Source organism: Benincasa hispida, chromosome 9, assembly GCF_027475165.1.
Source record: "Benincasa hispida cultivar pf3 chromosome 9, pf3_genome.v1.1, whole genome shotgun sequence".
In the NCBI taxonomy this organism is placed as follows: Eukaryota; Viridiplantae; Streptophyta; class Magnoliopsida; order Cucurbitales; family Cucurbitaceae; genus Benincasa; species Benincasa hispida.
The window spans coordinates 76,313,728-76,385,816 of record NC_143486.1 but is presented as its reverse complement, the minus strand read 5'-3'; the positions used below and the strand labels follow the sequence as shown (position 1 = coordinate 76,385,816).

General features: G+C 33.7%; 2 protein-coding genes across 4 annotated transcripts; one reads left to right on the top strand and one right to left on the bottom strand.

The window, feature by feature from the left end:
- Positions 1–25,974: 25,974 nt before the first annotated feature.
- IRX9-L (Nucleotide-diphospho-sugar transferases superfamily protein) lies at positions 25,975–29,477 on the top strand. 2 transcript variants are annotated; one of them, XR_005484347.2, is made up of 5 exons: positions 25,975–27,152; positions 28,234–28,483; positions 28,586–28,800; positions 29,107–29,246; positions 29,357–29,477. XR_005484347.2 is itself a non-coding variant. In XM_039043674.2 (4 exons), the coding sequence occupies exons 1-3, from the start codon at positions 26,350–26,352 to the stop codon at positions 28,754–28,756; spliced, it is 1,224 nt and encodes a 407-aa protein (XP_038899602.1). In that variant the 5' UTR covers positions 25,975–26,349; the 3' UTR covers positions 28,757–28,800; positions 29,107–29,477. The 2 variants fall into 2 exon arrangements, 1 of the variants encoding a protein (XP_038899602.1); XM_039043674.2 differs by having other exon boundaries at positions 29,107–29,477.
- Positions 29,478–31,640: 2,163 nt separating this feature from the next.
- LOC120086087 (symplekin) lies at positions 31,641–64,364 on the bottom strand. Of its 2 annotated transcripts, none has more exons than XM_039042524.2 (27): positions 63,923–64,364; positions 62,203–62,362; positions 61,782–61,874; positions 61,145–61,247; positions 60,815–60,974; positions 54,282–54,456; positions 53,473–53,601; positions 52,786–53,370; positions 52,070–52,684; positions 50,377–50,445; positions 49,391–49,501; positions 49,046–49,291; positions 40,884–40,931; positions 40,609–40,758; positions 40,047–40,211; positions 39,886–39,948; positions 38,444–38,554; positions 38,275–38,358; positions 38,149–38,196; positions 37,310–37,384; positions 36,956–37,051; positions 34,573–34,653; positions 34,425–34,496; positions 33,956–34,000; positions 33,304–33,387; positions 33,129–33,232; positions 31,641–32,223 (listed from the first exon to the last, which is right to left on the bottom strand). In XM_039042524.2, the coding sequence occupies exons 1-27, from the start codon at positions 64,123–64,125 to the stop codon at positions 32,178–32,180; spliced, it is 3,921 nt and encodes a 1,306-aa protein (XP_038898452.1). In that variant the 5' UTR covers positions 64,126–64,364; the 3' UTR covers positions 31,641–32,177. The 2 variants fall into 2 exon arrangements, with proteins under 2 accessions (XP_038898452.1, XP_038898451.1); XM_039042523.2 differs by having other exon boundaries at positions 53,473–53,613; positions 63,923–64,361.
- Between the last annotated feature and the right edge of the window lie 7,725 nt (positions 64,365–72,089).

Sequence of the window (72,089 nt, the reverse complement as noted above, 5' to 3'; positions counted from 1 at the left end):
AGGAATTACTATATCATGGCGATCGGTGAAACAAACCATAACAACTACTTCCTCAAATCATGTTGAAATTCTTGTAATTTACGAGGCTATTCGAGAATGTATATGGCTAAGATCAATGACTTAGTACAGTCATGGAACATGTGGTTTGTCTTTTAGTGAAAAATTTTCAATGATTTTTTACGAAGACAACACAACATACACATTCTAAATCAAATGAGGATATATTAAACGAGATAGAACTAAACATATTTCACCGAAGTTTTTCTACACTCATGATCATGAAGAAAAAGACGACATCACTGTACAAAAAATTTGTTCAAAAAATAACCCCACGAACTTATTTACAAAGGCATTACCTACGAAACATTTGAAAAACTGGTGCACAACATTGAAATGCGGCAAATCAGAGATCTCAAGTGATGGTTTCATGAATGGGAATAAGTATATTTTTTAAGAGTATCAAATTTTATGAAATCTGTACTTTTTTTCCTTCACTAGGATTTTTTTCTTGTAGATTTTTTCCTAGTAAGGTTTTAACGAGATATATTTAATATATAATAGGCATCTAAGGGGAAGTATTATAAATATATTAAATTAGGTATAATGTAGACGTGTCTATTAGTCATGTGTCACTTATCTCTTATCCCATGTGTTGTCCATATGTCTCAAAATGACATATTATTGGTGTCCATGTAATCCACCTCTTATTTAGCCAAATTGTCTATAAATAATGACATTTGGTGGGTTTTTAAAAACACATATTGGTGATCAATCCAAAAAAAATTGGAGAAGTGGAGAAATCCATTTTTTGTTATTTTATTTATTTTTGTCTTTATTTATTTTATATATTTATATATTATATTATATTTATTTTATTATATAGTCTTACTATATTATATTTCTCTAGGTCCGTATTTTTGTCATACGTTCTTATGCTCTTCAAATTCACCACACAATTATTTTTCTTTCTGTCTTTCTTTCTTTCTTTTTTCATTTCTTTTAATCTTAGTACTGTTTTTTTTCAAAAAATTTATTTCCACGACCTATTTGTTTTATATTTATTTCAAGTTTCTTATTATTTTGTCAAGTTAATATTGATTTAACTGGCATGAGAATATATACGTGTCGTTATATTTATATATAACTTTTCTCAAGGGTAGATTTTTATTTGATTAAATTATAATAATTTAAAAAGAAATTATAATATTACAAAATAATAAAATACTTGTATTATACTAATAGGAATATAGGCGATGTTTAGTAGCCGTTATATATATATATATAAATTAAGTTTATAAACATTACTTTTACTTATAATTTTCTTGTTATATTATCTATATTTTTAAAATATTTTTAAAATCAAGCTGATTTTTGAAAACTAAAAAGAATAACTAATCTTTATTTGATAACTATTTGATTTTTAATTTTTTGTTTTGAAAATTAGGCTTATTTTGGTCTTATCCTATCTTGACAATGCTTCGTCTTTTTTAAGATAACATTTAAATTTTGAGTGAAATAAAAAGAAAAACTATTTTATTTTTCAAAACTTAACTTTGATTTTGAAAATATTCATTGAAAAATAGACAACAAAACAAAAGAAACCGATGTCTCAAAAATTTACTTTTTTAAAAAAAAAATTTAACATAAAATTCAAATGTATTTTTTTGAAAAAAAGAAAAAGAAAACCTATTATTAACTCAAATGAACGACTGAATTCAAATTTTACAAAAGATAGTACATAGAATTACTATATTGATTTTGACAATCATCAAGTCATTCATGCAACTGCTGACATTACTCATGAACCTATCTTTTCCATATCTATTTTCTTCCTTTTTTGTAAAGTCTATCCATTCATTACATTTTTTAAAAAGAGCCCTTTGTAACAATCAATCATTTTCTGAATTAAAAATGGAAAATCTATCTTTTCTTAAATATAGAATGGAATAGCCTCAAGCTTTGATTTGTAGGGGAAGACGACACGTGCTCCTTCACTATTCGTCCCCTTTTCGCCCACAAATTCAAATTATTCACCTTTTTTTTTTTTTTAGTTGTCATTGTTCACAACTTAAAATTCAAATTTTGATTTTTTTTTTTTTATTCAAATGAAGAAATTAAGTAAGGTTAAATTTCAAGGATAATTTTTTAACTTTGAGAATTTTGTTGATTTCGTTCTTGAACTTTCTCAATCTTTAAACTTTCTACTTTATTTTTAATGGCCTCTTGAATTCTTAATTCTGAATATAATAGGTCTCTTAATTTTTTTAGATATAAATTTAAATTTTATGTCCAATAAAACTCCAATCTCTTAATTAATTTGTAAATTTTAAAAACTTTAAAAGCTAAAATACTATATTTGTAATTTTTAATGTTTAAAGATTAATTAGACACCAGCGGGACTAAATTGTAATTTAATTGTTAAATATTAAGTTGGATTTCCACAAATAAAAAAAAAAAAGACTTCAAGAGCTAATTTGTAAAATATTGACTTTAAAGTATGGTTGTCCCTTTTTTCCGACAATCTGGTTTCATAATGTAAATAAATAAATAATTTCGAGTCCATTAAGCAACAAGTTATTTTATTCGATAACTTAGTTTAAAAAGATAAATAATTTTTTTCTTTTAGAAAAAAACCCAATGATAAAATTATACTCATGGTCAATTATTGTGATTATATGCATTGACTTTTAATGTTGATATATACTCTCATTATTTTATTTTATTCTGTTTACGTAAATTGGAAAATAGCAACTTCACTGAATGGAACAGAGGTATAAATTATTTGTATTAATTGTGTGTGACACATTTTGTTTATATTAGACGTTTCTTTTCAAGAAAAAATGACAGTATTTTGCAAAAATATTAATGAGTATTAACAAATTTAAAAGCCCACATTTTTAAACATTTTCTTAATCAAAAGTATTTTTAAAAAAATCTATAAACAGATAAAAAAACACTTAAATACTTTTTAGTATAAAAAAACACATTTAATTATACTTTTTAGTATAAAAAAACACATTTAATTAGTTCTCTTCTCATAATGCTTACAAAATAAATAAATTAATCAATCAAACAATTCTGTTAAAAGGCATTTCTTAATTATTTTTTTTTTCTTTTTTTTTTTTTTTGGAGAAAAATCTTTTAAATCAATGGTTAGAATGGACCAATGGACCATTGATTTGGGCTCAAGCCCATAGAAGATTTGGGTGAATCATGTGAATCTCAGATTTGGGCCTAAAATAGTTTTGGATCCATATCCCCCTCATGTGAAACCACAGGAACCAAGGGAGAGTGCAACAATTTCTGTTTTGTTTTTGGTGAATTTACAAGTTTAATCCCTCATGTTTCAAAATTGCAAATAGGTCCTTATTTATTTTTTTTGTTTAATAAATCCTTGATGCAATGGGAATTTCTTTAAATTAATTTATATATTAGATTTCGCGAATTGAATTTTATGTCTAATAGGATCATAAACTTTCAATTTTATATCTAGTACGTCTTAAAACTTAAACTATATTAATAGGTCAAGGATCTATTAGACACATAATTAAAAATTCAATCCCTATAATATACAAATTTGAAGTTCAAATACTAAATATATAATTTAACCTCCTAATTTGGTTTGATTAATTGATTTATTAATTCAAAATTACATTTCTTTTTTAAGTGTTCAACGGTATGTCAAACATAAGAATTCAAACCAATAACATTTTAGTCTAGAGTTTATATCTTAACTAGTTAAGTTATACTCAAGTTGGATATTAGGCCATGTTTACATCAATTGAAAAGTAACCCATCAATGGTAATGTAAAAAGTGGGTCCTAGTTGATTACATTTATTGTTATTTACATACTTTCCATTTTCCATAATCGTAATGAGGTGTGAGACCCATCTTGAAAATTGTAATCAAATCGTGTAATCTGATTGAGGAATAAAAGGTGTTCAATGTGATTGTGGTTGAAAATTACGTGGGACCCACTACATTTACTGTTAGTTATCATTACAGATATTATTTCTGTAATAATATGAAAATTATGAATTTATCACATCTATTGTTACCTTTACTGTTATTGTTACTATTATCGTTATCATTAACGATATTGGTAACAACAAAATGTGACAGATTCATAATTCTAGGTAAATACAATAAAAAAACAACCCAATTGTGTTTGCAATTCATGCATTCATCCATCAATGAAATCTCATTTCGATTACACCAATTTTTATTACGGTTTGGTAAATATAACTTTAATTCAAATTAGTCCATAAATATACTTATTTATATTTGGATAAAACTCCGTTCAAGTCAACTTAAATTTAATCACTCAATACGTTAGCCATCCTTTTAATAGCTCATATATTTGTAATGATCCACCTACCTAATATTTATTAAGAAAAATTCTTTTAGGTGATGTATATAACAAGTTCTCTTAATTGAGAATAAATAATATGTTTTCAATGAATTAAGACCTACGCTCAATTAATTATATATCTAGCTATAGCATGTTATGGTGACTTACCAACATATTATTCCCTTTTCAATGCTCAGTTATTATACAAACATTAATTTATTAAATCAACATGTATTATTTTTGACATGTTGTTCCTATGTTGATTTGAAATAGCAAATTTTCACAAATTTTATTGTGCCTATGTGCTAAGGGAGTACTAGTGGAGTTTAATAAAGTAAGTTTCTATAAAGAGCAATTAATTATAATCGTATGCTGAGATTTTAAGTTATTATAAGATAATTGTTAATGGATTTGGGTGGCTACAAGTTAATTAATCAATGGTCAATCATAATTGAATAATAATTAGAGTTACTTGTAAATAATTAATATGATTCAGATGTCATAAGACAACTTGTGCAATCATCAATACGTAATTAATTAATATTGGAAAAAAAAGGAAATTAATTAAATAATTAATTTATAAATTCCAATAATGCAATTAGTTGATGAATTGTGTAAGATATACCATTGAGAGTCTTGAAAATTTAGAGGGTGTTTGTCTCACCAATATGAATTGGGTTGGTATAATATATCAATTTAATGTTTGACCCACCAACTTTAAATGTTAGTGGAGTTGAGTTGGTATATTTTACGAACTCAACTCTCCCGAACTCTTCATTCTTCCAATGTTTTCAATGGCTCCATCCATCAGTCATTATCGTGTCGACAACTATTGTTGTCACATTTCGGGAACCAACTCTGAGCTCCAATAACCACTTCCGATGACAACTCCCGCGGCTAATAGGGGTATTCATGACTTGGGTTGGGTTGGATTGAAAGACTTTTTAGACCCAATCTAATTGTTCGGGTTGTAAATTTCTTCAACCTAGATAACCCTTATTAAAAAATGAACCAAACCCAACCCAACCATGAAATATTTGGATCGAGTTGGTTTGGGTTAATCGGGTCATCTATTTAAAATTTTGTTCTAAAAAGAAGCAAAACGTAAATGTGTAAAAATCTAATTTAATTATTTTCATATATTGAATTAAGGTTAACAACTCAATTTCAATTTATATAGTGAAAATTTTCTTTTTAAAGTGCAAAAAAACAACTTTTAAAAGTTGTTGAAGAATAAATTGTTCAAAAAAATATTGGAATTAAATAAAATTAAAATCAATATATGTATAAATAAATGTGTTATAAGTAATAAAAAAAAATTTAAAAGTTAATAATAAATTCGAGTTGGTTCGGGTTATATTAGGTGAACCTATGAACCAACCCAACCTATAAAATTTTCATTTATTTGAACCCAACCCAAACCGCACGAGTTGGGTTGAATTGATCGATTTTTTCCGGTCATCGGGTTTTTTGAACACTCATAGCGGCCAATTATAACAACTAATCCGGGCTTCGACAGTCACTTCCAATGACAAATTTCGTTCAACCAACTCCAACGACTACCTTCGTACAACCAACTTCTATGGCCAATTTTGGGCTTCGACAACCACCTCCGGCAACAAACTCGGATGACCAACTCCAACAACCACCTCTTATATATGAAACATCTAAACTCAGACCAAATAACTCTGCACCCCAAACTCAGACATATGAACTCTATAGATATATGAACTCCATAGATATATGAACTCTATAGACATATGAACTCCACAGACATATGAACTCCATACATCATATCTCAACTTAGCGCCTAAACAAATTGAATCGTGTTAACAAATACATGCAACATAAAAGACGACTAAGAAAACTCAAAAGTCCCCCAATATTTTTTTCATTGGTGTCCTTATCGATGGAATGCAGAGGTAAAATATACAGTCGTAAACTGATAACTGCTGACGTCTAAGCATAAAACGTTTTTTTTTATTGTTATCTATATTGACGGACTGCAATGGTAGATCGATAAGCGAATTAAAATAGGCGAACGATAAAATGTAATTCCAACTATCGCTGTTACCGATCAAGCTCACTATAGACCAACAACTACTGACGTCTAAGGGTAAAAGCTGGAAAGCCGTTCAAAATTATTTTTAAAACGGCAGTGAGTCCCACTTCATCTTCAAATAGAATCAAATTGAACACCCTCTTAACTTCAATCAGTTTGTAAGATTTGATTGCAGATGAGGAGGCGAATCTCACCATTCATTACTATTATGGGTAGACATGTAGACAACAACACAAAAATTCATATGGGCCCACTTTTCACACTGTGATTGATTTATTCAATTCACCTAGTGTAAATGTGGCCTAAGTTTAATTTCAGTTTCTCTGACTATATGTTCCTTAAATTTTTAAAAGTATTCATTAAATTCATAAACTTTCAATTTTGTGTATAATAGATCTCCAATATTTTAAAATATCTAATATGTTCTTAAATTTTAAATTGTGTCCAATAAATTCTTGGATTTTCAATTATGTATCAAATAAGTCATTGGCATTTTTGAAAATTTATAAAATTCGTGGAGCTATTAGGTGAAAAATTGAAAGTTTTGAATGTAGATATAGAATACAAATCTATATTGAATTAACTTTTAAAATTTGTTAATGTGTAAATGAATATATTAAATAAAAAATTTAAAATTAAAGATTCAAATATTAATAAAAGTTTGAAGACTAAATAGACATAAACTTCTAAATTTAGAAACTAAACTTATAATTCAATGTTTAAAATCAACCAAGTTTTGAATAATGTAAACGTGTTTATTATATATCTATTAATCTCGACCATTTAAATTGGGAAAAAAATACAAATTGGTAAAATATACAAATAAAGTGTAATAATTGTTATAAATCTACTTAAACCAAAAACTTATTTCACAGCTGTAATATAATTATGTAAGATCATGTGCACGTACATATATATGAAAATGGAATAGATTAGACATATTAATAAATATTTTTATTGGAATTACAATTAAAAAAGGATTTTGTTCCATTATTTATTAGGATGACACTAAAGTAATTCAGTGAACTTTAACCATGAGTTATTAATCAACCTTCCATGGTTTTTGAAATTTTGAATGAAAACGACATTAAATATATATTTTTTGAGTTCGAAAATTATATTATACATATAAAAGTTGGACCTTTTATATTATTATTGTGGTTTTCAAAACTTATTAGAAAAATAAGGTACTTTTGAAATTAATCAGAGAAATATTGTTGTTTTGTGAGATCGAGGCTAGAAGTCGAGAATTGAGAATTCGATTAATATGAAGGTTGAAGGTTGAGAACTCGATAAGAAAAGAAAGAGTGAGAGCTAGGTTTATATTAAGGGTTGTCGAAGGTTGAAGTTTCAAGATACATAAGTCGAAACTTCAACTCTCGACAAGGAAGATAAGTCGAAGGTTGAAGTTTCGACTTATGTATGTCGAAACTTCAACCCTCGACATGCACATTGTGAAGTCACATCGCCAAGTCTGCTGCCCCTGCTATGTTGACCGATTCCCTGCATGCATGCTCACTGCCCTCTTCAATCACCCCATTTAATTTTCAACCCGTGGGTCGAGTGCCCAACACTCAACCTACATCCTTTTAAACCCTCCTTTCCCCTTCATTTTGCTCACTGCCTCGTTAATTTTTGCAGCCTCATTTCCTCTCCCCTTCATTTTGCTTATTGTCCTCTTCATTTTGCTCACTGCCCCCTCACTGCCTTAAAAAATAAGCCTTCGAAATCATCTTCCTCTCCTCCCATTTGCTTTCCTTTTTCATTTCTCTTCTTCTTAATATCCCTCTCCTCCCATTTTTTAACTCAGCTTTCCATTTCCATTTCTCTTATTGTATTTCGTTTAATACAAATTATTCTCACACAACCATTGACCATAAACTATACTAGTTTGTTACTCTACTAAATTTTTATTTTTTTAAGAATAATTATACATTTTATTTTTGTTCTTATATTTTTTTTTTTTTTTATAGATTCTATTTTTTTAAATTTTTTTTTGTAGTTGTTGTCAGATAACAAATAACAGGAAAAAAGGATGAACATTGTCACTTTGAAGGAAAAAAGAGAACTACCGTCGAATCTGTGAGTTGAACTTATGATATTTGAAAAGTTTAGTTTATTCTTATGATATTTGATTTCTTTAATATTAACTTTGATATTTATAGTGTTAAAATGTTTAGTTTATTGTTATGTTTAAGAAGTTGATATTTATAATTTAATACAAAATTATTGTGATAGTTAACAAGTTTAGTATAGTTTCAAAAGTTTAATATAGTTTGAAAATTTTAGCTTATTCATATGATATTTGATTTCTTTAGTATTAACTTTGATGTTTATAGTGTTAAAATATTTAGTTTATTGTTATGTTTAAAAAGTTGATATTTATAGTTTAATACAAAATTATTGTGATAGTTAACAAGTTTAGTATAGTTTGAAAAGTTTAGTTTATTCATACGATATTTGATTTCTTTAGTATTAATTTTAATGTTTATAGTGTTAAAATGTTTAGTTTGTTGTTATGTTTAAAAAGTTGATATTTATAGTTTAATACAAAATTATTGTGATAGTTATTGTGATTTTTTAATATATTTCTTATGATAGAAAATCAAATTATTGTGATAGTTAACAAGTTTAGTATAGTTTGAAAAGTTTAGTTTATTCATACGATATAAAAATTTATTTAGTATTAATTTTGATGTTTAGAGTGTTAAAATGTTTAGTTTGTTGTTATGTTTAAAATGTTGATATTTATAGTTTAATACAAAATTATCGTGATAGTTATTGTGATTTTTTTAATATATTTTTTTATGATATTTGATTTTTTAGTATTAACTTTGAAAATATAGTTTAAAATAGTTTGAAAAAGTTTAATTTAATTTAATTTTTTTATTTTGTATTAAATTTGAAAAAATAGTTTTAAAAAGTTTACTTCATTATAATTTGAAAAGTTTAATTTGTTGTTATGTTTAAAAATAGTTATAAAAGTTTAATTTATTGTTATGTTTAAAAATAGTTATAAAAAGTTTAATTTATTGTTACATTTAAAAAGTTGATGTTCATAAAACTTAAAAAGTTTATGCTTATAAACTAAAAACTTTAATATTTTTAGTTTAATACAAAATTATTGTTATTTTTTAATATACTTCTTATAAAAAGTAAAATTATTGTGATTTTTTAAAAAAGTTTAATATTTTTTAATATACTTCTTATAAAAAGTATAATGTGATTTTTTAAAAAAGTTTAATATTTTTTAATATACTTCTTATAAAAAGTATAATACAAAAAATTGATTTTTTTTTTTTTTTTTTTAGAAAATGGCAGGCAAATGCTTGGGATTTTTATTGTTTGCAAATGGTAATATGATTGATGGTATTGATGAAGTTGACTATGACCAACCACCAAGTGGGAGTTTTAGCATAAATGTGAACAGTGGAATTGTATTTGAACAATTCATTGAAATGGTTGGGATGTTGTAGATATGAGAGCAAATCAGATAGAAATAATATATAGACATCCTAATCTAGAACCATCAGGATCAATAAGGTTTATGTCATTCCCTATTTCGAATGCACAAGCTATGAACTTGATGTTCTCAATGGCAATGTCACTGCCAAATTTAGTGCATTTGTATGTAAATGTAAATAGGATAGGGGTGGATCATGATACATTATTTAACCAGTTTGAAGATCCAACTCAATGTATCGATCTTGATCCGGAGTCAGTTGCATCGCCATGTGATAATGAATATATGGCGGCTCAACCTGTACAGAGACTTCAGAACTGAAACGGATGATGAATTTGAAGAGTTGGATTTCGATGGTCGTGAACATGAGATGCTTTCAGATACATTCAATGATTTGGATATGAATGTACTGGATAGCATTCGAGAACATGACCCAATTGTAGTCTATGTAGATGTTGACAATACTCAATTGTATAAAGGGATGATTTGTCCAGACAAGGAAATGCTATAACACGCGGTCAAATATTTTGCAATAAAATGTCACGCACCATATGAGGTTGTTGAATCTACACCGACGATTTGGACAATTCGGTGTAAGAAGTGGGAGGAAGGTTGCAAGTGGAAACTTCGTGCAATAAAGAAAAAATCGCATGGCTTGTTTGAGATCACTAAGTATGATGAGCAACGTACATGTTTTTATTCAAAACTAAGTCAAAGTCGCGTGCAATTGGATTCATCAATGATTGCACTGGAGTTCTGTGATGCGGTAAGAGAAAAACCATCTATCAGTATGATACAACTGCAGTCCGACATCAAATCAAAATTTAGATATCATGTTCCTTACCATAGGATATGGGAGGGAAAAAGAAAAGCGTTGGCTAAAGTGTTCGATGATTGAGATGAGTCTTACAAATTGTTACCCAGGTGGTTATTTATGGTTAAGCAGACCAATCCCGGAACACGTGTGGAGAGTTAAAGAAACGCTTACTGAAGGCCATGTTATCCTAACTTCTGTATTTTGGGCATTTGGTCCTTGTATAGAAGCTTTTAATAAATTTCGGCCGATAATTCAGATAGACGATACACACTTGTATGGCAAATGTAGAGGAAAATTGTTGATTGCTACATCAATTGACTCGAATGACCATCTTCTTCCACTTGCGTTTGCCGTTGCTGATGAAGAGTCCGCAGACTCATGGGGATAGTTCCTGAAACACCTGAGAGAAATTGTAACACACGAAGAGGTGTGTTTAATTTCAGATTGACATGCTGGTATAATCGCAGCAGTGAACAACCCAGCAAATGGTTGGACGAGACCGAAATGTCACCATCGTTTCTGCTTACGACATATCGTCAGCAACTTCAAGAAAAAGTATAAATTTAATTCATTGAAAAATTATGTTTATCTTGCCGGGTCTCAGTTTCAAATTCGAAAGTTCAACAAAGAAATTGAAGATATCAAATGAATAAATCGGAGCTGTTTGAGTTTTTTTGACAATATTAATTTAGAGTAATGAACTCAAGCACATGATGGAGGATTCAGATATGGGTGGATGACGGAAAATCTATCAGAGTGCATAAATGAAGTCCTCAAAGGAGCTCGAATGTTGCCTATAAATGCTCTTGCTCAGATAACATTCTTCAAAATACACCCAGTAATATTATTTTATATATATATATATATATATATATGTTATTAACAATTTATTTCAAACATATTTTATAATACTAAGTGGAGTAAAAATCCAGGTACACACCCGAGAAAATAAATAAATTGGCTGCAAGATCTAGTAAACATGAAGTACAATCATACGATCGGTATGAAGGTGTATTTCATGTGAAGACCGGACGTCATAGTCTCAATGCCAAAGGAGGAAACGTTCAAATATTGAGGCTAAACAAGTCCGAGCGATATTGTTCATGTAACAAGTGGCAAACATACGACATTCCATGCTTCATTTTATGGTCGTTTGCTCACATTTTAACATGTACTACGAATATTTTATTGAGGACTACTATAAATTTCCAACGTATGCTGAATGTTACTCTCCTCAATTTCAACCTGTACCACATGAAGATTACTGGATCACGCACCTTAATTTTTTCGTCTTACATCCTGATCCATCATCGTTGAGAAAACTTGGTAGACCGAAAATTTCACGTTATCACAACGAGATGGATTGGACAGAACCAGCCACTTGACAACAATGTAGATTTTGTAATCAGTTAGGACATAATCGAAGGAAGTGCAACCCCACCTGCCGACAAGATTAAAGGATCGAGGTTAAGTTTGATATGGTTAGGAACACAATTTCGTGAGCTCACAAATGTTGTAGACGAGGAAACTATCATAAGATATGCGCGAGCATATATACTACAAATGATGGGTGGAAGTTTATTTTAAGATAAATCAAGTCATTTTGTTCACTTGATGTTCCTGCCACTATTAGCTAACCTCCATGATGTGGGGCGGTATTCGTGGGGTGGAGCATGCTTGGCATGGTTGTATAGACAACTATGCAAAGCAACAAGACCTGAGGTTCGAAAGATAGTTGGGCCTCTCATACTTTTGCAACTATGGACTTGGAAGCGATTTCCAACAATGGCTCCACAGCTACAACATGTTAATGACGCTCAGTTAGTTGGACGAGCCTATGGTTCTCGGTACGTTGTTTTAATTCAATTTAATTTTTATATCACTGATCTAGTTAATTTAAATTCTAAATTATCAATTTAAAAATTTAGGTGGAGAGACAAATTTTGTGTAATTAGGACAACCACACATGTAGTCAGCCAGTATAGATACATGTTTGATCTGCTTCAACCTGATCAAGTACATTACACTGAACCTAATTGATTATTTTATGCACATTTTTATTGTATTTGTTTTTAATATTCTCTAATATAATATTTTGTGTTTCAGGTTATTTGGGAGCCGTACAAAATTATGCATACTTTGCCTAAGTTTTGTACAAATGGTCAAAACATATGGCGGACGATGAGTCCTCTCATATGTTTTCACATTGGTGAGTGGCATCTTCCTGACAGGGTGATGAGACAATTCGGTTTTCAGCAGGATATCCCATCGCTTTGTAATACTAAACCCGTACTGCATGATATTGACCTAAGGACTGGAGATTGGTCTGAAAAAGTTGCACATTTGGTAGTGTGATGGCACTATCGTGCAAGGTTTATTGCAGTGGGGAGATGTCACTCTATAATATATTCATTGGTATAATAATATCACAAGGCGCTACGTTACTCATCGGGAGCAGCTGTGGGTCATCTGGTAAATGAATGAATATTATCTAATTATTTTTAATTTAAATTTATTTTAAATATTTTCTAATTGTTTTATAATTCACAGAGATCAAACAACAGTAGACTTCGTGAGGTTGCGAATGATCCGAACCAGGTTCTTGCTATATGTAGTGACAACCAAAGCTATATGGAGGAAATACATTATATGTACGATATGCCTATTGTTCCTCCACTAGCTTCTAGACGTAGAGGACTGTTCGAGAAGAGGATGAGTTTGATGAGGTTGTCCATAATGTGGAAGAGTTGCCCTCTATGATGCAGATGCAGAGTCAAACTGATTATGTTAGTCCGATGATGATGATGCCAATATTTGGTTTAGGACATTATGACTCAGAGGCCGGTTCTTCGTCTTCATACGTGCATGGACATGGTTGGGGTCGTGGAGAGCATAATGAATATTTATATTATGAAGTGCCTGCAGAGGTACCAGAGCAACATCAAGAAGAACCCGAGCAACCTCAAGTTCAAAGTCGACGACGACAACCAGCTTGAAATCGACGACGTTCGGCTTGTGGGACACATTGATTTTTGTAATTATTTTTATATAAATGAGATATTTTAATTTACACTTTTTTATTTTTATGAGATATTATTTTTTTAGAGTTTAAATAAAATAATAAAATATTTTTAGAAATTATTTTTATAAAATGAATTTTTTTTTAAAAAAAAAAGAAAGGAAGAAAGAAAGAAGAAGGTGGAATGTGTAATAATTAAAAAGAAAAAAAAGACAAGGTCGAGGGTTCAAAACTCGTAGGTCGAATTTTGAACCCTCGAGTTATTAAAAAAAATAATATTTTTATAAATAGTTGGAAAACAACCCTATTTTTCTTCTAAATTATTTCTAAAACCACAATATCCTTTTAATTTTCCCTATAAAAGTTACCAATTAAATTAGTACTATTTTTTGTTATGTCATCTTACTAATTAATTGCAGAATGTGAATAGCTTAATATATAGTTGTACTAAAAAAATGAATATACATCATCATTAAGTCATTGAAATGTATAATAAACAATCGCTAAAAAGTATATTGATTATAAGTTAAAAACTATAATAAATTATTAAGACTCGTATGATAACCATTTTGTTTTTGTTTTTGAAAATTAAGCCTATGGATACTATTTATACTTCTAAATTTCTTCATTTATTATCTACTTTTTACCAATGATTTAAAAAATCAAGTTAAATTTTGAGAACTAAACAAATAACTTTCAAAAAGTTTTGTTGTTAGTTTTTATTAAGAATTCAACAATTGTACTTAAAAATATGTAAATAATTATAGAAATGTGAGTGAAATAGGTTTAAATTTCAAAAACAAAAATAAAAATCAAATTATTATCAAACGGGACCTAAGTTATTTATAAGGAAAAAAAAAATAGGGACAACTTAGATATAAAAAACAAAAAAACTTGTATAATTTTTTTTCCATGTTTTAAATTGGCCCAAAAAATTTAACGACTAACAAGTTATAGGTTTTTTACCACATTAAAAAAAGGAGAAGAAGGAAAAAAGTCTCCACATTCGAAGTTGTCAAGGGAATCATTAAATAGAACCATCTTGAAACTAAATTCTCACTAAATTGCCAAACTTAACTTCGAATACGTGTCAAAGAATTTTGATTAAATTATAAAAAATTATTTTCAATATTACAGGAAAAATTTAGGAGGATTTTTATATATACAAAAGTGGGCCAAAGTATTACAATTTATAGCAAAAAAGATTAAGAAACGGTTACAGCTCCAACCAAACCCAAAAAAAGATGTAAAATACTGAAAAGCCTAGCCCAAACGCAAAAAAAAAAAAAAAAAAAAAAAGGGAGAAAAGACGGCGACCGGCTCGAAACCTAACCTAACCATGATTAATTGACACGATTTCTTCGAGGATTTTTCCCTCCAACGAACGACGCTTCATCACCTCTAATCCTCTCCATTTCATCGATCTCTCAAAATCAATTTCTTCTTCTTCTTATTATTATTTTTCCATTGACGTTGCTTCACCTTTTTTTTTCTTTTCTATTTACGTCATTTTCCATATGCTACTTCATTTCCATCCTCGTCCACTACTTCTTGGTCCTCTTCTTCTTCTTCTTAATCCTTCTTCCGTTTCTGCTTCTTGCCACATCTTTCTTCTGCCACTACATCAGTAATTACTCAACTTCGAAAGATATAACTCTTTTTTTTTCTTATCAATTTATGAGTGATTAAGTTATTAAGCCTAATTCTAGTTTCTTGTTTAGTGTTAATATTTATTAACCCTAAATTTTGTGTACATATGGTAAGCAATATCAAAAGGAAGACAGTTAAAGGAGAAGAATCATAAAAAAAAAAAAAAAAAAAGAAGATAAAAACTCAAAAGGAAGAATAAGGGAAACTAAAATTGAAGGTATAAACAAACCTATGATAGACATTGATAGTGGTGTATCACTGTTTATCAATGATATAAAGTGATGGAACATTTTCTCATATATGTTTGGTCTGATTGTATATGTTTTGATATTTGGTTGTTTGGTTAAGGGCTACTTATTGGATTATATATGTTTTGATATTTGTTTTGTTTTCAGTTTAGTTTGCTTATAAGACCCACTTCGTGGTTTAGCCATGTTGTGATATAAAGAAAAGAAGTACGTAGAAAGTGATAGAAGTCTATCAATGTCTATTACAAATAGACACTAATAGACTACTACCAGTGTTTATATGTGACATTAAGTGGTTTATGTTGTCTATCATTCATACCACTACCAATGTAAACATATGTTTTCTTAGATATGTTTAGTTGGGGGCTACTTACAATTGGTGTTTTGATATTTCTTTTACAGTTGGTGTTTTTATCATTCATAGACTTCTTACACTTGATTTCATGCTTTAGTATATAAAAAAGTACTTGATAGACAGTGATAGACACTATCACTGTCTATCATATTTCATGGTTTGCAATAGACTGTGTATATCGCTAATAGACAGTGATAGAAGTTTACCGATGTTCATTGAATGATAATAGTCAATGATAGAATACAGACTGATAATTGTGTGTTTAAACAGGTGGAATAGGGACATGAACATCAAACAATCATGCAAGACCAGAACAAGCATTTGAGGATAACAATATGCATCTCATTAGATGTAATACAACTATAAAAAAGCAATTAGATGTATCTCATTAACGAACTCAACTTCACGTCGGTTTCTGTCTTATGTCTCGTGAAGTTTGTCTTGTGAAGTTACTTCATGAGATAAACTTCACGAGAAATGAACTCAATTTCATGCCATTTATGTCTTTTGTCTCATGAAGTTCGTCTCGTGAAGTTATTTCACGAGACAAACTTCATGAGAAATGAAGTCAATGAACTCAACTTCACATCATTTCTGTCTTTTGTCTCGTGAAGTTTAACTTCACGAGACGAACTTCACAAGAAATGAACTTAACAAACTCAACTTCACGGAATGAACTTTATGAGACAAATAGCACGATCGAGAAATCACGATGCCGTGGACAAGGAAGAAGCCATAGTCGGACGTGTGCAAAAAATCAAAGAAAAGAATCAAGGAAGAATCGTAGATCTACACGCACAGAAAATCGAAGAAGAAGTTGTACCATGGTCGAGGAAGAATGTCTTCGATGAAGAAGGGAAGAAAAGGTCGACGATGAGGAAGAAGGCCAAGGAAGAAGAGGTCGATGATGAAGAATGTCGAGGAAGAAGCCGTAGATGAGGACACACGGATTTCAAATTACAAGGATATGTTAGGAATTTTGAAAAAAAATGAGAACTTCGCTTCCTTTGACAATTTTTTTTTTTTGCTATAAATTATAAATAATTTTCGTTTTTTTCCTATTTATAAGAATCTAAAAAATTTAATAATAATATTAATAAAATAATGCTAAATTATATATAAATAAAAAAAATATCCTAGAACTTTGCCTCTAATTTTAAAAATGCCCTTATTCTTGTAAAGTTGTAATACAACACTTACCTTTAATAAATATTTAAAAAAAAAAAAAACTATTAAAGTTGAAATCCATTAGAATGCTTGAGGAAAAATCTACATGGTGGTGACTAAAACGCTTTTCATTCAACATTCTAATTATAAAGCAAATTGAGCTATAAAATTATCATTAATCAGAAACTCAAGTTGCTGAAAATACACTTCATCACTGCCAGTTCGAGAAACAGAAATCAGTTAATAACCAGTTCAAAACAACAAAATCAATTATTTTGTTTATTTTGTTTTAGCTAATCAATAACTCACATATATGAATCGTGGAGAGATTACTGAAAGGCAGCGAAAATGTATCATCTTGTATCTTTGAGAATTTCAGTGAAATAAAGAAAGGTTCATATATTAGAAGTGGATATAGGTCTCCTATGGCCGAACCACTGTAAACGATATGCTCATCTTCTTCTCTTCCTTATGCTTTCTTCTTTGATCTGAATTACATGTACGATTGAAGCTTGAACTGGATGATTTGTCCCCAATCTTTTCTTCTTCTTCTTCTTCTTCTTCTTCGAACTCTTCATTTTTTTCCTCGAATTGCATGTGACTTCTTTGTTGTTGTGTTAAACACACTGAAACAGAAAAGTAAAGAGAGTAAATGTGAGATAAACATGCAAGATTGTGGTGAAGTAACATGTGAGTGTATAAATTCTACACATGGCTTGATTAACACTAATTGTTTTATTATTATTATTATTATTATTTACTTCAAGGCCAATTTAAAATTTTTATGGAAGGTTAAGTACAATATTACAACTTTTGAAAAATAAATATATGAATATATTGTTTTTTTTCTTACAATGAACAAAGTATGAAAATTATGAGTACTCTTTAAAAAATAATTTACCCATAACATAACAAATTGAATTTTTTTATAATATAAATTTTATACTGATTGAGTTATGCTAACGTTGACAAGATTTGTAACGACCCGACCTTTTTTAGTATTCTAATAAGAGTCGTTACTCATAATTACACGTTTACATTCAAAATATTTTGACCATTGAGGAAAATAAATTTCATTAAAATAATAAACAAAGTTTTCCAAAATAAATAACAAATAAGTAAAACCTTTGTTCGGGACCCCTAAAATAATGAAAAATAAAAAACTTAAACAAATAAAATTTTGACCAACATTGAGTTTCAAATCAAAACTTTTAAATAGCTTGAAAACGTAAATTGAGCGGAAGCGATTTACATGTCCCATATGGCACGATCACAGGTCCCTCTCGTCACCCGTCGGTCCGTTCCCATCATTACCTGAAAAACATAAATTAAGAAAGGTTGAGTATAAAATACTCAATAAGTGATCCCATTACCGGGATCAGGCTATGCATCCACGAGCAAAGAAAAATAGCCCGTGGCTCATACAGCTACATCAGTTTTTTATGATAAAAGGAAAACCAAAATATGTACTATCTTGCCTTGATACGCATGTTTAGCGGCCCGTAGACACACCGTCAAACATGAAAATAATATGAACGTGACCCCGTCGACTCACGTATGTCTAGCGGTCTGTAGGCACACCGTCAAACATGGAAATAACATGAACATAAACCTGTCGGCTCACGCATGTCTAGCGGCCCGTAGGCTCGCCGTCAAACATGAAAATAACATGAACGTAAACCTGTCGGCTCACGCATGTCTAACGGCCCGTAGGCACACCGTCAAACATGGAAAAATAACATGAACGTGAATCTTTCGACTCACGCATGTCTAGCGGCCTGTAGGTACACCGTCAAACATGAAACTAGACTCGTAGGTCCTCTGAAATAAAACATGCATCAAGGCGAGACAGTAAACTGCTCTATTGGTCTATTCATGCACCACATACATAATATCAGTACTGATTAGAAATTCGAACATGCTCATAATACTTATAACTATCATGCAAGAAGTAAAACATAATGACAAAATTATGTTTCAAGAATCAATTAGTTAACTTTATAATTCTAGACTAGGTCGTCTGGCACAAAGGCACCGATAATAGTACCACTTACCTCGACTTGGTAAAAAACGCAAAACAAAATCTCCTTAAAACTTCTTTAGCACACTTGAATCAACCTAAAGTTGTGGTTTGGTCTAAGAATTCCAAAATTTGATTCAATTAGCCAATCTGATCAAGAATTAAATCTAAAATCAATAACTTAATTTTTCCACTATTACTCTTAATCCAAAAGATTAACCAACCAACAACTTACACAAAACTTACCGATCTTTACCAATTTTCTGCAAAAAGAAAAATGGTCTCTAGCTTGATGGTCAATGCCTCAAAAATTTCAAATCTTGAATCTAAGTTTCACACCAAAGAGAGGTCACTAACTTAACCCAAAATCAAATGAGTGAATTTCACCTCCCAAATTATAAGGAAAATAAGTCTAACCCAAGGTTTTTCTCAAGATTCCGGCAAAGATCGGGCAGTGGCGGTAGATGGCGCGTCGGCTCGTGGATACTATAGATAGGCAGCGGGTGTTGCGACAAAAAATGTTTAGGCTAGCGGCTGGTAGCGAGGATCTTGCATGAGGAGGGTTTGCGAGAGTGGGAGAGAAGGGGAATTTCTAGTTTTACAGATTTTATTCAGTACAATTACGAACAAACCATATCTTTCAAACAACGATCCAACCGTTCAAAATGAAACTCATATGTCTCGACTGATTGAGCACGATCCAACGGTTCAAACTCAGTAAATCGACAATTTTGTGAAAGTTGTCGCTGAAAAACCGAATTGCTTTCTCCCCAATTTTTTTTTTGTCTCTTTTCACTCTCATTTAATTTCGAAAAAATCTAACTCTTTTATTTTTTTCCAAATTTTTAAAAGATAAATAAAATATTTTATCACAATATCTCCAAAATCTCCAAAGATTCTATTAAATTTATAAATCAATTAACTTTTCAAATTATCTTAATTTAGGCTTCAAAAACCAAAATTAAATGGCATAAAATCCATAAATTTGATACAAATTAAATCCTTCCAAATATTTAAATTAATTCAAAACCACATGAAATTAATTATCTCTATAATTTTTTTTTAAGTTGGCCCTAAAATCCAAAATCAAAGGGAAACAAAATTCAATATTTTCAAGATAATCAGTTCGAATATCTAATCAATTAAATTCAATTTAATCAATAAAATTTTTTCAATTATTTCAATTTAACCCCAATTTTCCAAATGAAAGGGAAATTTAAACTCAATAATTTTAGATAATTAACTTAAATTTTTTCTGAAATTCGGGATGTACATTCTTCCCTCCTTAAGAAACTTTCGCCCTCGAAAGTTCAAGTCCTTAAAGGCTCGTGATACTTAGTTCTTATCTCATCCTCATGTTTTCAAATTGCTTCTTCAGACCGATAATTCTACCAAAGAACTTTTAATTAGCACTAACTCCACGTTTCAAAAAGTCTTCACCTCCTACCATGAATTGTATAACTTATCTGAAACAATATCATGTTACTTTCTAATCTTAAAATAAACACATACACCATTTAGACCCTCCTATGCACGAGTCTGAAAATCTCACTTAAATGAAGCTCTTGAAGTCCCCATATACTGTAGAGCATTTTCATTCCAAAATACATCACCATAACCTCATAATAGCTGTAACCATTACCTGATGCCAGTTTCTAAGATAAAGACCTTCATGATTGCATACATCTATATTGAGAATGTTCACACTCCATAGAGTGGGCCACCTCACTGTCCATGCAACAAAAAATATATCTCTCATGGCATCTCAAGTCCAGGATTCAGAATTCGGATTCGGCACCTAATTCCCTGACAATCCCCTGCAACCGAGATACGCTATCATATTCAATCCGTATAGTTGATACAAAGTCGCATGAATCATCTTTCTTTCCTAATAAACAAAGCTGGTGTCTCCAAGGCAAAACATTAAGGCACATATGAAACACTTTGCTAAAGTTCTTGTATCATGACTTAGGCTATTCCAACTCTACTAGAGTCCTTCTATGAGGAGCCTTAAGGATAGGAGTTGCCCTCAACTCAAGTTCATCTCTAGTGCTAGGGGTCATTCTGGGAGATCAAATTTACTCAACCTTAATACTCATATAGCTTGTTTTTTATACTTGGAGCTAGATTACTTTCACCTTCAAATCAAATCGATGGCTTCATTAATTCCTTGTTCTAGATATTCGTGTCCACAATCAAAACCTCTAAACCTTGCTAATACCTTTCAACGTCTTTCCCCTCTTTAACGAGGCCTTACCTCTTCCATTTCCATAGTTTCTAGCAACTATTGCTACTAAACATCCTTTCATAAAACGTTATTTCCTCGATTCCACTATAATTTGAAGAAGATTGCTAAGCACTCTTCCAACGCGTGATAGTCTAGCTTAATCAAATTCTCATGCTAAAACTGTGTTCCATGACCAATAGCTTAGGTAGGATATCCATTCAACCAACAAATACTAAGATCCATAGTTCCAAATAGTAATGAGATTGTTCATACCAACTCTAAAGGTTCGTAAACACATATTTCCTATCTTGGAAACCAAACCAAACCTTTGTTCTTAATCTCAAAACATTAATTCCCTTCACCTTCTTAAAAAAACAAATATATAATATATATATTATATATATATATATATATATATATATATATATATATATATATTTTTTTTTATCAAATACTTTCATTTTCCCTCACCTTTATCTTTTCCAAGACCAATAAATCCAAGATGCTCTTTCCACTTTCCTAGTGAAATATATCTATATCAAAATATGTGACTGTTTGAATCCCTTTCTACAGTCTACAATCCAACAACCTAAGCAAGCTATTTTTTTTTTCCCGAATAATGCCTACTGTAGTTCAAAGTTCCAAATGGTAATAAGAGATTCCTTCTTTACACTAAAACCAACGCCTTGTATCCACCCATATCATGTTTTAAAATCCAAACCATACTTAACTATTTGGGAGTCATGAACACATTAATTTCCATTTACCTCTCCAGATTATAAAAATAAAAAAAACCTTTCCTTAAATATTTTTATTTTTCTTCATATTTATCCTTGCTTAACCCAACAACTTGAATGTGTACTTTTCACTTCAAGAGGGAAACATAATCCCTAAACCAAGACATATGACCCTCTATAACCTTTTCCATAAATCTAAAATTTCATTCCAAATTTGGAACTATAGTAGGGTATCCCCGCAAGATAACATTGCTTTTAAACTTCAAAACGTTTATCCTTCCTCTTGGTATGGTTAATTAAACTTGAACCTTTTCATTGCAACAAACACATAGTTCAAACCCAAGCACCTTAAGAATTTTCAATCCAATAACTCGATTTCTCCCATCCAAAAGGCAACTATAATTTCAACCATCTTGGCATTTCTCGACCAATTCTTCTAACCTAGGTCTTGTAAAGAGTTCCTTATACTATCGCTTTATCCTCCATCTAGTAATTCTTCTTCCTTTCAGGCATGTTACATAAAGAACCAAAACACCATACATTACTCGCTCCACCAACTTGAATACCATGAAAGTGATCATGACCTATTAATCCTTTCAAAATTTTTCTTGGAACATTTTGACTTTAACATCTAGTAATCCTTAATAGAATTTATAGTCTCTTCTTCACCTATTTCTTATCTTATAAAGAAACTTTAATTTCGTAACTAAGAACGTGTGCCTTGTGCTAAAGTTCCTTGTAGCACCACTAGTTTTATTCTCGTAATGCAAAACTTAATATTATTCCCCAGTGAATTTCCAATTCACCTACCTTATTTTATAGCTTAACCAAATACATCCATTTCTTTCTTTCATGTCATAAGTGCATAACACTTCATAGTTCTATCAGGTTTCAATATCTCAGAACAGAAACATATGTCCGTTTCTAACAGTCCTTCCATGAATTAAACTAACGCCAAATGGCCTTATTATGATCCTTCTTTCTTTCCATAACACAAAAACCAAATAGCCATCTCATACTAACTTCTTTTAGGTTGTTAAACTAGCAATAACAATCAGTTAATATATAAAGCTTAGACATGAAGGCTTTTAAACACATCTTCCATAAAACATTTAATGAAAGAAAATACCTGGCGAGGACGAAGGATTTATGAATAGCCATAAAGGACACAAAACCAAGACTTACATTGTAAGTCAGTTTACATAACCTAAAACTTATGCTCTGATACCAATTGTAACGACCCGACCTTTTTTAGTACTTTGATAAGGGTCATTACTCGTAATTACAAATTTACATTCAAAATATTTTGACCATTGAGGAAAATAAATTTCATTAAAATAATAAACAAATTTTTCCACAATAAATAACAAATAAGTAAAACCTTTGTTCGGGGCTCCTAAAATAATGAAGAGAAAAAAAACTTAAACAAATAAAATTTTGACCAACATTGAGTTTCAAATCAAAACTTTTAAATAGCTTGAAAACGTAAACTGAGCGGAAGCGATTTACATGTCCCATATGGCACGATCACAAGTCCCTCTCGTCACCCGCCGGTCCGTTCCCATCATTACCTAAAAAACATAAATTAAGAAAGGCTGAGTATAAAATACTCAGTAAGTGATCCCATTACGGGATCAGGCTATGCGTCCACGAGCAAAGAAAAATAGCCCGTGGTTTATACAGCTACATCAGTTTTTTATGATGAAAAGAAAACCAAAAGTATCTTGCCTTAATACGCATGTCTAGCGGCCCGTAGGCACACCTCAAACATGAAAATATCATAAACGTGAACCCGTCGACTCACGTATGTCTAGCGGTCTGTAGGCACACCGTCAAACATGGAAATAACATGAACGTAAACTTGTCGGCTCAGGCATGTCTAGCGGCCCGTAGGCTCGCCATCAAACATGAAAATAACATGAACGTAAACATATCGGCTCATGCATGTCTAGTGCCCCGTAGGCACACCGTCAAACATGAAACATGAAAATAAAAGTAACATGAACGTAAACCTGTCGGCTCACGTATGTCTAGCGACCCGTAGGTACACCGTCAAACATGGAAAAATAACATGAACATGAACCTTTCGACTCATGCATGTCTAGTGGCCCGTAGGCACACCGTCAAACATGAAACTAGACTCGTAGGTCCTCTAAAAAAATATGCGTCAAGGCGAGACAGTAAACCTCTCTATTGGTCTATTCATGCACCACATACATAATATTAGTACTGATTAGAAATTTGAACATGCTCATAATACTTATAACTGTCATGCAAGAAGTAAAATATAATGACAAAACCATGTTTCAAGAGTCCATTAGTTAACTTTATAATTCTAGACTAGGTCGCCTGGCACAAAGGCACCAATAATAATACCACTTACTAAAAAAAAGCAAAACAAAATCTCCTTAGAACTTTTTTAGCACACTTGAATCAACCTAAAGTTGTGGCTTGGTCTAAGACAAATTCTAAAACTTGATTCAATTAGCCAATCTGATAAAAAATTAAATCCAAAATCAATAACTTAATTTTCCACTATTACTCTTAATCCAAAAGATTAACCAACCAACAACTTACCCAAAACTTATTGATTTTTAATCTGCAAAACGAAAAATGGTCTTTAGCTTGATGGTCAATGTCTTAAAACTTCCAAATCTTTAATCTAAGTTTCACACCAAAGAGAGGTCACTAACTTAACCAAAAATCAAATGGGTGAATTTCACCTCCCAAATTATAAGGAAAATAAGTCTAACCCAAGGTTTTTCTCAAGATTCCGGCAAAGATCGAGCAGTGGCGGTAAATGGCACGTCAGCTCGTGGATACTATAGATAGGCAGTGGGTGTTTCTGTTGGACGAAAAAAATTGTTTAGGCTAGCGGCTGGTAGCGAGGGTTTTGCATGAGGAAGGTTTGCAAGAGTGGGAGAGAAGGGAAATTTCTAGTTTTACATATTTTATTCAGCAGCAATTACGAACAAACCATAGCTTCAAACAATGATCCAACCGTTCAAAATGAAACTCCATATGTCTCGAACAGACTGACCAGATTTTAGCACGATCCAACGGTTCAAACTCCGAAAATCGACAATTTTGTGAAAGTTGTTGCTGAAAAACCGAATTGTTTTCTATCTTTTTTTTTTTTTTTGCCTCTTTTCACTCTCATTTAATTTCGAAAAAAAAATCTCAACTCTTTTATTTATTTATTTTTCAAATTTTTAAAAGATAAATAAAATATTTTATCACAATATCTTTAAAATCTCCCAAGATTCTATTAAATTTATAAATCAATTAACTTTTCAAATTATCTTAATTTATGCTTCAAAAACCAAAATTAGAGGGTATAAAATCCATCAATTTGATACAAATTAAATCTTTCCAAATATTTAAATCAATTAAACCACATGAAATTAATTATCTCAATTTTTTTTAAGTTGGCCCTAAAATCCAAAATCAAAGGGAAACAAAATTAAATATTTTCAAGATAATCAGTTCGAATATATAATCAATTAAATTCAATTTAATCAATAAAAGTTTTTCAATTATTTCAATTTAACTCCAATTTTTCAAATGAAAGGAAAATTTAAACTCAATAATTTTAGATAATTAACTTAAATTTTTCTGAAATTCGGGATGTGACAAGATTAATACAATTTAATCACATGTTTATTTCCGTATAACTTGTTGGGTAAATAAATTCACATGGATTTATTACATATATGAATTCCATTATATTGCTGGAAATTTTGCGAAACCGAGTTAAGATCACGGCAAAGGTGGCCACGTGTTAATGATCCAATGGCCCACAACGCGTAGCTTTTAATGAACAAAAACCATTGCCTATCTGGAGCTGTACCCGCAAGCTCTGCCCGAACAAAAAAAATAAAAATCCATAAAAATAAGAAACTGCCGCTAGATCTTAGCCGGCTGCCCCTGCCCCCCTGCCCGTAATTTCTTCTCCGTCAAATTACTCGTCTCCTACATTTTCTTCAAAAAAAAAAAAAAAAAAAAACCTAAACCCCCAATCTCTCTCCGACAACTGCCTTTCATTTTGGATTTCTCTTCTCATTCCATCAATTTCAATTCATTTCCTCTCTTTTTCCTTCCAATTAATCTCTCCTTTTGTTCTAATTAACTTCCCGATTCGTTTGATTGCTTCGTTGTACTGGAGTTTACAGCTCTAATTTCCCACTAAAATGCTATAGATTCATGTAGTGTTACTGAGATTTGCTTGTTTGATGGCGTCGATTCGGAGGACTCTGTCGCCGGCGTATCCCGATCGGGTTTATCCCAACGGAATCCCCTTTTCAACTTCTTCTCCATCTTCAAAGCTTCTTTCTAATACTAAATACTCCTCTCCTTTCTCGTCTTTTGCCATTGGAGCGCGGAGATTTATCTCTGGTGCTTTCTTTGTCAAGCCTCCCCGTAAAGGTAGCAATAGTTGGCGACGGGCATTCTTTAGATGCTGTGTGTTTTTCTTGCTTGGCTTCTTGCTAGGTATGATGCCGTTTGGTCATGATGCCTACGACATTCGTAGCCATGACTTCTCTTTCGAGATCAAGCCGCCGCATGTGAACGCGCAGTTCGAGAAAGATAGTCATGGTCAGGTTTGGCGAGAGGATTCAGTTGTCGATTCAGTTAATTTGTCGGTCAAGCCGTCTCCGGAAGTAAATTTGACTTTCAATTCAGTACCGAAGACGCAGTTGATTGTGGTGACACCGACGTATAATCGTGCACTTCAAGCCTATTTCTTGAATAGGCTGGGTCAGGCTTTGAAGCTTGTGAATCCTCCATTGCTATGGATTGTGGTGGAGATGAATTCAGCGTCGATGGAGACTGCCGAGATATTGCGGAAAACGGGGGTTATGTATAGACATTTGGTTTGCACTAAAAACATGACTGACGTTAAGGATAGAGGAGTTCATCAAAGGAATGCGGCTTTGCAACACATTGAACGCCATAAGCTCGATGGGATCGTTTACTTTGCCGATGATGACAATATATATTCGTTGGAGTTGTTCGATAGCCTGAGAGATGTTAGGTAATTGAGACCCATTATGATGAGTATTTTCTTGAATTTATAGACCTAAAAATTCGATATTCTTTGGTTATCGTATGAAGGCTCGAACATTTTTCTATCTATTGGTTGCACATTTGTTGTCGATTTCTATCTGTTGCTTCAAAATTTGAGGACTATTTGATTCGTCCGTTTCATTCATAATTACATTTGCTCTTAAATTTTGTATTTTTGTGTATTCTTGGATTAAATTGTGCGTTTTTATTGCCTTTGTCATTATGGCAGTTTTTTCGCTGCGAAAATAGTGCATGTAATCTCGCACCTATATGATCTTACCCACATTTGGTTGCTTAACTAATTTTTGCGTATTTATATGGACATCCAAATATTTCTGTCTACGTTTAAATGGACTGAAATGTTGACCGAAAGTGACGCAGATTAACAACCTCTTCATTGTTAATGTTTTCGCAAGGCAATTTCTTGTATCAATGACAGAATTTTCATGAGCTTAACCAGTTTTCTTTCTTTTCGTGAATCGAATTTTGTACCGATATACTTCTGCTTTTCGTATGGTCTTGTTTTCTTTCATTTTTATTCAATTAAGGTTGTTTTTATCATATATATATATATATATGTACTCCCACTTACTACTATGATGCCTTCTCCTTATATTATGTTCCCTCAAAAGGATAATTAAATCATATAAGTTTATATAGTATGGCTCATCCTTCCCGTTACATCACTTCACACCTCCAGTAGCTGTCATTTGAAATGTTTTAGATGTTACTCTTTATTACTTAACTCATAAGCTTTTACAATCTGAGGAAAAAGCTACATTCTTGGAATACTGTTTCGGCTTCCCTCCTCTCATTAGGCTTCCAATATTGTTTATTTTTCGTGAGGAGATGTTAATAGTTAGAATTAGGAGATATACAAGTTTTCTTTCTTTTATTTGATAGTTTGAGCTGGTTTTTCTTTTGGGAGACAACCTTTTATCTTACCAGAACAAATTTTATATTTTCTTTACATGACTGGGATTTATTGTTCAAACTTATAATTTCTGTTTATTTGGAAGACTCCTTATCTTATTATACTTATTTTTCAGCCGCTTCGGCACTTGGCCTGTTGCTATGCTTGCACAAAACAAAAACAAAGCGATTCTTGAAGGTCCTGTATGCAATGGAAGTCAAGTAATTGGATGGCACACCAATGAGAAAAGTAAGAGGCTTAGAAGATTTCATGTTGATATGTCTGGATTTGCTTTCAATAGCACCATCTTGTGGGACCCGAAGAGATGGAGACGTCCTACTTCAAAACCTATTAGACAGTTAGACACTGTGAAAGAGGGTTTTCAGGTATTATTATTATGTGCCCTTTCCATAGTTTTGGTTGTTGTCATTCGTATGAATGGTTTATCAATGCTATAATTTCATCGTTGCTGTCCTTCTCTTTGGCAGGAGACTACATTCATAGAGCAGGTAGTTGAAGATGAAAGTCAAATGGAAGGTGTGCCTATTGGCTGCTTAAAAGTAATGAATTGGCATCTCCATTTGGATGTTCCCAATTTTGTTTATCCCAGCGGTTGGGTGTTTCAGAAGAATCTTGATTATGTCCTACCAATCAAGTGATTAAACTTTGCCGTTGCAGTTTGAAGCTTTAGAATTTTAGACAGGTACCATCTTTTTTAGAAACCAGGTTCTTGCAACATTTTTTTTTTTTTTAAATCTATGCTCATAGAATTTAGGGTTTGATCCTGGTTATATAAGTTGATATATCTAAGGAATTCTCAAAATTTGAAGTTTCCCTATAATCAGGAGGCAGAAATATTAAATGTGGGAGGAAAAGAAACTATATTTTATGCGATGATACTAAATGCATATAGCTTCATCTCGAATTTCATTTCAGTTATACCATTGGTTAATAGGAAAGAAAGTTCCAATAACAATGACATAGAATCTTCGCTTTCCTTTGATGGCAGTTTGATCCAAATCTGAATTTTGGTGGCTTTTAACTCCCCGATTGGATCGTTGCTTGAATTGGCGCTGCTGTTGGTGATGAAGAGTTCCATGGCTAGCTTGGCTTTCAACACAAAAACATACACGTTTATCATTTTTACTCGTAAGAATTTTCTTGCATATTCTTTAACAGAGATGAGTTTCGTTTAGCTGTAGAGTTTTAGTGCTTACTTTGGAGAGTTTCTTTAATTTTTCAATCTTCAATTGTTACAGCAAAACCTTCCAAATAGTGTGGGGGCAGGGGACTATTGTATATCTAAACTCTGTATCTGTTGTAAAACCAGTTGGTGACCAATTCAATGGGGCCTAATCAAGTAAGGCCACTTTCTTCTAAGAGTAAGATAGTTCGCAACATTTTTATTCCCTATCACTTTCGAGGAACGGGTTCGCTCCTCTTCCTAAATCATCCACCCTCCAGATGGAGGGACAGTTTTGTTCTGAGAGGGATCCCCCCCTCTCCAGGAGAGTTTCCATGGGGGCGGTTTCCAATCAAGTACAACAAGTGGGGTTTGAGGAAATGAGTATATGTCATCAGTTTAACTATTACCACAGCCTAAATTATTTAACTCTAGTTATAAATCTTTATGGAAGTGTTTTGAGTGCTGAATTGAAGTCTAAAGTTAATATGTTGGAGTTAAAATGTCTGTGTTTGTGGTGTCGATTTTTTTAGTTGAGTTTGTGGTGCCGATTTGGAGTTTCTCAATAAGTGTACAAAAGTGAGGGAATGATGAAATTCCTCAATAAATGTGCAAAAGAAAGAAAGAAAGAAGAGAAAATATTGTTCCTTGATAATTGTGCTAACTTCCATAGTTAACGCCATTAAAGTTGGTGGATTTGAGTTATTTTTTAACGCTATTAAAGTTGGTGGATTTGAGTTATTTCTTAACGCTATTAAAGTTGGTGGATTTGAGTTATTTCTTAACGCTATTAAAGTTGGTGGATTTGAGTTATTTAACACCGACTTATAACGTTGATGGGTCAAACACCTTTCTAAACGTGTTGCAGTTCATTTGAACATGTGGAAAGACCTTGGAGCTTGTGTAACAAGGAAATTTATGTTTGTGATAAAGGTGAAAGAGAGACGAGTTATATGTATGGGTTGAAAATGTACATGAATTTTAAAATGTTTAATAGATTTTTGAGCTTTTAATTCTGTTTAATAATTTCCTCATTTTTTTTCTTTTCTTAAAAAAAAATAGCGTCAATTTTAATTTTATCTCTTAAAAAGAAATGTTATTTTAAAAAAAGAAAAATGATTATGCATTTCAAAATTCTAATCGCACACGTTTATTTGAAATCACGAATATCATTTGGAGAGAGAAAATATAAGATTGAAAAAGAAGAGAATTCAACAGTGGATTCATTTCAAATCAAGAAATTATGACAGTATCTCCTCCTACTATATGACAATTCTTCAAACATGGCAATTGCTATTTGTAAATATTCTTCAAATATGGCAAACCAAAATTTAGATTTTTTCGTCAAAATAAGTATAATTCAACCGATATAGTATTTATATTAGATTTCTAAATTAGAAATTTGATTCCTCCATTTCACATTATTGTAAGAAAAAATAATTTTATTTAATTTCTATTTTACTCTTATTTTACAATCTATCAAGACTCATCAATAGACTACATGCATCTTGATTGAATTCTATCATACATAAGTGAATAGACTTCAATTAAAATACGAATAGTCTATCACTATTAGACCATTTATATTTTGATTGAAGCCTATAATAGACTTCAATCATTTTATTATTGATAGGCTATCAACAAAATAATATTTATGACAAATGTAATAATAAGTCTATCTCTCATCACCTATAAAAGCATTAGTGATAGTGATAGAAGCATGTCATGGTAGAAGTCTATCATCCATTAATAAAAAGTCTGGGACAATTTAATAATTCTAAATTTTTAAGAATTAAATTCTTATTAATAGAAAAAATTTTAAAATATTTTCTTTGCCATACACGCAAATTGTTTTAAAATTTTATCAATTTTGCCTACTATTGGTGTAAAACTCAAATAAATAAATGAAAAAAAATGAAACCAATTTATTTCCATATTTTAGTTAAATCTAATATTACAAAACTACCGTTCAACCATACTCCCAGACCCCAGTTATAAATATATTCACCGTTAGTTGTTTCAATTCCCTTTTTTTTCTCCTCTTCCAGAGATTTTTTTTTCCTTTTTTCCTTTTTTTCAATTAAAAGTTATAATAATGACAATAATAATAATAAAACTGCGTGAATGTAATGAAATAATTCTGATAAAATTTCCATTTCTCGTTCCAAAATTCAATCATTTGCTTAAATTCAGTCAAATGGTCAAATTGATGAACACATTTTCAATCTTTTAAAATCTGCATAAGAAATGAAATGCCATTCAAAGAATATGCTAGAAATCGTACTGAAATTTTTTTAAAAAGGGTGGGATTGGCAAAAAAAAAAATGGTATAGTGAAGGATATATAGTACAGGGGAGGGATTATCTTCACCAAAATTACATTCCGAGCAAAGCCCTTTACAATAGGTTCCAATACAAGCCACCCAGACTGACCAGAGACCAATCTAAACAAAATGTCATAAATCTTTAAAGAATTGGACCAACCAAAATGGAAAAGGAACAACATTTCTTACAACTTCTTAATACAGATATGTACAACTACTCAGAATCAGCATTTCCTTCCCCTAATTTTGTGAGGATGGCTGTTAGTCAGGTTCAAAGCTGTGTTTTCTTGAGTTCTCTCTGGTCACAATCACCGGTTTCACGCACCATCACACAGACTGATGATCAAGGATTTCACATTGATTGTCTGCGACAAATTATAGTCAAAGCAATCAAACTGCCACAGGATGATTGATAAAGCTGACCGAGACCATGACGGAGGATACATCGCCTCATACTCCAAAGAGCTGATTCGATCGTTCTAGGTTATCGAGGCTCTCTGTTTTACCACTCCGGAGTTGAAATGTGAACCAATGATATTAGTCCTAACTTTACAAGAAGAATAGTTTGCGGCCGCTACAACTGTCTTTCATTTTCAAGACCTAGAACTACGAGCGTCGGTCTGCCAAAATGCAACATGTTCGCAAATTTACTAAAACAAGATGCTCCAAATAAAAGCATGTCTTGGGATATCTCTTTCAAGGGGAGGGGCGAAGTCTAGAAGCAAGAACTATTTGCACAAACACTGTAGACATCCAAAAAGCCTACGTGTTTAGTTTAAAGGATTTCATTAGTGAAAACCGGATGTTGGCACATCATTAAGAAATACTATTTTTTTATTAATTTAAAATATCTAAATTTATCCCAAATATCTTTATCTTAAGTTTATCCTAAATGTCTTTAATTTTATGAGATTTAAGTTATAAATATTTCAATATATATTAAATCTAATTCGAGTTGGGTTTGGTCAATCCAAACAAAATTTATTCAACTCGAGACCCAAATCTAATTAAAATAGAAAATTTTCAATCCAACCCAACTTTTACGGTTTGGATTGGATAGTCTGGATTGTTCAGTATTCCAGGTCATTTGAACACCTCTCAAACAGAAGAATATCTGAAACCAAACTTTGAGAGAGTTATAGAACAAATTCAAGAGACTGTCAAAAAGCCATTACACCATTTACATCAGGTTTTACTCCAGCATTATAAAGTTTTACTTCAAGGAATCAACAGAACATGGACTTGGAGAACAAAAATGATCAGCTTAAAATATAATCATAGAAACAGATATACAATTTTCAAGATTGAAATTGCAGTTTATAATCATAGAAACAGATATACAATTTTCAAGATTGAAATTGCAGTTTTCCCTATATTCTCTCTGTATCACCCCACTGCTGCTGAAAGCCTTTGCAAAATTAATTAAAATGTAGACACAAGGAAAGAGTTCTAGGAAAATATGCCAGTATAGTGACAAAACTAGCAAAAAGCAAGTAATACAATGTACAAGATCAAGGAAAAGTACCTAGAGAGAGTAGATTTTGTGCTGGGCTGGCTGGCATAAGCAGCAAGAGGACCTTTTAGGTTAACATATTTATTCAAAGCATTTTCAAGTTGTGGCGGTGGTAACTACAAGGAAAATTTTATTTAGGTCCACATAGAATACCAAGTATAAGAGAGATATCGGGACATCATGATACCTGTAATAGTACTCGAAAGGAATGAGGCTGTGTTTGAAATGCACATTTCAAAAAACCAAACCACAATTTTGGCATCCTCCAGACCTGGATTCAAATAATAGTAGCATGGTTATTTCCAATAGATATAACATCTATATGAATGACTCACAAGTTAGGCTTGGTTACCATCTTGCATTAGTTCAATTGAATCCGAATCTTATTTAATTGTTAAGTTTATGGAAAAAGTTTTCAAGTAACATCAGTCTTCAGATTTTATACACAATATTCTTCATAACAGTAATAAATAAATAATCCACGTGAAGTCACGTGCACATGATCTACCCCTTTAATAGTTTAACCAAAAAAATAAAGCCTTATAAAAACCCTATTTCAACTAGAAAGGGAACTCCACTAGGATTCATACATTCATTAGCAATCAAAATCATGGATCAAGTGAATTTAAAAACCAGATGGTGATGTTTCATGTTAGCACAAAACTAGAAATGACAGAATAAAACGAAAAGTTTGAAGAGGTAAATGTTAGAAGGCATTGACTTGCTCTAACCAAGGGGGCACAGTAAATTAAATTTGGAAGAACAAAGTTACAGATGGCAAAGCTTTATTTACTTTTCATTCATTAGATTTGGAAAACGTAAGCTGTTAATGTATGTACCTGTCTGTTTACAAGTTTGGAAAGTATCTCCATGACAAAATCAACCTGGAAATAAACCACGGGTTGAAAATAAGTAACTCGTGATGCCAACAGTTAACTTTATTTCAAACACAAAGCTGCGTAAGAGATATTCAATGAACAAAAAGGAAAGGAGCATGAAGAATAGATACGATCTTCTATAGGTACAAATATAATTTCCAGTCCCACCTAAAGCAAAATAATGTCAGTCTCAGAAAACTAAACTTTGATCGCAGTTCTCAGCAGGTCAGAGCAACGGAGGAGAATGGAAATTTATCAACCACTTCCTCCATTTACATTGACTAAAAATTTCAGGACCTGTATCAACCTCACTATTGGAAACCCTATACTTGGTGACTAACCAAAAACTCAATCCATAAGGCACGTATATAATAGCTCCATGACAATACTTCCTAATGTCAGAAAACAGCTAAATAGATGATAAACATACCAGAGTAGGGAAAGCATCAATTGCCTGAATCACAGTTCTCATGAAGAGAAGAGGGAGTGGAGTTTGTTCAACCTGAAAAAAAAAGAGGCGTTATTACGTTACCAAATTAAAAATAAAAGTGATTAGTTTACTAGACTCCTTAACATACCATCTGGCTCAAGGCTTTGGCTAAAACCTGCTGAGTGAAAACTGTACGTTGCTCAAAACAAGCTGAACAAGCATCTGTTATCTAGGAAAACAAAAACAACACCAGAATACTATATTAGTATTTATCGATCCAGTAAATATAGAGTACATGTGGAATCCAGTACAACCTATTATGAATGGTTAGAAATTAGATGTGCGAGTCGCCAATGCATCATCCAAAAAATGCACATATTTAACCATACGATACTAGATCCCCATTAGCTAAAAAGTTCGTTACAGAGGTAGAACTAAATACAACAGGTTATAGTGGTTTAGAGGCAAGAGAGCCAAACCTCTGAAATGCTTAGTAACCGCCATAATTATATTTGATACTGTAACACAATTTCAATCCTGCTTGCTTTCAAATCTCATGGTTGGTTTCCAATCCAGTGCAATAAAGCCACTCATGTGACAGAATAATACACTTGGTATAATTTGAGATATCCGGTAAGCACCAAACCTCACATGTAGCTTACTTGAATCTCAACTCACAAGAGGCAAAAAAAACTATATTATACATCAAGATCTTAGGAGTCCACCACTCCCTGCATATTTCAGGCGAGAGAAGGGAACTACAGGCCAGTGAAGGAAGTTAAATTCAGTTGGAGGGAAGCATGATAAGTGAAGGGATATTGAGAAGTTATTTGCAAAATGTAGACTTGTCAGGAGAGAAGCGAAGGTTCTTGAACTCCTGCCTAATCAATTCACTGTTCCTCAATCGAACTCCACAGTACAATTTTTTTCCCCGTTAACTGTGTGAGTACGAGGTCTCCAAGGATATAGTACCTTATAACATCATGTCTAATTGATTCCGGCAGTTCTGTTAGGACGCATGTGGGGGAGGGGGGGCCTAGATCAATTCAAAAAAAGCTAATGCCCTCATCTGCTGCCATGAAAGACAAAAATGTAGTCTCAAACACAAAGGAAGGAAAGAGTAAGATACCCCAAAAAAAGAACAATGCTGGGATTCTCACTCAAGTGATTTAGAAGAATAATTTCAACATACTAATTTTGCCCATGCTCGATTTTCTCAAAGAACCTATCATTATCCACATTGTAAATTTGATTAAAGTAATTCTAGTGACTTCAAAGACATTTCTAAGTCAATTTGGGATGGAATAAGCATGTGACAATATCAAAAAATGGCTCAACGATCCAATCAAACCCATTTTTCCAGAAGTCAATGTAAAGATTGGGAGTTAGATGAATTAAAGAAATTTTTACAGCCCAAGAAGAACATTCAAGACTCGAACTTATTCTTTTGGTTATGAAACACGATCAAGAAAGGTTGATTCAAGAAAATCAATGAATGAGTTCTAAACCCACTACGACATTGAAACATATCCACAAATCCAACAAAATGACTACTTTGATCCCGTAGTATTGGAGGAAATAAAGAAAACAACAAAAGAAATTCAACGTTCACTGGAAAAAATGACTCAACATATTGATCATTTATCAATTCATTTGCAAGAGTTAAAGAACAGATTGATTTCATATACAGAAGAAAAGACAAAGGAATCACAGTGGGAAACTTTTCAAATAAAAAATCTTGAAGATAAAATATGGAAAAATCTTGTTGAGACCCATGTAGTTAACGGAAGTGATTGAGACAAAAATCATGCAAACGAAGTAGAAGAAAAAGAAGAAAAAGAATAATGTGAAGATGTTAATTTGGAAATTGTCTCAAGTGAAGAAGAAAAATCCAACAAAGAAGATGGAAAAGAAGTATCGAACACTGAGCAAGAATCAAGCAAGAATAGTGACACATTCAAACTGTCGAAGAACTTGAAGCGAATGATAACGAAGACACAATTCTTGAACGATTCTATTTGGAAGTTGGTTTTTTAGTGATTGGTCCTTTTAATACGGTTTTGAATGAGCCGGAAGGAAACATCTTTTTTGGATTTATGGCCGATGGAGAAGTTCGTCTTTTGGTGGCAATATTGGATCTTTTGCCCCGAATTTATTCCTTTGACCACAATATTTTTATTCAAAATGTAGGAGGTTGGTTTGATCATAGTCCGTTGAACAAGTTTAATTCATTCCTTGTTTGCTTCATAATTTTTTTTTCTTTTCAAAACTCGAGGACGAGTTTTCTTTTTGGAGGGACAAAATGATGTAAGAAGAATAGGGATTAATTGGGTAATTAGGTAATATTCTAGGTTAATTCCCTTTTTACCCTCACTTATAACAAAGCTCTATAAATAGGAACCTTCCCCTCTTGTATCAAACACATTATTCATTCTAATAAAAGATTTACGATTTTGATTCTTGGAGGATTAATCCTTAAGGCTACTTAGGCTACATCAATAATTCTAAAAGATGCCAATTGCCAACCATACCTTCTTTAATGGAAGGCCATCTTTTTCAGGAATTATGTTGTGGATGGCAATCAATACTTCAACAGGTGTTAAAGCTGGGCGTGTATGTGCTGAACCCTGAAAGGAATGAAAAAAGCCCATTAGCAATATTCTATTAATATATTATTATTAAAAGAAAAAAGGAAAGAAAGAAAAAGAACAAAGCCCCAACAAGAATCCAATTCAACTAAATATTCAAAAGAATAAGTTGTAAGATTACCCTAACATGATCCAGAAATCTTACAAAAATATGCACAAGCTTCTGTTCTACTCAATTCTTATTCGTGGCAGCAAAGCAAAAATAACATAAGTAAAAATTTGAAGTATTCTCAATACCTGTAATATGTAAGCCAACGCTCTCTGAAACTTCTCCAGTGGAAGATCAACCAGCCGAGGAAAAACAGGTAAAACCTGGTACCTCAGAATGAATAAGAAAGAAACATTTAAAGATTTGATTCAAACTGTAAATCTTTCTCTATTTTATAATTTGAATTTTGACATGTGCCAAATGGGAGGTGGATAATGAACTTGTGTTGCTGAGATTAGAGGACAGTGACGATAATACATTAATTAAAGGTTGTCCATTGCTAAATTATATCATTGTTTGACGAAGACGATTACTGCATTGAAAATATATAAATTATAAAAAGAACACTTTGCAAGAAAATGCATCAAGGATATGTATGTTCTTTTGCTACAATTATTGCTGATGTAAGTATAGAATATAAAAAGTTGTGATACTGGCGATTTATTTTTTTAATTCCTCATCAAAATGATGTACACACACAAAAAAAAAAAAAAAAGGAAAAAAGAAAAAGAAAAAAAGAAACTAGTATCATGATTAAATGAATTTACAGAATTAAGATGTATTACTTGATCAATTACACTAGTTCCAAATGTATGTCAAGCTGCCCGTTAATTTACATTTAAAATTGTTTTTGGTCAAATCCATCCCAATAATTGTGCTGAATCAACCTAAAACACAACCCACAAGCTCATTCAAATGCACATTTTCATAAGCCATGCCAATTGACTACACGCTCTACACATCTAGAAATAGGTTATGCTTACTTGTAGACCACTATAAACGAGACTAGTATTAAACATCATTATCTATACATTCTTCTCTAAAATAAAGAAGAAAAACAAAAAATAAAAAGCTGAGAAAGAGAGACCTCATTTTTGGAAAGTGAGGACAACATGGGAATGAGAATTGTCACATCCTGGAGCAAATAAACGAAATCTGGATCAGAAAAGAAAATTTACATAGGGCACAATAGCAAAATAAATACTTTTCTAACCTTCAGTTTAGTTTCATATAAATGTTTGACAGTTGCAATCAGATCAGACGAAGGCGTTGTCTCTTGAGTTAGTACCTGTAGTACCTGGCCAGCAAAAAAGCAAACTGTTCAAGGACCAATTACTGATTGTACAACAGAAGAAAGTTTACAGAAATACGTAAAGACATACCAGTGCTAAGAGATGTTCACTTCCTGGAGGTGGATCTGATATTATTCTAAGCAATTCAGAATCAGATGACCCTAGGGCTGTAATAAGATTTGGAATATGTTCATGAACGGCCTGCATCAAATAATAACATGATGCAGACATAATTCAGTACCATTTCCTGTAATAGTTTAATTTTGATGCAAAAGAAATTTTCATTGTCTTTTTAGTAGAAATACCAAGTTTCAAAACATAAAAATAAATGCCAAAAGGATAAGAGTGCACAAAAATGGCATACAAAAGAAAAAAATTACCGAAGGAGGTTTCAATTGTTAAGAACAAATACTTGAGAGTAGTCAATTTGAAGTAGAAGCCATAAAGAGGTGTTCAGAAAGTGTTGAAACACATCTCCCCTGCAAAGGGATTTCTTTGCCTCAAGGCTGCTTCTATTTCTCCCCAACCAAATATTCAACATGGTAGTAGGAAAATATATATATATATATATATAATTAAAATATAAAAAAAGCAGAAGTCCTACCCAAAAGTGCCAAGATAATGATGAAAACTATGTAAAAGGGGTAACAACAAAGTCACGTTTTCTGTCTCTATTGGTCAAAGCTTTTCTAAATTAAAAAGAGAGAGAATAGGATCCCTCAACCAAGCAAACAATAGAGGCAATACAATGATATTTCCCCATAGACGAGGCAAGTGAGACCAACGAGTACTATCAACAAACTGATCATCCGACTAGAAAAGAACAAAGTAATGATCATAAATGAGTGGAACTAAGAGGAAGACCTTACAATATCATGAAAGCACCATATGCAGTAAGACAAGAGAAGGTTCTTACTAACCAGATTCCCTATCCGAGTCTCCCTCCTCACAATTTTTGTTTACTTCCACAGCCCACCCCGCCGCCCCCCCCACACCAAAAAAAAAGAAAAAGAGCCTTGTATTTTTCTCCTATCTTTTCCTAATAGCAGAAGGGATCTCAAACAAAAACAAACAAATCAATCAATCATGATTCTTCCAACGGTCAATCCCGTTAGCGAAAAAAAAGTTTCTTCTAAATTTTTGCCAGAAGATGATCCTAAAATGATGCATACCAAGGATTATAACCTAAAGGCCAAAGGGTCAGTGATACACAATATAGGGAAAGAGAGAACCTTCTGACCCACCACTTAGCCCCATCTACTCAACTTCACAAGCACGAAACACTTGGATCGTGTTTCTTGTCCAGAAAAATATATATGCATTAACGTACATACTTAGGTATATGTATGTGCATATATACATGTATGTGTGTGCGCGTTTTGCCCTATATATTGTTATTCTTGAATGTCGTAAGCATGCATTTCCCAGTTTTGGGATTTTATGTTATGCTGCGAAAGATGTAGCTTGTAATTTTTATATTATCAATGAAGAGCATGAGTTTCCTCTCGGGGAAAAGAAGAAAAGGAAAGGACCTCTTTCACTGCTCTAGGAGCCCGTCCATAAGCATCAAATACAAACCGAAGCAGACAAGGTTTCTGCAGGAAAAGGACTATATAGTATCAATTTAATCTGGAGAGGCAATGTCAGATTTATAATCCCTAAAACTAAGTAACTAACATAAAAGATCAGGAACCTTCACGCATAGAGCAAAAAGAAGAGAAATATGTCTTTCGGCTTCTGAAAGTGACAAGGTTGAACTGCCATGAACTGTAGGTTGTGAACTCCTCAATGAATCGTTTTCTGAGGTTCCGGGATCTGAAACTTGAGAACCACAAACAGATGTTTCCTGACTTTCACCCTAGAAAACAATTTTTGCCATGGTAAGGGATAACATCAATAAATTAATACAGAAAATTGAACAGTATATCCTCTTGTTTAGAAAAATTAGAAAGTGCTTCATTGTGTTATCATTTAACGAAGGTAATCTGGAAAAGAAGACAACAACAGAAAGCAATTCTGCGTCCGGTCCCCAGCTCATGGGGGTATTATCAAAGGGGATAAATGTATAGGAGATTCCCAAACATGGCAGTCAATTTAAAGTAAACTGGATCAATAATCCATGACAATCTAAAGATCAAACTTTGAATAATGATAATGAATTTCCTGCTCAATTCTAGTCTCCTTCGTCTTCAGGCACATGGATTGTTTTTAATCTTTGGAAATGGGGTGAAACGGAAGAAACAAATGTAACAAACCTCTCCTCCAGTTCTTTGTTCAATCGATCCACATGGTGAAGGCTCTACATCTGTCTGATCTACGTTGTCTACTGCAGACAGGAACATGTTTGTTGCATGTTGCTCAATCCTATCTGAAATGTAACTTAGGCGGTACAGTTTGTTTGCCACCTAATGAACAGTGAAAACAACAGACCACATAAAACGTAAGCATATACATCATAAATATAAGCAGACGAAACCCATCCAACAGATTAAAACGTCCATTGGCAGGAACAAAGGTTGCATTTCCATACCAGTCTAATAGCTGTTGCTCGAACCTTAATTTCTGAATGTGTAGCACACTGCCATCAAACAACCATGTGAGGACTGAGGAGGATAGAATAAAAGTAATACTCATATATGCTTCCAATGAACACAAGCATACACATCTACAGATTATACCAAATCTATCCCATACATGCCACGCCAAGATTCTTCCCAAATTAACTCATCGGGGGTTTTGATGTTGGTTCATGGCATTTGGCATTAAGAGACGGAAAAATAAATAGGAAATTGATTTTGGGAAAATTGGTACAAACCCAATAGTCACGTACTTGGGATATTAAAATCCTACAAAATTCCTTAAATGTTATAATGGGGTCAAGCAATTATCTTAAGATTAATTGAGGTGCACATATTATCAGCCTAGCATCTAGATATTGACGATTGACAGAGAGAATGATGGTTCTGTTGGAACTAAGGGACTTAGGTGATTTCTGGGAGTATGATAGTAATTTACCTTACCCTAATTTTCTTTCCTTTTTTGTATTAAGGCTTGTTGGAACCTATAAATAAGAACCCTCATTTATCTTTCATGTTATGTTAAAAATAATAAAAAGGAGATTCTCTATCGTGGTTTTTTCTCCTTGTTCTAGGGTTTTCCACGTAAACCTTGTGTCTTCTATTTCTATCTTTTAACATGGTATCAGAGCATGGTGATGAAACCCTAGCCGTCATCGGCAAAAACCAACCGGTGCAAGATAACATTAGGTCTTCACCTCCCTTGCTTCCGCCACCGCCGCTGATGGAACCTCCAACCGCTAAGGCCGTCACCACTGCCGCCACTGCCACTACTGTCTAAGCCGCAATTGACCGGTATCTTTAATCCCTGCACATACGTCCGCCACAGCATCCGATTGGAAACCCTAGCGCGGCCGCTTTCTTCCCCGATGCCACTGCCGTTGATTTTTGTCCTACCGCCGGTAGCCGCTTCATCTAGCCACCGGAATCTGAAGCCGGTGTTGTTGAGTCTTCCGCCCACCACAAAAGCTACCAACCGCATATGATGTGCCGACTACGAGCTACGATCCAACTCCTAAACAGCCGCCAGCCGCATATCTACCATCGTCGAGATTTCTTTCTCCTGCGCTGTCGAGCAATGAACACCAAGGATCGATGGGTCTATCTCCGACAATGGTTCAACAACAAATCGCTACTCTTGGGGCAGCCCTAGGCACTTCCACGAACTTAAATTCAAGTGTATTGAATTCAGACGTTCCTTCTGGTCTACCGATGTATCCAGAGAATCCAGTAACCTCTTTCTCTGCTTTAACTACTGCAGACTATTTGTCTGGGTCTATGGGAAATACCGCAGGCTTAATTGCGGGAGAAAAGTTAAATGGCCAAAATTATTAATCCTGGTCTCAGTCCATTAAAATGGCTCCTGAGGGGCGTCACAGGTATGGGTATCTAACTGGTAAGATACCTAGACCAGGGGACCCTTAAGAGCGCATTTGGAAAGGAGACGACTCCTTACTACGATCACTGCTGATTAATAGTATGGAGCCTCAAATAGGCAAACCATTGTTGTATGCCGCAACTGCTCGAGATATCTAGGATGCAATTCAGAAATCATATTCTAAGAGGCAAAATGTGTCTCGTCTTTACACTCTGTGTAAACAAGTTCACGAGTGCAAACAGGGGGCAATTGATGTCACTTCGTACTTTAATAAACTGTCCCTAATCTGGCAGGAAATGGACTTGTGTCATGAAATTATCTGGGATAGTCCTTGTGGAGGTGTCCAGTATTCCAAAATTGAGGAGGTAGATCGTGTATATGCTTTCCTAGCTGGTTTGGACTCCAAATTCAATGCAGCACGAGGCCGTATACTAGGACAAAGACCTATACCCTCTCTTATGGACGTGTGTTCTGAGGTTTGCCTTGAAGAAGACAAATCCAATGCTATGAACATAAAAAATGTGTCTGCTACTGATTCAGCTGCTTTTAATGCGAAATTATCTGGTAATGATGGTGATAAGCAAAATGGGAAACAAACTCCAGTGTGTGAACATTGCAAGAAACCCTGGCACACAAAGGAATAACGCTGGAAATTACATGGTAGACCACCGAATGGCAAACAACGCCCTCCAAATGACAAGCCCAATCCTGGTCAGGCTCTTGTGAGTGAATTTTACAAGTACTTCTCAACCACAACCTCAGATGAATTGTTAAAATGACTTTGCTATCTTTTCCCTTGGGACAATAGCTCAATCAGGTATATCACAATCCTCAAGTCTTTTAAGTATAAATGATAATAAACCATTGATACTTGATTCAGTGGCTACAGATCATATAACTGGGTCATCTCATAACTTTTTATCGTATCTTCCGTGTGCTGGTAATGAAAAGATCAGAATTGCAGATGGGTCTTTTGCTCCTCTTGCGAGCAAGGGTCATATTTCTCCCTTCCATAGTTTAACTTTACAGAATGTGTTGCATGTACCTAAAATATCTTACAATCTCTTATCTATTAGTAAGATAATCAGAGATCTCAATTGTCAAGTTGCCTTCTCACTGGATAATATTTTCTTTCAGGACTTAAGCTCGGGGAGGACGATTGGCACTGCCCGGCACAATAGGGGATTCTAATTCCTTGATGGTGATGCTTTTTCTAGGAACAACTATAGGACTAGCTTGTTATCTTCTTATTTTTCAACTTCAAAAAAAGATAGTATGTTATGGCATTTTCGCCTTGGTCATCCAAATTTCCAATATATGAAATTTTTATTTCTTCATTTATTCAACAAAGTTGATGTCTCTTCTTTGTCTTGTGATGTGTGCATTTGTGCAAAACAACATAGGTCATCTTTCCTTCTCAACCTTACAAATCTTCTTAACCCTTTACTCTTATTCATAGTGATGTCTGGGGTCTCTTTAGTGTACCACTTCTTTAGGAAAGCAGTGGTTTGTGACCTTTATCGATGATCATACCCGTCTTACGTGGATCTTTCTACTCACTGACAAATCAAAGGTTTCATCGATATTTCAACACTTTTATACTACTATTGAGACTCAGTTCAATACCAAAATTGTCATCCTTCGAAGTGACAATGGTTGTGAATTTCTCAATAATACCCGTGAATTTTTGCCTTCTAAAGCCATTGTTCACCAAAGTTCGTGCTCCTATAGCCCTCAACGGAATGGGGTGGGTGAAAGGAAAATTTGTCTATCTCCTCGAGATTGCCCGGTCTCTCATGCTGTCTACTTCTCTTCCATCTTATTTGTGGGGAGATGCAGTTCTTACTGCAGCTCATCTTATTAATCAAATGTCTTCCCACGTCCTCCAACTCCAAACTCCTCTTGAATGCCTCAAGGAGTCGTACTCGACCACACGGCTTATTCCTGATGTTCCTCTCCGAGTGTTTGGGTGCTTTGTCTCTGTCTATAGTCATGACCATAACCAAATTAAGTTCACCCCTCGTGCTCAGAAGTGTGTCTTCTTTGGTATCCCCTTCACCAGTAAGGTTATAAATGCTTCCATCCTTCTTCCCCAAAGTACTTCATCTCCATGGATGTCATATTTCTTGAGGATAAACCCTTATTCCCTGTACTCATCTTCAGGGGGAGAGTTAGTGAAGAGACTAACTAGTCAACACCCTTAGTCCCTATTGATCTTCCTGAACCTACCTTGAGTTCCCATGACACTGTTCTACCTACTAAACAAGTCCCTTGGTTGACATACTACAGGAAGCATCTCAGAGAGGAAATAGTGTCCCCTACTATTCCGCGGGCTCCGGTCCATGAATCTGAACCAACACAAGCTCAAGGTACTACTGAATGTGTCCCTGACAATAACAACTTGTGTGTTGAGGATGATATTGTTGATGTAACTGAGAATGACAAGACTGATGTGTTGGTTCCAGAAAATATCAGGGTAGCTAACAGTGATGAGACTACAACAGGAACACAAGAGAGTGAGACTCTATCTCAGGTTGAAAGATGTGATCAAAATCCTACTACAGGTGAAAAAGCAGATGAGAAGTTAGACAAACCTGGGGATTATGATGTTTCTCTTGACATGCCCATTGCCTTGAGAAACGACTCTAGGTCTTGCACTAAGTATCCTATGTATAGCTTTCTATCTTACAGTAATCTGTCTTTTGAGTTCAAGGCTTTCACTGCCAGTCTTGACACAGTAGCAATACCAAAGAACATACAAGTGGCTATGAAAATTCCTAAGTGGAAGACTGTCGTTATGGAAGAAATGAGAGTTCTTGAAAAAAAAAAAAATACATGGGACCTTGTTGCTCTCCCAAAAGGGCACAAAACAGTTGGTTGCAAGTGGGTATTTACTCTGAAGTATAAATCTGATGGAACTCTAGACAAATACAAGGCTAGACTTGTAGGAAAGGGTTTACTCAGACCTATGGGGTAGACTATTCAGAAACTCTCTCTAGTAGCGAAGTTAAACACGATTCGGGTTCTTCCCCCTATTGCAATAAATAAAGATTGGCCTCTCCACCAACCTAATGTGAAAAATACTTTTCTAAATGGTGAATTAGAAGAAGAGGTGTATATGAGCCCTCCTCTAGGTTTTAAAGTCCAGTTTGATCATCAGGTGTGTAAACTCGGGAAGTTTTTGTATGGTTTGAAACAATCCCCAAGAGCTTGGTTTGACAGATTTATACCTTTGTTAAGTCCCAAGGGTTCATTCAGGGATACTCTAATCATACATTGTTCACAAAAAGGTCGATGTCTGGAAAAATTGCTGTCCTAATCGTATATGTGGATGATATTGTCTTGTCAGGAGGATATTGTTGAGATCACCAAACTGAAAAAGAAAATGGTAGACAAGTTTGAAATTAAAGACCTCGAGAATCTAAAGTATTTCCTTGGAATTGAAGTGGCCAGATCAAGTAAAGGGATCTCTATCTCACAACAAAAATACACTATCGACCTCTTAAAGGAAACAGGCATGACTACATGTAGATTTGTTGGCACTCCTATAGAATTCAATGTTAAACTGGGAGATTCTGTTACCAAAGTTCCTGTTGATAAAGAGAGGTATTAGCATCTAGTGGGAAAGCTAATTTACTTATCACATACCAGACCAGACATTTCCTATGTTGTCAGTGTAGTCAATCAGTTTATGCAGGCACCTTATGAAGAACATACGGCAGTTGTGAATCGAATTCTAAGATATTTGAAAAGCACTCTTGGTAAAGGTCTAATGTTCAGAAAAACCGACAGGAAATGCATTGAGGCCTATACCAACTCTGACTAGCCAGATCAATTATTGACAAAAAGTCTACCTCAGGATATTGTACCTTTGTGTGGTAACCTAGTCACTTGGAGAAGTAAGAAGCAAAATGTTGTTGCTAGAAGCAGTGTTGAGGCTGAATACAGAGCTATGAGTTTGGGAATCTGTGAAGAAATCTGGTTGAAGAAAGTACTATCTGATCTTCATCAAGATGGTACCTTACCAATGAAACTCTATTGTGATAATAAAGCGGCTATAAGCATAACCAATAATTCAGTACAACATGATCGTACGAAACATGTGGAGATTGACAGACAATTTATAAAAGAGAAACTGGACAATGACAGTATTTATATTCCGTATATTCCATCAAATCAACAAGTTGTTGATGTTCTCACTAAAAGGTTACTCAAGCAAAATTTTGACTCATGTGTTAGCAAGTTGGGTCTGATTGACATCTATGCTCCAACTTGAGGGGGAGTGTTGAAACTAAAGGACTTAGGTGATTGTTTATAGTCCGGGGGTATGATAGTAATTTACCTTATCCTAATTTTCTTTTCTTTTTTGTATTAAGACTTTTTGGAGCCTGTACAGAAGAACCCTCGTGTATCTTTCATGTTATGTTAAAAATAATAAAAAGGAGACTCTATCGTGGTTTTTTCTCCCTATTCTTGGGTTTTCCACGTAAACCTTGTGTCTTCTATTTCTATCTTTTAACAGGTTCCAATGTTTTTACGTCTAGAGTTCGTCTAGAGTTCATCATTAATCATGTGACCCAATATGATATAGAAAACTATAACTGATGTTAAGTTTTTTCATGATTCATATAAAATTTTAAAAAGTTTCCTCGCAGTACAAATGAGGCTGGACTTTAATACAAGTAAAAAAAAAAAAAAAAAAAGGCTCACAAACATATCTCCAGCCGTTTGTTCCATTTATCAATTTGCTACCCTTCATTAATGTGGGTCACTGGTAGTTTAGTCACTTGTTCAGCTGGTAGCTCCCGAACAACCCAAAGTTAACAGCACATTGCCTGACTAGGTGCAATGGTTGCAAGGACTCCAAGTTAATTTGGACACATGGTGAAGTTCCCACAATCAAACCCTATACCTTGCAGGCACCTTTAGGAAAGTTTTTTTCTTGGCCTTTTTAGTTGACTCGGGATACTCAGAGATTATAAATAGCATAGATAAACCCTAGAGATGACAAAGTTCTCTGAAAGAACAAGGCCGCAACCTAGGAGGAGGAATGTTCAATTTGATCAGGATGGGGCTCGGAGTTACAAACTTTTAATTAATTTCATAGAGGATAACAAGGAATACATTATACTGTCCCATCCCTCGATATTTGTGGAAGGGCCTGAGCTACTAGCAAGATACTAATCCACAAAATAAATATTCTAATCTTGCGTCAAGAACTACAGGCTAGAGGAATGAGGATAGTTAAGTAGTGAGTTCCTAAAGTGTTTAGGCCTCCAAAAAATAAGAGATGTGCAAATGGGAGGAATGTCACTTAATGGATAAAAGTTACATTGAGGATAACATGTTCATTTCCTTAGAACTAACATTGTTAGAAATCTTTGGCACCTCAATGTTAGCTGTTACTGTCTAGGACAGTAGCATGTTCCAAGGGTTTATCTATTCACCAAATCCAGAGCAGATAACCACAAAAGGCGTCCAAGTAGTTATTCCACCCCAAGAGGAGTGCTCTCCGTCTTCCCCAAAGCCTATAATAGCTCAATCGAATCAGCAATGGATCCTCCGTCCTTATATGGATGGATTCTCCATCCATTTAGATATTCATTTCTTTGAAAACCAAAAAAACAATATTCTCTTTCACTAGCTATCTCAGGGAATGGAAAGGCCAAGGCTTTTGATTTTCCCTTGTCAAGAATTGGGGTATCGCATAAACTAGCCAACAGGCTTTTTCTCACAAGTCTTCCTTCATTCATGGCCCAATATTCTAGCACCATAATTTAAATGCTGGCAAGTACGTGAGAACAAATGATCAAAATGATTGTACTTGAATACAATATATGATGGAAGGAAATAGGGTCAAGATCCGCCAATGAGAAAATGAATAATAACTTTCATGAGAGGAGAACAACACAAATCACCCACGAAGGCTTAAATTTCTTGTTTTTTTTTTTTTAAATGAAAATGACTTTCATTGAGAAAAAAATGAAAGAATATACGGCATACAAAAGAACAAGCCCACAAAAAAAGGAGCTCCCTCTACGAGAAGGGACTCCAACTAAGAGAAATAATGGAATAGTTACAAAAGGTCTTCAAAATTGAAGCCCACAAATAGTTGCAGAAGCAAACAAGGACCCAAATTTCCCTGGGTCCCTTTACATGCCCCTAAACTCCATGCTATTCCACTCACCCCATAAAACCCATAAAATCGTACGCTCTCCCGCCATTCATAAAAATAGTCCTCTCCCCAAAAGGCGGATTGAGGAGGAACTTCTCGATCATATCACTAATACCTCTGCGACCACACAGTCATAAATAAGGACCCAGAGGTTTGCTTAGAAGCACTGACCCATGAAAGATTGTATAATACCTAGCTAACTGAGCATATTAAAAACTAAGGATCCTTTTGTCCTAATCTCATAAGAAGAAATAGTTAGTCTCTAAGTTGCTTCAAATTCTGAAATTTTCAAAATATTTATTAGCCTGGAGTTTATCTGGTTAATCCCAATTGATAGATTCAACTTGTCATATTTCCCAAACCCAGAGGACCAAAAATCCATCGGTTATGGTGATCTCTGATTCTCCACCCTACCTATAAAGACAACACCTGCAGAATAATTCACCAAAACCCACCTCAATGGCTCCACCCTACCTTTCTTATTAGTATATGTCGTTTATCATTGAGAAGGATAACATGGATAATGAGAACATAAATAATAATCAAACTGCAATAATTTCTACCTTCAGAGCAATATCTAAGCAAGCTTGCCGACTATATGGACGCTTCACAATCAGATTCCAAACAGTGCCAAGGCCTTGCGTGACACGTTCAATATCAGGAGTATCCTTCCCCGGGTTGTCAGTAGTATCACAATAGCAAAGGTTATGTAATAGTTCCAAGGTAGAGTCCGGCAAAACTGGAACTTCACCAAGAAGTCTACTAAAAGATTTGTCCGAAGCTGGAAAAGCATCTAGTAATGATTTAGCCTACAATTAAATATTCCAGTTATATCACTCACAAATTAGAATGAAACTGAAGTTTCAGATAAAAGAATAAAAAATGTGAATAAGAGGAAGGTGGCACACCACAACTAGAAGAAACTTCTCGTACACAGCGAAAGAAGAAGAACTTTCCACTGAATTCAGAATATCAAGTGAATGTAGGTGATATAAAACATGCAAAGCAAGCTCGTGCCCCTGGAAAGAACACGTCAAACGTCAAGATCGTAGCAGAAGAAATGAACAATCATGAACAGGGTAAACATAAGATCTTTTTTCAGATATTCCTAAAATGAAGATTTATGTGATCAATGTATGAACAAGAAAAAAAATTTTATATAAAAAACAATTTCATTAATGTATGAAATTACAAAAGAAAGGGAGAGGCAGATCCCCAAAGGAATCACAATAAACATCTCCAATTGGACATAAAAAGAGGAAATAGAATAGAAGGAGAAGAGAGAATTCAAATTACAACAAGAAAAGGCAAGATAAAGGATATTATACAAATTATAAAAGAAAAAAAAGAGAGAGATTTTGCAAGTCCTATGAACAACATGATCTTGTTAATTTCAAAGAACAATCAACTACTAAAATACTTCCAAAGAACAATCGACTACTAAAATACTAAAGTGTGCACATATAAGCCATATAAGCAAAAGGAAAGAATGCGTGCATGCACACATAATATTATGAATTTGGAAGAGAGGAAAACTTGCAATATTCTAGCTAGCCAAAAAAAGAACCATCAACAATGGAAAAAGGGAATATACCTAATAAAATCATCGTGCACCTTGCAACATGATGGTTACAACCAATCAAGAAAGACAATAAGAGAAAAAATTTTACACATACATTGAATTGTCACGTCTTAATCAATAATCTTCTCTTATGTGACCATATGCAAAAAAAAAATCTCAGAAGTCCTGCATGCACTTTCAAATAACAAATGACAGGAAAACAAAATCGAGGATTGAATGTCATGTATGCCTATCAACAAGCTGAGATTGACAGATCAAACGAATTTCATGAAGCCTCATTCCATGCCGCATAACAATCAGGAAATGTGATACCTTTTGCTGTTGGTAGTCGATAGCAACTTGCTTTTCCAACATTCGAACAATATCATCATCAGCACCAACCTATGATGAGAGAGGAAAAGAAGACGATTTTAATTGCACAGGATATCAAAATACAGTAGGCATGTAGATCCAACTAAACAAGTCTGTTAGCGTACATAAGATTGATCAACTTATATCCAGTCTTCCCCCAATGAAATTAACAACCATGCAATTGTACAGTTACAGCATACACGTTATTTGAACCTCCAGTGGGCCAAGAAAGAGATAAGAGAACAAAAATCATCATGTATTAAAACAGTATTGATATGTATGACTTGGCAACACACATGCAAAGCATTTCAGCTGACATTATCAAGAACTTCCAATCAAAAGCCAAAAAAGTACATAAGTTCGACAGGTTATTTCTATAGTAATATTTAATAAATGCTAGATTCAATCAATATAAATTATGAAGGCAGCCAGAGAACAATCCTCAAAACATAGATGAGTACATATCACATTATGCATTCATGAAATATTATCAACAAAGTTCATGTTATCTATCAACCTGGGATTACATAAGCTCATAGATTCAATATATTTTATTCTGTGAAACATCCTAGTTTCCATGAGAAAAACTGTGAATCCCTAGTACAAAAGAATGGCAATGAAATATAAGAATCTGCAACCCATTCCTATTGCCTTTCAAACATATAGTAAAAGCCAAAGATTCAAAACAGTAAAGTACTCCTTTCTGTAGTTGAATGGAGCAATACAATGTACAAAAGTATTATTGTAATTGGCAGAGATAATCATTACAACATGAAGCAGATGTGACATGTCCTTTCCACTAGGAGCAAAGTGCATGAAAAATGTAGACCGTCATGAAGAAATACGTAGAGTTCATGGAAAATACAACATTATACAGCTGCCTCTATGGTCACATCACATGTAACACATAAATCTCCATTCATTCATTTGTCAAGTAATATTTTCATAACTCCAAGAGATTTTTTGAATTCTAATCACCAAAAATTTAAATCCATTAAATTTCTTGCCTCCAAATTGATTAAGAGTCACTTAGACGAAAACTATTGTGGCCTAAAGTGATATAGATAGCTGACAGATACAAAAGTTAACATTGATTAAATTACTTGATTTCATGATCCCTCATGCACACAAATTATAAAGGAACGCAATGTACAAATGTGGCACAGCAAATTGATCCCTTGCTCTTACATTTTCCTTTTTATGAACCTTAAAATGAAGGATGTCAGTCAAGCTTAGTTATACAGATCCCTCCCTCAAATTGTCGACCTTTATTGAGTAAAGCGCAAACACACGAAGGCAGATATTGAAAGAAAAAACCAAGTTGCTTGAGTATGATAAGGGTTACCTTGAGAAGTACTAAAGGCGAAAGGAAGAATCTAACAGAACTTGTATGAATATAAATAAACAATAGAGTATATTACACTTTGGGCCTCTTTGGCTTCCTTGACAAAAACTTGAAGAATACATCTTCCTTACTAGTTACTTATATTCACACTAATAGCTAGTTGAAAAGCTGTTATTAGCCTGTACAATGTGGCTGAACTTCGATTCCGCACACTTCCTTGTACAGTAAAGTTTTGACAGAAATGAAAGTTTGTCTAGTTAAAGAGAAAAGGCATAAAATAATAAATAAACAATCAGACATTGCCCCCACCTGAGCAACCAATCGAGCAATTATTGCCAAGCGTATCTGATGGCAGTCTGCCCCATTTAAATTCTTGCATGAATCAAATATCTTTTCAGCTGCCAAATTTCTTACAGCTACTTGCTGTTCTGGAGTCAAGTCAACGTATGGTGGAAGCAAAGGCAACTCCTCACAGGTATCTTCAGATGCAGCTGCATTTGTAACTGATGGGGAATACTGATTGTATTCTATAGAAGACGATGTATCATCCCTCTTAGTTGCTGAATCATCAAACAAATTAACTGCAACTAAACCATCATCAGCTTTTCCAACAGCAGAAGGCATGGGATCCAAAGGGGCATTAGTCTCCAATATAGTGTCAACTTTCTCAGGTCTATCAGGAGATCTTGATTTGTGGGTTGATTGATCTGTTCCAAACACGGATGGAGTCTCTATAATTTTTTCTTCAACTTTCGTTTTTGATGTAAGAGATACTGAAGAATTCTCGATCGTCACAGAAACAGGAACCGAAGCAGATTTTCCCAAAGATATGGAGCCATCAACATCAGATGTATTTGAACTTGCCTCTTCCACACTAGAAGCAGAAGATACTCCTCCACGACGAGGATCAAGGCGGCGTGGATCCTGCATGAGTGAGTATAACAAACCAATTTATTTAGAGGCAGAGTGGTACACCTAACATGACAGACATAAATTAATGCACATCCATAGCTGGCTAAATTTACCCTTCTTGGATCACGTTTAGAATCAACAGGGAGACCATTGACAGTAGACTCAACAAAAGTTGAACCAGCTGAGGAGGCCATAGAAAAAGGAACTTGTGCAGGAGCAACTGAAGTTTGCACAGAACTCAATGGGACTGATGGTGCCAGAACCTGCACCTGACTACTTCCTTGACGAGTTACAGGCAAGTCCCCATGCCAAGATAAAGGAGGGGAGGCTTTGGGCAAGTTTTTCATGTTAGTTATGACAATATCAGCCAACAAGTCAGGATGAATATTTGAAATCAGAATTTCAAGCGACTCTGCACCTCGCTCCCCTTCAGCAAGTAAGGCACCAATCATTGCAATCATCTGCTCTGCAGGAGTCAGTTCAACATCTAACGCGGGAACATCATGGGATGTCCCATTAGAGACGGCATTCTGAAGAGAACCATCTTTTTGAGCTGTCGACATTGCGTGAACATCTGAACCAAAGCGAAATTGCTTCGAAACCTCACGACCATTGGGAAGTTCTTCATCGTCCAGAAACCTAGGTCTTTTTCTCGTTAGATCCACTGATGCATTAAGCTGATTTGATGATTGGTCATCCTTATTATCAGATATATTAAGGATGAGACAAGAAGAGGGAATCAGTAAGAGACATATAGCAACAAAGAATAGTAATCATATCAACACTCAACCAATAATTACCTTGCCCAGCCAAGCATCACGTGAAGCTCGATCTGCAGCTTTCATCATTTTGTCCACTTGCCTGATCACTTGATCTGCAGCATCTCCAGCATTCATAGCTCTTAAAGCCTTTACCAATCTATCTCTTGACTGAAAACCAAGCTATCAGAGAAAAGTGAATATGCGGATTCAATCATTTCCCAAGAATTTCAGCATCTATAGGCATTCCAATTCTTTCCGAGAAAATATGAAATTAGAACTTATAAATTCCAATTTCCTACGTTAAGGTCAATCTCACGAACCATTCTCTCTGAGGTTTTCAACTCCCCTCCCCCCAACCCAAAACACACACACCCGGCTGTTCCAATAAGGAGTTAAAAAATCTACTACCAGATCGATAGAAAATTAACAAATCCAACTAGGGATAGAAATAAATGAGACGCTTCAAGTAAGTTTGAAGTTCCACAATCAAGGAATACAGAGAATCTTCATGCCACGTCAAGATACCTTGCTAACATGATTAAAATAAGATGAACTCAAGATTTTGCACTTCAAATCATACAATTATACAAAAAAATGAAATAAACTATAAAGTTTCCACTTCAAGTCATGCGTTTGTGAAGCTGCATTCAACTCTCAAGTTCCATCGCAAACTTAGCTAAAAGCAAAGTGTAATAGATCCTTATATAATGATGACACGGTGACTTCATGTTGTAATTCGCAAGTGCACAGCCAGGTAAAAACCAACATGAAGAAAACTAGAGGACTATGCATACTTGGTTCCACATGATGCATGATAATATGAGTATAAACTCACAAAGTGAACTCACCTCTACAAAAGCTGGATGCAAGCACCTTAGGAATCCCAAAAGAGCAGATCTTATCGAATACTGAATACTGGCAGCATGACGCCCTTTCGTCATCTCAAAACTTGGAACAAATTCCAGCAGTGCCGATAGAATGTTACCATAATGAACTGGTCTTTTTCTTGCTATAGCTGCTAAACTGTCGAGCAGAAGAGCAATTGGTTTGAAAGAGGAAGACAAATTGCATACATCAAAAGTTGCGGCAATGAAGGGAAGTTTAAACCAACAATTCAAGAAAGGAAAGAAAGAAAGAAAAATGTAAACAAGTGAATTGCATGAATTGGTATGTAATCATAGACAACAGAAAAAAATCTTATGATCAAAGACATAGTGGAACATACACACTTCTAACTAAAATGAGATAGTAAAAAGTAACAGACACATGAATTCAACTATAATCAAATTACAATAATCTGACACATCAAACAGCTAAACTTAATTCTATAAAAAAAATACTAGAAAGCTCCAGTGCACAGATAAAGTATGCAACCGGCAACGAGATAAAAGTTAAAAAGAAGGAAAAATAATGTCAACGAGAAACGGTAAGAGCACTGTACAAAAATATTATTTCCAGGAAGGACAACACCACTAGGAAAGGAAACGATGAAAAAGAAAGAATAGCAGCAAGGGCCATAACAAAGAACGAGAGAAGAAATTAGAAATAGATGTCATTGAGTTTCGAGATTTAAAGAAAAACAATTTATAATTGGATCATGCAATGTATAAACAGTTATAAGATCAAAAAACCATAATTTCCAATTAAATAATGCACATATTTGCCCAGTCAGCAAAGCATTTTTGTGTCAATCACTCAAGAAATCAAGCTCAAAATCAACTATTGCATCAGAGCAACTCCAGAATTCTAGAACTACATGTTAGATAAGGTAGAAGGAACTGATGTGTTTAGATCAAAGAGTAAAGTTTCCAACCACTATGACGGAATCTTTAGGATATCAAGCTAATGGAATCAAAAACCACAATCCCAACTACCAACAACAAAGGCCAGCAATTTCGTAGCTACCCAATTCTTAAACGAATGGGAACAGCAAAGCCATGTGTCACATGCCAAGTCATACATCCCAGCTCCTTCAACAAGAGCTTCATTTCATAAATACTAACAAAAACTGTGTTTCTTTAAGAAGGTAAAGAAAACTTCCCTTAAGGATGAGGATTTCTCACTAAAAAAATGAAGGGTCGAAGCAACAGTATTTATCAATTAACACTAGGAGAAAAAACAATATTTTGTATCAATATCCACGCATAAAAGGATGTATTAAAAATCATTCAATTATTAATAAGCTATCATATTATTTGCTAATAAACCTTCCCTGTGACAAAACAGAATCGTTTTTCTTAGGCATTATCTCCTGTCTGATTTTAGTAAGAAAAATGATTGAGATGGCGTAGGAGCAAATCCATGCCCTCATATGATTCAGAAGAGGCTAAACCCTTTCTTTCACTGCTGCTTTGAATTAAAATAATATAGACAGGTACACTGTCTATGATCCTTTCTTTCTTGTTTCATGATATTCCACATATAACAGTAAATTTCAACTCAGAAAGAATAAAGTATTTCAAAGAAAACAACTTCCACAGTTCTTAATGAAATTTCATATTCAATCTTTGCATGCTTCGACATAACTCCAGATAAAATAACAACCGGTGAGATTAGATCAGCCACTTGATTGCACTATGCTGTTGAAAACACTTCTAAGTAACAGATGATCACAAGCATAAGAGTTCCAAGGGAATACAGAAGCGGAATAAAGGCAGATTACTAAAGGCTCACATATGAACATCAGAACCAGAACATTGAACATAAACAACACATCACTTCCCCACAGCAACTACTGCTACAGTTTTGGAATCCATAAAAATACAGCACCAGAACATTAATTTTAACTTTTTAAACTGAATAATATAAGCCACGTCAGATGCAATAAAGCCACTCGTCCACAAACTTCCATCCTAATTAACATGACTTGTAGGCGAACTTTCGCCACCTGACATAATAGACAGAGAGCTTCAACATTCATCAAGTATTAGAAAGATCAACAGAATTTCTTAGTTCATTTTCTCAAATGGGACCTCGTTTCCTGTTTCAAAGATAAGGCCACATACAAACGTTTGATTTCCAAGTTGACTACTATGATTTTGCTCAACAGTATTAAGTGGCATCAATCAATGCTTACTAAATTTTCCAGAACGTTTTTGATATACAACTTGTGGATTCAGTCAAGCATCATAGATCCATAATTTCAGTTAACCAATATATGCAACATAATTCCATTCCTGCTTCTCAGCTGACAGGTGGTTCAAATAAGAAACTAACAATTTTCAATCAAGAGGTGACAATACCACAAGAATAAATAAATATGTCTAGGTAGGAATACAAAAGGCATGGATCAGATTGTCAAAATTTATCAACTCCGATTCTACACCTGAAAAATAGTTGAAAAAGCATAGCACAGCCAAGACCAGAAAGGACTTTCGCCATTAGAAAAACAGTACAAATTATGACAAGGTTTTTCCCAAAATCAGTTTAGATTTTTCTAACACCTTTAAGATCAAAACACCAACCTTCCTACAAACAAGTTTGTTTGATTTCCAAATCCAACAAGAACGAGAAAGAATTAGTTTTTATGTATGGATCTCAAGTAAAATGACAAGCAGAAGTTCCAAACAAATATTAACTTCAAGTGCACATCCAGGAAGCCATTTATCCTATAATCCTCTCTTCAATCTACTTTTTATACAACTTATGTTGCATAATTGTATTATATTTTTGGAGCCTCGACTGCATTTAGTGATTCAGGAAAAAAAATTATGGTCTGAAATATGCAATTTCAAGAGGAAAAAATAATTAAGTGCCTCAAGACTGATAGCAGAAAGTAACTACTGATTATGTAAAACGTGAAATAAAGGTAATATCTGCAATGATCAAGTTCTACTTATAGATATTTATGAAATTCAGCAAAAAAAAATTATGATGAAAAAAATAGATTAATTAAATTAATTTCCCATCACATGAAACCAAAATCTTGAATGTTTTACAACCAGCCAACAACAAGACTCAACTTCACTCATTTAATGGATGAAACCAGACTATATGAGCTCACCCTCACCGTCTGCAAGATCATTAACATTCTCTAAGTTGTGATTGAAACTGCTGTTTGAAATTACTTAAAAATCTGAACCACAAGAGTCAAAGTAACGTGGTTGAATGAAAAGCCAAGCTCTCAGAATCTGGATTGTTGCTATTGTAGCTTATGCAAGTAAAGTGCTTGATATATAATATCGCAATAGCTAAATAGTTCAAAACGATGAAATTTTCGCATTGCACAAATTAAATACATAAGCAGTGCAATCTTATTATAAGAATCTGTATAGTGGTTTTGTAAGCAAAAGAGCAGAACAGAGCAAATTTTAGTTCTTAAAGCAAACCATATAAGCTATAAGTAAGCAGGTGTACATAACAAATGCAAGTTATGCAAAACTTCAAACCATATAGAGTCAAGAAAACAGGCATAAATAAGATAAAGAACAACAGCAGAAAACAACCAATTGCTAAAACATCAGAAATCGCTGGTTAAAATGAAATATTTTATTATCTCAAATAAAATGTGTGTCACTGTCAATAAAGAAGTATACACTTTCAATTAAACGCTATAATTCGCTGTATGCACATAGAGCACAAGAAACTGTGGTAGATGGTTTCTTTAACAGTTTACAATGTATAAACTGCACTGATTCACCTTCCATCCCATTCACATAAGGTAATCATTACACCAGTTATCCATTCCTATCCCTGGCCACTGGTGCTCCAAAGTACCCAAATAATTTTGCAGTCTAACACCATCTAGCATTGCTACTCCATTTTCTGAATCATCAATGAAGTATTATCCAATGTCATTATGCCACTAAATCCTCTTAAGTGAGCTTGTCAGCGTGCAGCACTGAACGTCACAAACAAGCAGCTGAACTTGTTCAATGACCTGATCCAGGCTTCATATGTCCCTTCACAATTTGAAGACAGTAATGACGAGGACAAAATAAAGGTTACTGCTATGTGCTAAAGTTTTTTGGCCCCACGAATCTGACACGATATGTGGCATGTGGATTAAGAACATAGTTATATATTACCCCCAAACATTCAGGCAATGAAGGTAAATATCAGATAATACAGGCAATCATTAAATGAAAATTAAACGCAAAAGCCAACGCAGTTCAAATAGACACAGTTGTTAGGTGGACATCTAAGCAAACTAATTTAGTTAACAAGCCAAAATGACATTCACAATACATCATGAAAAAAAGTTTCGATCGCAATATTGTTCCCCATACACATAAAGAATTCCTCTAAACCTCACTGGAATTCTATGCGCAACAATGCAAGGAGTTCCACAAGGACCTTTTTGCTTCCATGTCCAAACTTTTCTTTTAATCCACCGATCATGCCCCCTTAATTTATATTTTGAGAAAACCGCACTGAGAACAATCACCCAAAATACCAATTATCAAAAACCCATTAATATCTCCAACACTCATATAAAGATTGGAAAATATTCATGTTTAATCACATCTATCAACTTTCTAAAACTTGAACGGCCGGAAGGATTACCAAACATGAATTCTTACCTCAACTTAACTTTTTTTCCTTGTTTGTTTGATAAATGTAAGATTCTCACCCTAAGAACGTCATGTACACAACAGAAAGATGTATAGATGTCCTAAAAAGATATAAGCACAAAAATTTGAAAGAATCACATCTTTCAACATAGAGCAAGACAACGATTCTCAAGCTAATGTAGTTGTATACACATTAAGATATCGTTCTGAACATATAGTCATCTTTTGAGTCGTGGCATACGGATGTTCATGTGAAAAGTAAAAGAAGAATAACACAAAATAAAAACCCTCTCGGCATCTCCAACCATAATTGCATAGAAACATTTAATGAGCGATCAAATAAACTTTAATGTTCCTCTGCACCATTATTCACCTTTTTCATGGAAAGGGTTCAGAATTCAAGACTATAGCGGTTCTCATGCAGCTTCTGAAAGGTAGCTCTTTTGAAAAGAAAGTATGAACTTCAATCAGTTGCAGTAACATTGGCCAAAATTTTAGAACGTGATTAGAGAAAAAAAAAACTCAAAGATGAAAGAGTTCTGAGTATTTAGGACGTAGAACAATAAAGCTAAGAGAAAACTGAGGTTTTCAGGGATTGTATTGGTTCATGACGTTCTTGGGGTTGGTGGTTTCATTCCCCCTTTTGTAAGTTGATGCAACTATCATTGTGATAGTCAATGAAATTAAGGGATTTTCAACAACAAGAATCCTCTTCGGTCAAATCAATTTGTTTCAGCTCGTTTAAAAGCCTCTTCTTCGTGTTCTCTCTCCAACAGCTTTGCTGGACAATCTATCCAAGATTCATGTCTCAGAATGCTTTCATTTTTATGTTGTAATTTCTTCATTTTCTTATTACTCACTCCCTTGGAAATTTGTAACTTTTGGGCATTAGTCTCTAGTTTTATATCTTGTCAGAAAAAAAATTGTCAATGAAATACATGTTTCCATTTTTATTAAAAACATTATTATGAAAATTAAATAAATAAATAGACAATTTTTTTTAAAAAAATGTTCTTTGTTTCAAAATATAACCCACACGTCCCAATAATATCTCTGTAAGATGAAAAACCACACCACATTTTCATTTGGAAAAATGGAAGAAAAAAGGTCATACAAAAAAAAAAAAGAAAAGAAAAGATAGCCCAACAAAAAGAGAACATAATAATATGCATACACAAAGCAACCAAAATAACAAAAGCAATATATGCTAATTTCTTAATACGCTATATGTTGTCTTCTAAGAAGTACTGTTATGTAATATCAACATCATGATGTGCTGGAAAAGGAGGATATAATAAATATCCAACAAAAATGCAATAAAATATCGAGATAGCACCAACATCAAATATTTAAAAATAAGAATGTCGTTGTTATATATCAGAAAGAGTGGAACATCTCAGATAGCACATGAAATTGACTCAAACAATAAACTAATTTAGAAATTTCATTAAATGATGCGCAAACAGAAAATACACATACATGTTTAATATTTGATAAGCACATTAATAAATGAAGATTAGAGAACATTCAAACAAAACCAGTTGCACTTGAACGGTGTCACAACTTGGCTCTTACAAAACTAAGATTGAAATGGGGAAGGCTCTAACACAGATGTCAACATTGCATTTTGATCTTGGGGGGAAAAACAATAATTAAATAAAATCAGATAATTCTCCACTCCAAATATGCAGAAAGCAGTCAATTCCACAGTGACGGTACATTAACAACAAAAGGACAGGACCACATATCAACTTGCAATGTATAGATTATAAGAATGATGAGGAAAAACTTAAATTTAAAATGGAAAACTGCTATCAACCAATAAAATGATCAAAAATGAGAGAAACAGAGAGGGGAGAGATAATCACCTACTGACAACTGTTACTGTGTATGTACCAGGAACGGAACTGGTCTGCAACAAATTCAACAGAAGACCAAGCATCCTATTAGCTTCTGACATTAGCCCAACTGGATCCAAAATAGGAAACCCACCAGCTAGCCATGAAATGTTAAAAACATCCCTATTTCCTGTTTGTAGGCAGGATCATGTTAAATTTCGAGCAAACAAACTTCCAGAAAAAAAGTTTCAAACATATATTCACCTTTAAAATAAACAAAAAAAAAAATGAGAAATGTTACAATGTGAAGCACAAACAACTTAAAAGCAGGCACATGTTTGTGCTGTCTAAATGTAATACCTTCTGAGATAGCTTTTTGTGGATCATTTGTATCGGATGTAAAAAGTAGAACATATGTTTCCAAATATTTCAAAGCCAGCAACCTCTTCCCAACAGAACCAGGCTACAATATGAAATTTAAGCAGCTTCAAGGTCAGAACAGTTGGTAATTTTTCAAACAAAATGCTGAAAATATAATCAATTATGTAAATAATTTCTTATCCCGAAAAAATTCGTTCAATTATGAATCTTCCAACAAGTAAAATAAAATATAAAGGGAAGTGAGTCGAAAGAAGGAATATTTTTTAAGTAAACACACAACATCCACCAAAAGCGTTTTTTAATTCAGAAATAAACATATCAATAAATTAGCACTCGTCTGATAAAATTTTGAAGGGAAAATTCCTCTTAAAACATACATTAAGATTTTGAGCATACACAACATGCACACACATGCATGGACAAAAAGAGAGATGAAGAGAGCGAAGAAAAAAATAAAAATAATAGTCAAAACAGACAACCATATAAGCCTTTTCCGTTAATAAATAAATAAATAAACAATAAGTTCAAAAGAAGAGAAGGAAGAAAGAGAAGTCCACATTTAAAACTAAAAATAATAGCAGAAAGTTTCAAGGACCAGATTTGGGCATTTACATACCTCTATAGCAATTGCTAAAACCTCATCTTTAAACTTCAACATTCTCATCCACAGTTCTTCCAGCCATCTTTCAACTTTACCTCGCCGATGCAACTATGGAATTCAAAAGTTAGCATCTAATTCATAACACTACAAATTTAGTTTCAACGGAAGATGAATATATATACTGGTGACATTGATCAAAGACAAGAAAAACAATACATAAATATAACATAACAATTGATTGGCCTTCTCAAACCATGACAGCCATCAGGCAAGCAATGTGAAGACAAAATAAACATAAATCAGAAGAAGAGGGGGGGGGGGGGGGTTGTGGTGGTGGTGGTGGTTGTGGAGGAGGGGAATCAAGCATTAAATGTTCAGTAAGTCCAATAGTTCAAAATTATGTTCCACTTTACACAATGAAAGCAAAAGGAGAAACCTGCAATGTCATCTCTCTTAAAGTACCACAAAATAATTTTTGGCCACTAATAATTGATTGTCCTGCTACGATTGATACTTCATCCTTTAAAGATGCCAATAAAACCGACGTTAACAGAGAAGAATGCTCCATGGCTCTTAATCCAATGTCTTCAATCACCCTGTGGATTGGGTAAAGTGAAAGCAGTTAAGGTATAAATAAACCCGAAAGAAAATTTTATCCAGCAGCTAACATGTTTTAGAAGAAAAGTGGAAGAAATTTAAGGTATAAAAGGAAGCCAAGTGGACAAGGGACAAGATAAGTGGTTGTTCTAAAATGCAGACATAATTGTACAAGTAAAGTGAAAGTTATTTCACCAGGTATATTAATTGATCAAAGACCTTTTTTTTATACATCTAAGAAGTGAGCTTCCATCAAGAAAAAAAAAAGGAAAGAGTACAAAAATAAGCAAAAGGGTCTTCAAAAGGACAACCTAACAAAAGAAACCTCAAAGCTAACTATACAAAAAGAAGTTCCAATCCAAAATAATGACTTACAAACCAACGCATAAAGAGAGGCATTAAACCTAACATTCAATCAAACCTCTTCCTAAGCACAAAAAAAAAGGCCAAAGACTTATATCAATCTCAGACAGAAATAGCGTAAGATAAAGCTCTAATAACACATGTAACAAAACAAATTTACATGTGCTAGAAGTCCATAACCTATATGAGGTATGTTGATTGCACATCAAGAAGAAATAAAATAAATCCACAAGAAACTAACTAACTATCCCATCAAGAATACATTGAAATTTCTATATTTACCTAACCTGTCTATTTCTTATATGAAGGGGGGGATACACACACACGTTGTCAAGTAGATAACTACAGAGGGAAGGACAATAAATCTCCCAATCCATAATAACCGATGGAGTAACAGCCAAGTACTGTGGATATGTGTGAAAAGGCAAGAACTTTAACATTCTCCCAGGGTTCACAAACTTGCCCCTTCTTGCCTCGAAAAGACAAACATATCTCTCCAACTAAACTTCCTAAATCGATAAAACTTTCCTTGGTCTTGGGAGGATCTCTATAAATGAACCAGGACGAGGACAAAGACCCCTTTGGAGCACAGCATTTAAGTTCAAATTGTTCCGGCACCAAACTACAACTTTTAGATTAAAAAGTATCCTAACCAATCAACTTGTTTCGCAGTATGACAACTGAAAATGTACCATAATATGTGATCCTAATTTCAAATGCCTCCAGTATTATTTTCTCTCCAATTTATATTAATATCCACGAGTTGGAACCGATGCTAACATTCAAAGATATGCAAAAAGATAAATGTCGAGAGTATATTGACAGTGATAAATTTATTCCTAACAAGTTTAAGCTTTTAAGTCTAGTGACCGTAGCTTGATATCGTTGATCCAAATTTCATACCGTAAATAAATACACTACCTACCAAGTAATACGGACGAGCACTATTTGTAAGAAACAAAATAAAGGTAACCAACATTTATGCAGATAATGCATTGTAATACGATACAAAAGTGCATTTTCACTTGGAATGGGAAATAGTTATCACCAAACTTATGGCAACGTGTGACTCATATTATGATCTCACCTCCATGTAGATCACTTTATGTAAGTAGTAGAAACATGGGAAAAGCTATAATAAGCAGACACGATCCAAAATACATACAAAGAGGGGAAAATTAGGGTTCCGCACTCACTCAATTAACAATTTACGTAGTAAGCTCTCGGGGGAGGACTGAAGCTCGACCAAGTAGGAGTAGAGCTCTGCTGCGAAAGATGGCTCGATAGCCAGTATGATATCCTTAACCTGTTTCAAAGATGAAATCTTCACCGTTAAATCGCCGTGGTTGTTAGCGGCGGCGAGGAGAGAGAGGGCTCTTTCTCTGAGAACTCCTGCCATAGTAGACCTAGAGGGGGAAAAACTAGTTGTGAAACAAAAATGGCGATGGGGGGTGAATTGGGGAGATGTTAGGGCTTTGTAGGAGCGGAGAATTTTATTCCGGCAAGGGAAAGAACAAGAAACTGAGGGGAGAAACAACCGGACCGGTGTGGTTAAGAGAGAATTTAAGCAAGAAGATGAGACGACGGCCTGGCGCGGAGGGCAGGCATATGAAAATCACGTGGCTATAGCAATGCGAAATCAAACGTAGGCCCTTTCACATTCTTATACCAATTTAGTTTTTTTAATTTCTAGGGTTTCTTTTTTCTTTCATTTCTTTTCCCTTTTTTTATACTCTAATGTAAAAATGTGAATTTGATATGTGTTATGAACCAGGGACTAAAGATTAGAGTCAAAGCGAGAATGAATGTATTTATGTTTGAGAGATTTATGGTTTGCATCTCCCACATCTTTATTATACTTATAAAAAAATATATATATTGATGTTTAAAACATCAATGTCAACAAAAGGGGGTGTTTGGCTCACCAATATTAGTTGGTATAATATACCAATTTAATATTTGTCCACCAACTTTAAATGTTTGGGAGAGTTAAGTTGGTATATTTTAACCCTCTCTTCTTCCAATGTTTTCAATGACTTCACCTATAATCACTTAAGGTGACTATCATTGTAACACTCTAAGAACTAACTTTGGGCTTCGACGACCACCTCCGATGACAACTCCAATGACCAATTTCGAACTCTAACAACCACCTCCGATGATAACTCCAACGACCACCTCGGAAGACCACTTTCGCGCGCCCAACTCCAACGACTAATTCCAGATTCTAGCAACCACCTCTAATGACAACTGGTGACCTAATTCCAAGTTTCGGAAACCACCTCCAATGACAAAACTTCTGCGATCAATTTCAGGCTCCGGCAACTACTTCTGTTAACCAACTCCGATGACCACCTCCGACTACAAACTCCGATGAAAAAATCACCTCTGATGATCAACTTTGATGACCACATTCGAATGAGCAACTCCAATGACCAACTCTGGCTTTCGACGACCACTTTCATGACATATTTCGGCAACCAACTCCCATACCACCTTTATGGGACCAACTTTAGGCTCCGACAACTGTCTCTAACTACAAATTCCAGTGAAAACTATCTTCAATAATCAACTTCGACAACTACTTCCGAGTATTATAAGAACGATGACTATTAAATTATGTTTTAGGGTTGTTGATTATGTAAATAATAATATTTTGTCTACATTAAGTGCGATATTTATACGTAAAAAATCATAAAATAAAGGATTTTTTTCCTATAATATTTTATCACAAGAATTAGTGAAAAATGAAGATTTATTCTCTAGTGATCCTTCAAATTTGGTGGAACTGAGAGTGAAATTGTTGAAGAAACGTGGTGACATTCTATTGGCCACTAAGATGATGAGGGATATTCAATTAAAAAAATTTATGACAGAGTAAAAATATAAAGCAACAATAAAAAGAACAATAAAAATAATAAGATGATGATTAAGCTCATGGAGAAAAATTAGAAATCGGAAGTTTTAATTTTTCTTTAGTTTCTCATTTTATTTAACTATATTTCTACAAGAAATATAGTAGGTTAATTGTTATTCATTACCTAGGAAAAAAACTTTATAAGTTAAAAGGGAAAAAATTGCAATCAATGTTTTATTCAAACAAAGATTGGTAGAGTTATCGAATAAAAAAGTTTCAAAACAAAAATAGTAATACTCCCGACATATAAACTCAACTTTGTATCCCAAATAACTCTATACCCCAAACACAAACATATGGACTCTACAGGTATATAAACTCCACGATGGAGTTGACATTCAATGAACGGAAGTTATTAGGATTCTAAGCACTCTAACTACATCAATTAGTGGATTAGCATGCATATTCATGGAAAAACATAATTAGGGTTTCAAGACTACAACATTTAATGAATCCCTTTAGAACTTCAATCCTCCACGAAAATTCTTCTTGTAGGCTTGTTGTAGACAACCACAAAGACTTATCCACTATCCTATAGGCCTTAATTGGGTGGTGGAACCCAAATTGAAAGAGATTTGGTATGGCTTTTAGAGTTTGAGTGAAAGGAAAAATATTTCAGAATTTTTTACTCACAAAGCCAGATTGCATGAAAAAATCCTTTCAAATTATCGTGTATATATGTAGTTTGGACATCAAACTGATTAAAGTAGGAGATCGATTGTCAATCTTCCATTAGTTAAATGGAATAGGTGGAAGACAAAATGGAAAAAGTGGGAAAATCCACTTTCTATTTTTACTTGTTTTTCTTTCAATTTAATTTTGAATTTTAAATAAAACAAAATTAAATTAAAAAATAAACTTTGAATTTGAAAAATCAAATTTAAATTTATTTAAAATATTTCATTTTAATAATTAATTAATTAAACAAATTTAAGCAATTAATTAACTAATATCAAATATTAAATTAATTAAAACCCTAGTCCAAAAACATGAATCATTATTCACGTAATTAATATTTATATCTCGTTTAAATATTTTTTACTTTCAAAAACCGTTTAATTCGTTAATTAAACGCTTAATTATATTGAATATAACAATCCAAACCCTAAATTGAATTTGAACATTTCAAATCCTTTCAACACGTTATTCTAAGGATTATTCCTTTAACGAGCTAGTAAAGGGACCTAATGGACCTACGAATCATGAGCTCCAATGATCTGAGATCAATCGGTTAAACTCTTTAAACCAAATTAATCAATATTCATTAACTACTGAGACACACCACTATAGCTCAATAGTTGCACTCTCATCACTGTAGATATATTTTTGTCCACTTGATTTAACCATAATCAGTAAGTTGATCATTCACAAGTTGTTCGTATTTACAACTAGGTCAAAATTACTGTTTTACTCCTGTAATATATCTTGTTCCTTAAGTCTTCACTGATCCTTTAATGAACAATTGGTTTATAGTCTTATCAATAAATCGAGTCTCTCTCGGCCATAGAGAGGGCGAGACCCCTTTGTTCAAGATCAGGAGTTAGTACTTAAGGGAATAACATATTCACTAACCCTAAAACGGGTAGGAGTGAATTCTGTCTTGCAAGACCATGCCCCTAGCTATCTATCCGGTCTTATCCCTGAAATGGAGGCTTATTGAGCGACAATGTCCAACCACTCTCACCCATGCAGATTAAAGGATAATCCCGAATAAACAGGAGTTCATAGGTAGCTCAAGACTGAGGTCGAGTTACCTTATGTCATCAAATTGAAATAGTCAGACGGTTGTTATAAAAGACTTTTTCGTGGTTCGGTCTTATACAAACATCTTTTGCATAGGATGCCCTTATTTGCATGTCTCCACATGAACAACTTTGGGATCACATCATTTGTATCGATATACAAAGTGGGTCGCATCCATAGTGTCCCCATGATAAGGTACCTAATCCTATCCATACACTTATAGACCGTTTTGGCTATATACTAAAACTTGATCCACTTTATGTATCTACATAAAGTTTAAGTATTCATGTTATAGCCAAGAGTTCATTAGTTTATTGGAATTATGAATCTATGAATGCAAATTATATATTCAATAACAACTTTATTAAAATACTTTCAATAACATTTTTATTGTTGATAGAATATGTTTAATGTTTACAAACTCCGAGGTTTAGGACATATAACCCAACAAACTCCCATTCAGACTAAAACTCCAGTGGGTTGAAATATGTACAAATATACAATGTTGAGTAAAAAAGAATAAATACAATAAACTAGGGCATTTATATACCCATGAATTCTCCCACTTGCCCTAGATGTATGAAGCTCGTAGTCCTAGTCTGACTAGGTAACCCTTGAACACCTTAGCCGTGAGGGCATTTGTAAATGGATTAGCATAGCTAAATTGTCGTATGAGACTATCTGCGTGACGATCACATATCCTCGATATACAATCTCCCTGATGATATGGTACTTACGCTCAATGTGTTTTCCACACTTATGGCTTATTGGTTATTTTGAGTTTGCAACTACTCCATTGTTTCCATAAATAGAGGGTGATTGCATATTTGGAACTACTTCCAAATCAGTCAAGAACTTGAAGGAACTCGTATTGAAGAGAACCTTGAGCAGAAGCAGATTGTCCAAATTCCATTAATTATTGAAAACATAATTTATAGTAAACATACAATAGATATGCATTTAAAGTAAATTACAACATACTTGATACAAGAAAAAGGGTTCAAGATACATTACCCTTGAAGAACCTTTCTCTTCACGTATCCCTTGAACAATCACGACCCTCGAACAGAAACAACAACTCTTGAAGACCTTTTTCAAGAACTTCTCGAACAGTAACAAGGACATTATCACAATGAGCCTTTGGTATTCTCAGTATGAGAACCTAGGAGTGATGGACTCTGACTATTTTGGTTAGGAGGGATAGTTTGAGGATGGAGGAAGAAGATTGAGGAACACACATAACTTTTCTGCAAATCTCAATCGTTTAGCAATCACAATGTTAGCCATAGCCTGGAGAAAGAAGAGGAAACCAATTTTTTTTTTTTATTTCTCTTGCCACAGAAACAATAACCACTCACTAAGGTGGTTGGAGAGAAAAGAGGGAAGTTATTATTCAAAATAATAAAATAATATAAATAAATATGATAACTAACTTTTTATATTACATCTATGTTAAACTATATGTTATATCAAATATAACATATAACCTATAGTTTTAATATTGTATCATACAATATAAACTATAGTTTTTTTTCTCTATTTTATGGCATTTAATATAAATCATATTTATATTAAATTTAATAGCTATGAATCACATTCATAGAAAATATATTTTAATCCCACTCAAATATTTATTTTCTCCTATTAAACTATAATATATCAAATACATTGTGACAATTATATCATATATAATTGAAACAATTTAATTATGTCATATATAATTATGACAATTATATCCTATTAATCTCCTTTAATGAATAATAGATCATAGTTCTACTATGACTAAACCCCTATCGGGCCAGAAGAGGATGTGGCACCATATTATTCAAGCCCTAGAATCAGTTCTTAAGGGAGCAATTTTTCTACTTACCCCTGCTTCGGGGAAGAAGTTAATTTCATCTCGTGTAGTTGTGTTCCCAGCTCCCCAATAAGACGAATCCCCAAAATGATAAGCTTGTTGAGTCAATGATCTGGCCACTCTCACTTATACAAATCAAAGGACTGCCCTCATATGCAAGATTTGACAACTCACTCAAGATTCAGTTTCACGCTACCTATGGTGATCTTGGTGAAAAGTAGGTCTTTATTATGAATGGTATTATATAAGGAGACTAAACATTTTTTGGTCCAGTCTTATTCAAACTCTTTTGTATAGAATATCCCCGCTCGCATGTCTAATACATGAATGATCAGGATCAGATCATTTGTAGCACTTTACAACAATTGTAACACCTACGAAGTGGGCCATACTCGTAGTGTCATCAGGATAAGGTACCCAACCTTATCCATATACTACATATCATTTAGGTTATCACTTAAACATGGTCCACCTATATGTCTCCACATACATGTGTTAAGTTACAATGATAACCTTAGATGTTAGTTTGTTGGTTTGTGGTTAATGCAACTAAAATATCACATCGTTATAGGCAAAGTGAATAAAATATCATATATTATTAATCACATAAGAGTTTGTTCATACAATGTTTACAAACTATAGGACCCTGCGAGATTTAGGGCATCAACCCCAACAGAACTTTCTAAGCCATACTGCTTCTTTGACACTTCACATGCAACTACATAATTTGTTTCCATGGTAGAGTCAGCAATACAACTTTGCTTAATACTTCTCCATACTATAGCTTCTCTATTTATAGTGAATAATGATCCCGAAGTAGATTTCCTGGAATCCACATCAGTCTGAAAATCAAAATCAGTGTATCCAGTAAGAATCAAATTCTTAGAGTCATACACGAACATATAGTCCCTCGTTCTTCGAAGACACTTGAAGATATTTTTAATGGCAATCCAATGACTATATCCATGATTGGATTGAAACCTGTTGACTATTCTAACCACATAGCATATGTTTGGACATTACACAACATGTACACAATATGACACACATTAAACTCCCGATTGCTGGTGCATGAGGAATTCTTTTCATATCCTCAACTTCTTGAGGCGTCTTATGACACTGTTTCTTAGACAGATAAATTTCATGTCTAAAAGGTAATAAACCTGTTTTAAAATTTTGCATTTTATATCTAGACAACATCTTGTCTATATAAGATGTTTGAGATAGTGCTAGTATTCTATTCTTGCGATTCCAAACTATTTGAATTCCAAGAACATATTGTGCATCTCCTAAATCTTTCATTTGAAATTGGAATACTATTCATCTCTTGACGTCAGCAAGGAATCCTACCTCATTCCCAACGGGTAAGAGATCATCAACATATAGAACCAGAAAAGCTACAATTTTTTTTGACAATTTTCTTGTAAACACAAAGTTGCAGCATTCTGTTCAAAGCCATAAGAATTGATCACATTGTCAATTCTTATAATTCAGGATCGAAATGCTTGTTTTAACCCATAAATGGATCCTTTGAGCTTGCAAACATTTTGCTCTTAACCTTGTTCAATGACGTTCTGATTAAAACATGTAGATACTTTCTTCAAGGCAACCATTTAGAAAGGTTGTCTTGACATTCATTTGCCATATTTCATAATAAAAAAAGGCGACAATGGATAAAAATATTCTAATAGACTTGATCATGGCAACAGGAGAGAAAGTTTCTTCATGGTCTAACAGGGTAAATTCTTTTGCCACAAGTCTAGCTTTATAGGTCTGTACCTTACCAGCTTGATCTCGTTTTCTCTTGTAGATCCATTTACAACCAATAGGTTTTATCCCATCGGGTTGATCTACAAGTTCCTAGACTGAATTGAAGTACATAGACTCCATTTCAAGGTCTATGACTTTTATCCATTGGTCTCTATCTATATCCTTCATTGCTTGTTTAACATTCAATGGATCCTCTAAACCATCATCAGGTATAACAACCTGAGTTTCTGTTAAATCCATGTACCGGTTAGACTGTTGAACAACCCTCCCACTACGTCGAGGTATTCTAAATTTTTGAGAAGGATGTGATAGACCAATTTCATCAACAACTCTTGTTAAGGACCAGCCTGATCAACAACTTTTATTGATTTGTCTGTAGTTTCTCTGGACATCTCATTCAATACTAGTTTACTGTGAGGTTGACGATTTCTTATGTGGTCTTCCTCTAAGAATATAGCGTTTGTCAATACAATCACTCTATCATCTTAAGGATCATAAAACATACCATTTTTTTTATTATTTGAGGTCTACAAATAGGCATACTTTAGAATATCGTTCTAATTTCTTTGGATTTTACACTAATACATGTGTTGGGCATCCTTAAATCTTGAAGTGACGTAAACTACCTTTACGTCTTCTCCATAACTCGTACGGTGTTTCTGGAACACTTTCGAAGGAACCATGTTCAAAATAAATATGATAGTTTATATTACATATCCCAAAACGACCAAGGTAACTGGGCGTAACTCATCATCGATCAAACCATGTCTAACAGGGCTCTATTTTTCCTTTAGGGTACACCATTTGTTGTGGTGTACCAAGTGTAGTAAGTTAGGATTAAATTCCATATTCCATCAAACAGTTCTAGAATTCTAAATCTATATACTCACCACCTCAATCTGATTGAAGTGTCTTAATACTTTTTACCTAATAAGTTCCCAACTTCTACCTTGTACTCTTTGAACTTTTCAAGAGTTTCAGACTTATGATGCACTATGTAAACATAACCATATCTCGAATAATCATCAACAAAACTGATGAAATATTCAGATCCTCCTCGAGCTCTAATATTCTT

Excerpts from the sequence above, each read along its gene's own strand:
- IRX9-L (XM_039043674.2), top strand. The coding sequence starts at position 26,350 with ATGGCGTCGATTCGGAGGACTCTGTCGCCGGCGTATCCCGATCGGGTT. Across the intron at positions 27,153-28,233 it reads GATAGCCTGAGAGATGTTAG|CCGCTTCGGCACTTGGCCTG; the intron begins GTAATTGAGACC and ends CTTATTTTTCAG. Across the intron at positions 28,484-28,585 it reads CTGTGAAAGAGGGTTTTCAG|GAGACTACATTCATAGAGCA; the intron begins GTATTATTATTA and ends TCTCTTTGGCAG.
- LOC120086087 (XM_039042523.2), bottom strand. The coding sequence starts at position 64,125 with ATGGCAGGAGTTCTCAGAGAAAGAGCCCTCTCTCTCCTCGCCGCCGCT. Across the intron at positions 54,457-60,814 it reads ACAGTAACAGTTGTCAGTAG|TTTAGCAGCTATAGCAAGAA; the intron begins GTGATTATCTCT and ends TCTGCTCGACAG. Across the intron at positions 37,385-38,148 it reads CCTCACTTTCCAAAAATGAG|GTTTTACCTGTTTTTCCTCG; the intron begins GTCTCTCTTTCT and ends CTGAGGTACCAG.